General features: G+C 49.1%; 1 long non-coding RNA gene across 1 annotated transcript; it reads right to left on the reverse strand.

Annotated features, from left to right (window-relative positions):
* Positions 1 to 22169: 22169 nt before the first annotated feature.
* LOC137160454 (uncharacterized) lies at positions 22170 to 27478 on the reverse strand. Its single transcript, XR_010921885.1, has 2 exons — positions 27369 to 27478; positions 22170 to 22558 (listed from the first exon to the last, which is right to left on the reverse strand). It is a non-coding gene; the product is annotated as an uncharacterized lncRNA (long non-coding RNA).
* Between the last annotated feature and the right edge of the window lie 44611 nt (positions 27479 to 72089).

Here is a 72089-nt window from a genome sequence, read left to right on the forward strand (position 1 = left end):
TACAATTCTCCCGGGCTGCGCTCAGATCCCTCTATCACCAACTTACCAGCTGTTTGGTATGTCCCAACTGGGTAAAGACCTCTTGATCAGCTAAGAGCACATTAGCCATTGAGAGAAGAGAAGAGAACTCACCCCCACCCTTCTGGGGTTTTTTTTTTTTTTTTTCAGGACTTGTCTGAAGTAACTGGAGTAATTGTTGAGACCGGTCAGGGGTATTATTTCTTCTTATGTTATCGAAGGGATGCCTTCAGATTTAGAGTCAGAGATTTTAAAGTTTAGAATATAGTGGTCATTACTATAGTGTTGGAAATTAGACTAGCCAATGGAGTTTTATAAAGTTTAAGGTTTATGTCTAAGTTTAAGTTTTAGAGTTTAAGTTCTTTATTTTGGATTTTGAGTAAGTTTATTTAGTGTTAAGATGAGTGAAGCAAGAGCTGTAGAGTCTGTGGGCATTGCCCGCAGTATGGCTTTGGAAAACTTTGCCAGGAAATACATTAAGGAACACAGAGGAGTCTTAGGACAACTAAGAGACAGTGAAATTATCTCTGAACATAGTAATCCATGAGGTTTTGTGAATCAGGTTTTTGATCAGGAGGTAGAACAAAAGAAAAGAAAGGCTAAAGAGGTTAAAGGAATTGCTGCAGAGTGTTTGCTGACAGCTTGTAGCGCACTTGGGCAGAAATTGAATAAGAAAATAGAGTTACTTAGAAGAGCCCAGCAAACTTTGGAGGAGAAAGAGAAGACTAATCGGAAGCTAACAAATCGGCTAAGTGACGTTTCAGAAGACCGCTTAGTCATTGTTAAAAAAGGAGAGGAGTTGGAGAAAATGTTAGAGCGAAGTCGGTATCAGGTGCAGGAGGCAGACAAGATAATTCATTGGTGGCAGGAACGGGCAGTTGCCAGCATAAAATCGCTGGATGACTAGAGATCAGAGCATGGTAGGTTGTTGGACCGAATCAGTGAGTTGGAAGGTCTACTAGATGGCTATGAATCAGAGCATGGTCTGTTGTTAGATCGAATCAGTGAGTTGGAAAGGCTTTGTGAGGTGTTAGAGAGAGAGAAGATGGATCAGCGCACAGAATCGCCAGAGTACAGCAGGGCTGCAGAGACTCCATCTGCGTGCTCCTTGAGAGAGAGTAAGCAGAGAGGTGCAGACGGTGACACAAATTGTGAGAGAGATAGGGGACAAGCTAGAGGATGACAGAGCATCGGTTCCTATCCCCGTTGGCATGGTAGAACCGACGGAGGTAGACCAATTTGCAGGACCAATTACTAGAAGTAGGGCGAGAGAGTTAGTTCGATCTGACATGGGACCTTTAGAAGCAAAGTTGGAGATTGACTCAGAACTCACAAGAAGAGCCAGAAGAGGAAGTTAGTGGTAAAGCAGTTCAAGCAGACTGTCAGCAGAAAAGGGAAGTCCTAGAGTGGCACGGCAGGAGGAGGAGTCAGACATCATCATAGAGGAGGTGACTGGGGATGTACAGGATGAGACAAGTGGAGCAAAAGAGGAGGAGATAACTTCTCTTCCATTAGCATCTGCCCTCATTAGAAAAGAGGGAGTGCCTTTGGAGTCTGTGATTGTGCAGGGATTGGAAGATGCAGTTTCAAAAGTGACACAAGTAGCCAGTGCCTGTGATATAGTAATCTCCAGATTACAACAGGGAGTAATACAATTGCCCAGGGATGCTCTCCCTGTGCCCCCACCTAATGTTACATTGGCACCATATAGCTCAAGAAATCTAGCCCTTCGGGTGGTCACTTGGTGTCATTTGAATAATCATTACAAGCACTCTTGAATTTCATGGACCAAGACCACCCCCTTGGTATATGCTGGTATCACCCAGTGTACCTGTAGAGCACCCAACTACACCTCTTCAGGAACTAGAGAATGTCCTGTGCCAGTGTGAAGAAGCCTTAAGCAGGGAACGTAGGAATTTAATGGAAAGCTACCCTGACTGTCCAACCTTCGAACTGTGTTCAGAGGAAAGTTCTGATAGTTCTGATAACGGAAATACTAATCAGGATAGGAGAAGAACCGCATCTCCTGATTTGGGAAGTCAAACCCCAGAAATCATAAATTCAGATTCAGATTCAGATTGTCCTGTGGTAGTAGTTACAGATATTAAGACCCTTGATTTGGTGGCTAAGCAAGTAGGAACGATGGAGGATTCTTCTGTTGCAGTACATGCACAACATGAACAGGAAAAGGCAAAAGTGTTTGGCTTACCAGGGAAAAACTGTGTTAAAATCCTACAGCTCACAGTAGATTGAGTGTTATGAAGTAACTTACTCCCTAAATATAAGGTGGGTGAGAAATATTTTAAGGAAACAGTAGTTCTATTGGAACAAAATCAGCACCCAGGGCAAGCTGGAGTGGCTATCTGTCAAATTTAAAGCAAAGATTTAATAGGTCTCCATATCAATTTCATCTGCAGTTAAGTACAGCTTGGCACAGTCACATGAGACAGGACATAGATGAGCCACAGTATGTTGGTTTGTTGATCAATAATTCTCTTCCCCATTTGCAGGAAAAGGTAAATATGCATGTCAATGATAACACTTCTTTGAAGGATGCATTGGCCTTATTGGCTAAGGCGCATTCCCAGGGAGGCCTTAAATTAGGTCGGCATGGGGCTCCTGTTGCAATGCTTCAGGAGCCACAAACTAATCCCAGCATAAGAATTGAGGGACCTTTGAGGACATCACCTCAAGGATTACGCTGAGGCGTTTCTAAATTCCCTGGAAACCAACGCTGGCAAAATTATTCTAACCCACGTAATAATCCTGGACCTTCGAGTGGGTGTGCCCCTTGACAGAGTTATATGTTCGGACCCATCAGGGACCCCAGGATCGTATTCCTTTCTTTTCAGATATGGCCCAGAACCAATCAGGCCCACAGGGATCCAGATCACCACCTCCCTGCTGAAATGAGGACTCGTTGTGACGATGCTTAAAGCAGTGCAGCAGACTCTGGAAGTTCAACACCAGGATATCCGGGAACTTTGGACATGCCCAACTGAGCTGATGTTGGAAGGCCCAGTTCCCTTGGACCGTCCTGTGACTCATTTTCTTCTCTCCCGTGGACAGCTTCCCCTCCTACAGGGTTGGCTGCCCCTGAGGAGATGGACGGAGAGCCCGTGGACTACTTGTCTGCAGCATACTCAGCATGACACCATCATGCCCCAAGTGAAGTCCTAGCCCCTTTAGGCAGGGATGCAAGTAGGAGACCCACAGTATCTGCAGTAGTAGGGGGCTGCTACTTGAATTTTATTATAGATACTGGGGCAGCGATTAGCATTATCCATGTCAAAGACCTTAAATCCTCTCCTGTCTTCAGGGCATACAAAAATGCTATCAACTTTTGCAAGCAACCAGGTCATAACCACACTGTCTAAACCCACTGAAGTTCAGATAGGTCGCCTGCGAAAAACTCATACTTTCGCTCTAATGAAATTGTCAGACCCAAGGGACAGCTTACTAGGATCTGATTTCCTATAGAAAAAAGGAAGTGTTATTGACTTGGTTAATCAGTTGTTGTATCTTACAGAGCAGGCAATTGACTACTCACTGGTGATCGTGCCTGAATGTGGCCTGGTATCTCCAGTGGAGGAATCAGAACCAGAAGGCTATAACCTGAACAAAATAGTGGCTAAACACACAGACCAACCTGAGTTACAAGCTTTGCTTCACAAGCATGCAGATGCATTTGCTACACACAAACATGATTGTGGATGTATGGCAGTCACTATAGTTGTAGAAGGAGGAGATGTACCAGCCCAGAAACAATATCCTTACCCAAACCAAGCCAAACCATATATAGACAAAACTGATAAGTCTTTACTAACACAGGGAGAACTACGTAGATGTACTTCCACTGACAATTCCCCTATTTGGTCTGTTAGGAAACCAGATGGTTCCTGGCTTCTCACGATTGATTACAGACGGCTTAATCAAGTAACACCTACTTGTGCCCCTACAGTGGCCAAGATGCCAGACCTTCTCAAGTCCTTTGATCCAGAAGCTGCATGGTTTACTGTCCTCGATATCAGTAACAGCTTCTGGACGTTACCATTAGCCCGCATTTCCCAGTACCAATTTGCATTTAGTTTCCAAGGGGTCCAATATATCTGGAATCATTTACCCCATGGATACAAAACTTCCCCAGCATTGTTTCATGAGCAAATGAGGCAGGTACTGTCGTGATTTTCTAAACCAACTGTTTTGTTCCAGTAAGTAGATGACCTTTGTTTAGCAACTCATACAAAGAAGGAGCACCTGGTAAGGCTTGACGAGCTCCTTCAGATTCTAAAGGAAGCAGGCTTGAAGTATAATCCTGCCGAGGCACAGTTAATGACTACTTGTGTCTCTTTCTTAGGTGTCATTTTGACAAAATGGGGTCGAACTACAGCACAACAGAAAGTGGACGCGATACAAAAGTTGCCCCAACCGCAAGACACAACAACTTTAAGATCCTTTTTGGGCTTAATTGGGTACCACAGATACTTCATTCCCAATTTTGCTTCCATTGCAGGTCCTTTGTACCAATTGTTGAAGAAGAATGTTCAATGGGAATGGACTCAGTAACATAAGGAAGCAGTATCTCAGCTGAAACAGTCCACTGTCAAGGCTTCTGTGTTGATCACCCTATCATCTGGAGGTGGTGGTGAGTGTTAATGCATTAGCGGCTGTGACTTCACAAGAGAGGCATGGGAAAATTCAACCCGTGGCTTATGCCTCACATTTAATGTCACCAATTGAGCTTAAATATGATGATTGTGAGAAGTACTTGTTGGCCACTAGCTGGGCCATTCAACATTTTTCTTTTCTAATTGGCCTCAGCCCCATCATATTACACTCATTGCACACACCCCTTCAGTTTTTGTTGTCTAGTAGGGTAAAGGATGGGCATGAAATAGACACTGGTATTCCTGATTTACTACACCCTTATCATGACTTTAAGGGTAAGACTGAGCCAAAATCAAGAATTTGGGACTAAACGGTTGCAAAAGATACAACAAATTACCCAAGACCATGAAACACGGTCAATTACATGGTCAATTAATTGAACATTTGAAGCAAAATGCATCTAAGAAAAGAGTGGAGCAAATTCTTATGATCAATCCAGGCCACGAAATCACCTTAGAAATGCATACCAAACCAGTGGAAAATGCTTCTATGGACTCATTCCTTTACCTTATAAATGCTTTAAGTGCTAAGGAAGTGGTAAACTTTGCTTGGAGTTGGAAGGGAGAGACAGGAGTAAAACCCTCACCTTACCTGATTTAAGAAGTATATGAGGTAATTTTGGGTTGGAAATATACTCTGAAACAGGAAAAACTGATAGTGACTACATGGAAAGGAACTAAATTGTCTGCATGGACTAATGAAAAGGCATTAACTATACATGATATTTCCCCACGCATGTCTGATAGATATAGAGTAGAGTGTGCACAGCAGCTCATGCCCTCAAACTATTTGGCGGAAGTACATCAAATTAATAGTCCAATCATCAAATGTAAATGACCTCTTGGAAATTGTGGGTTTAGGCTCTAATCCGGAATTTGTCCACAGCCCGATTTGACAAGTTAAGGGAGTTGGAGGGGAAGATGTCACCTTTGAATATAAATTAGCTGGAGTGGTCTCATTACCATCCAATGGCTGGAAAAAAATCTTGCCCCTGGATGGTGACTCAAAGGTGGGAGGATGTAAAACTTATACCTCTTCACCAACAAATTGAACTTCCCTCAAACATGGAGTACCTTAAGGAACCTGGAAGAACAGAGCCAAATGTGGTAAGGTTGTTTAACCTTATAAAAATTGAATATGAGGATGAAGGACAGTATGAAGTATGTATCATAGTAACCTTCCAAACTAAATCAGGGAACAAGAAATACATACTGAATGTAACTTTTGAGTTAAAAGTTTGGGATCCAATTATCGACTATGATTATGATGATCCAATACAGGATGATGTCACTTGTCCAGTGGTAGACCCAGGACCCGCTAGTGGTTTTACCATAATGCCCATATCAATGGTATTGGTTAATCAAGTTTGGTTCATGCATATACCCATGGTATTGAATCTATCTAGTTGGTCACTAGGTGAATTTAGTTATTGCAAGCATACCAAAGTGGCTTCTTTTTTCTCAGTGCTCCTTGTAGATAAATTTGCAATTTACCAACAGCAAATGCAAGACATTACTCTGTTAGGAATGGGCAACAAATTCCATACCCTTAGAAGGAAACGCAGTTTAAATCCTCTTGGAATGTTGGGGTCTTTAACAGGACTATTCAGTTCAAGAATGTCAATCTGGAATCGAATAGATGTTTGGAAAATTCGCAAACACATAAATTATGTATTACAGGAGGAAGTTAACCAGGTAATCAACCCAATGCTACAGGGAGTAAAGGGACTAGCTTAGGAGGAGCGATTTACTATTTATAACATGCATGACATAGCCCAACTGTTTAATGAAAACCAACTTAAAATTAACCAACTGGTCACTATGAACAATGATCAGCAAAAGGACCAAGATCTAGGAAAGGAAATCATCTGCTCCGCCTATGGAGAATACGTTATAAATACTATCACAGATACATTGGAAGCTCTAAAACTGGGGAAGGTTCCGGACCTAATCAAAGATGAACAATTATTAAGTTGGTATTGCCCTAGGTGTTTTCAATGGCTGGAAAGGGAGCAATCTATGTGTTTGTCATTGAGAACAATAAGACATATGGGACCTGTGACACCTCACCCCAACCGAGACAGTTGTTCTTTTTCCAAAAATTGTACAATAGCATGGTTTTTGTATATCTCATTCACTATTTCTTTGGCAGTGTTTGACCCAGACAAGGATGTGTACAAGCAATTGGCAGCTGTCCAGTCCATAGGTTACCTGGAAGATGACATCTACAGAGAACATGTCAATGTGCCTCCCTTGGTGGTCTATCATACTCCAACTCAGACTTGGAAAGTCCCACAGATGGCCTGTTGCTCTGAAAAAGGGCCTCAGTATATCTGTAGGTGTGATGTGTTCGAGACAGATACTGTCGTGTGGATTACAGGGAGAATTACAAAATGAATTGTCCTTATTATGTCTAGTGAGCCTGACAAAGTGGAGAACTTCAATGGAGAGGGTGTCCTATGCTGGAAACGGCCAATTTTGCATGGTAACCAATCAAAGAAGGTACCACTATGGTCCATTGGAGTGTGAGGTTACAGACCCAAATTTTTGTTTTATTCCAAAGCAACCTACGTTAATTGGAAATCAAGCAATTTCTCCTATTCCCACCTTTGAGAATGTTACTACCATTCTGTCTGACCCAGCTTATCAAGATATAACTATTCAAAGTACACCAACCTTCCTTGTCTATATTCCCCACTAGGGTTATCATTGAAATCATTATTGTCTCATAAAGAGACCCACCTCATACAAATTACCAATGATATGGACAAGGCCAAACAGGCTATTACCCAATTAATGGATGAAACCAAGGAACCTTCAGCAAGCCCCTGGGTAAAAGTCAGATAACAGGAATGGATTGTTGTATAGGTAGTTGCAAAAGGAACTTTCTTCATACTATTAGAATGCATGCAGTGTAAAATTAACAAGTATAAGCTGAAACCTAGACCCAACCAGGTACCAGATAATAATGTTGGAGAATATGTATCCATGGTACCCCTGATTGTAAGGCCCCAAGACATGAAAGACCATCATTATGATACTCTTACTCCACCATGAGCTGTAGAAGAAGGTGGTGAAACTATCCCCTCAAGTGATTAACCATCCATATCCAGACTTGTGTGACGGGATTCATTTTTGCAATCATCCCGTCGAAGGGGGGATTTGTAGCCTATAGGACTAGCCTGCTTGCTTGCATATATATACTTTCCTTATAGATTTAAGTATTGTTGTTTTATATAATAGAGTCATAGATTCATATTAAAGTATTATAGCTGTAATGCAAGGTACCTTACAGGTCACATCCTCTATGAAAGCTAAGGCAGTTAACTTACATATGATCAGGACCTTTGGCCCAGATAAGTAATGATGAATTAAAGGATAAGACATATATGGTTATAACCTTTACCCTAGATAAGTCAGGAGGCATCAAGATGGGAGGGGGGGACTGTCTCAGTTTATGTTCCGAGTAAACTTTACAGATACACCACAAAACCCATAAAAGGGCCAGAAATAACAAAGGTGAGATAAGCAAACTGTCTGGAACCATCTGGAAAGGATATGGATATGTAATTAATATGCACGAATCTGCCAGCCTTTAGAACAAGTGTACCCTAATAATTTGGGGGTGAAGAAGCCAAGTTTGGATTTCAAAGGAGGACCCATATTGTTCAGGGTATAAGAAGAGGCAAACCATGTTACTTGGGGCAACCATCAGCTACTCCTTCTCGAAACTTCTTTTAGTTAGTGTGTCAAGATCTTTTGTTCTTCATTTATACTTTGTATTATTTGTAGTGTTAGTCTTAGCCTTATAGAGCCTCTTAGCTCTCAAGCACTGCCTAGCTCTCCACCCCTCTACTCAAGAGTTGAGGAACTGGACATCTCTCTCAACCAGGTCATCAGGGAAGGGTGTGAGTATATTAATCCAAAGCATACTGTATAAATATATATATCACATGTCTTTAGAATAAGACTGTAATCCTATCCATTATCCATCTGATCATTCATTTTCTTTTAATCAGTCATTCGTCTATCAGTTTATGTTTTCTTAATAAAAGCTTATAAAATTATATAGATTCTGCTATCAGTGTGAGCATTCCTGTCGTGCACACTGGGCAGGGTGCATGTAAAACTCTTCTGGAGCCTGATTCCGGGATAGGAACCTCATTATTTTCTGATCAGATCAACTGGCGAGCCTATAACCCCTTTCAAATTACTAAACAGCCAGAAATCAGGCAACACCTGGCTGTGGTGGGGAGGTGCCATGTTGAAGAAAGCCCCACCTGCAATCTGGCATCACCTGAAAACTGTTCCTCCCACAGACAGCACAGCTGTCTATTTGGGATACAAATATATGAAGCTTGCCCAGGTTCCTAGCTGTTTGCCCCTCAGTATCTTACGCCATGCTCTCAGGCCCAGCAAATCCCTGCACTGGACATTCCTACTCCTCTCTCATGTTCCTTCTTTGTTGTCCCCTGTGACAAGCCAACATCTGGCCAGTAGACCTATTCCCATTGCAATTCCTTCCAGGGCAGCGTGCAGACTGCAGAGCCCACCCATCTTGAACTCAGGCACAGCCCCCGGGGGGAAAAGCGTTGCTCCCAAATTTGGTAGAGCTCTGCACATGCCTTGCTCATCATGGCTGCTAAATGCATGAATTTTGCTCTGCCCCCAAAATCAGAGTGAATTTACGATCTCTGGCTCCAAAGCACAGACATCTGGAGCTAAGAGCTGATCACCCGGGAGCACCTATGCTCTGTGGCTCTGCCACAGAAGCGATCACATGCTCATTTGGCCAGTGGGTTACACTTACTCATGGCTGCACCTTTCCTTTGAACTTGCCCTCCTCTTTGCGTCCTCAACACCTTGGTAGCAGCAGCAGCTAAGCACTGCTTGGGAGGACTCTCCCCCACCCACAAGAGAGCTAACACCTGACATGCATTTTGACACAGCCCTGCCTCTCTCTCTCCCCACCTCCACTTGCTTTAGAGCCTGGGATTTTTCTTCCATTGCCAAAACACAATGACTGTTATAATTAACAGATTATCTCAGCGCGACAGCTGCAGTCCTTTGAAAATTAGGTTGAATAACAGGATCCTGGTGTATGGTAATTTCTTTTCGTCTCTAGAATATTTCTCTCTTGTCCTCTCTCGTCATTTTTTCCTTCCCTCTCTCGCTCTCCCTGCTCATCTGAGTTATTTCTTTGGGGCTAGGTGGGCTTGATGGGCACTCTCTCCCTCTGTCAGCTTCTTTCAATCTCCTTTTTTCTTTTACTATCTTCCTTCCAGAGACTGGGGTTGCAAATAAGAATGTAAACATGGTAGAAACATAAGCACAAGTGGTGCCCAGATACTAGGGTGATCGGCACCTACAAAAGCCCTGGAAAGGAAGCCAATGGAATTGTATTTGCACCATATATATGGACAGGTAGCTTGGGCAACTCAATTCTACTGTCCTCTAGGTACATCATGCTGCTTCACTGATCAGTCTGTATCTACCCCAACCCAACTGTGCCACCCACCCACTGAATCAGCAGCTGCACTGAATTACCCTATCCTTTCTGAGTGTGTATTTCCACCAACAAATCCTAGGCCCTCCTATCACTAAGAGAGTAGTTTTCCCACTTAAAACCCTCTTCAATCATTATCCACCTACATCTGTTTCTCTATGAACTACATCAACTCACTCTATAATTGCCTTGAACCCATTCACAACCCTCCACTCAGTTACACCATTCACTAACACCACATGCAGGACTGACTCAACACATCACTGAAGTGAACTGAAAGATGGATCTTTCCTCTTCAAAAATGAGCTACTGCCCGGAGTTATACTTCCCTGCCTTGCTCAATACAGCACAGCCCCAGCATACTCATTTACACAACCCCTGCTCCATACAGCCCAAACTCACTCACCCACTCCACCTGAACTCAATACACCACAACCTACTCATCCACTCCATCCTATGCCTATTCCATACAGCCCCAGATCACTCATTCACTCTGCTCCACCACTACTCAATACAGCCCCAACTCATTCTTCCAGTCCTTCTTACCCCTACTCAATGCCTACAACCGAACTCACGCACCCTTTACTCTCTACACCTACTCAATACACCCTCAACTCACTCATTCACTCCACCCCATTCAGTAAAGTCCAAGTTATTCATTCTCCTCACCCCTAATCAGTACAGCCGAAATTCATTCATTCATTCACTCCACCCATACTCAATTGAATAGCAACTCTCACATTCGCACCATTACTCTACGAAAATCCAAGTAATTCAATATTCTATCAGTCATTCATGCTTTCTAATTCTCCAATAATGCTCCTCCTCTTCACTCTAGATTCTTCATCTCATTTGAATCATTGTCATCCTTGTCCTTCATTCCCTCTTTCTTTCTCTTCAGCCCCGTGCATGTTCCATCCATTTACGGAACGCTTCCTCATTTATTCAGTGTGACTTATCCAAAAACTCCCTTTATTTATTAATCTTTCTCCCCATGTTCTCCCAATAGACCAGGAACGCTCAGACTGAGGCTCACAAGGTGCAAGTGGCTCTTTAATGTATCTTCTGTGGTTCTTTGCAGCACATGATACTAAAACACTGTATGATTTAATTATTAATAACCCATCTTAGTTATTAACCAATCAGAGTGTTTTTACTACATTATTAACCAATTGTACAATACTTGGTCAGTCATTTTGCTGTGAAAATTTATATAGTAAATGAAGCAATGAATTCACACTATTGTGACTCTTTTGGGTAATGTTGATCGCTAATTGGCTCATGACCCACTGAGGTCTGAGTATCATTGCTCTATACGGTCCTGTTTACTTATCCAATAATAATGTTTTCCTAACCAGTGATTCATCTCCTTCTGCACACTAGCATTTAGAGTTCTCTTTATGCTTTGAAACACATGCATATTCATTTTCCTACCTACAATAACGTATGTCTACTCCTTACACTACACTCCCTTCAAAAGCCATTCGAGGAACAGATGATCAGTGTAAAATGGATCAATAACAAAATAAAATAATAAGATTGGTGTATATGATGTTACATCCCTTTTTAGGTACGGGGGTCAAATCCAAAACAATTCATGCAAATCACCAAAAATTTGGGGGACTCAGGTAGAAGGGCTCCCAAACTCAAACCTTCCTTAGTTTTAGTTTATACCACTGTTATGACCTCTCTCAACTCCTTACTCTCTATTCTGTACCTTTTCCCATTCTTCACCGAATGGAGTAACAGTAATGATAATGTCCAGCTGAGATCAGGGCCCCATTGTGCTAGATGCTGTACAAATATTTTAAGAGGCAGTTCTTCCCCAAAGAACCTACTGTCTGAATACATAAGACAGACAAACAAAGGATCACTGTCCCCGTGTTACAAATGGGAAGCTGACACACAAAGAGATTAAGTGACTCACTCAAAGCCACACAGGAATTCTGCAATGGAGCAGGGAATTTAACCTAAATACCTTCAGTCACGGTCCATCTTCCCTCTCCACAAAACCCTCATAAAAGGCCTGCATCCATTCCTCACTATGCCCGTTGCTCATCATCCAGCCCCTATTCACCATTGTATGGACTATTCCCTATTCATTCATTATGACATCCTTATTCATCATCGGCCACATCTTAAAGTCTTTATTCTTTATGTGATTTAATTTAGCGGGGCTGCCTGGGGTGTCAATCGGGCATTGAGGAAGCACTTCGAGATGAGTATTCGTTATTCTCTACCTCGCCTCATACTTGATTCAGCAAAGCGCTCAAGCATGTGCCCAACTGTAAGCCTGTGCATAGTCCCATTCTAGCCCCAAATTATTCTATTTAAGCATCTGTGTTGATTCTTCCCATATCTTCCAGACACAACAGATGCTTCCTCCCTCGGTGCTCTCTTTTGCCTTTCTGTGATCTACCCACCAACATCTTCTTTCTCTTTCCTCTCCTCTTCCCCTTGCTTCTAAAAATATAGTCTCCCTTTTACAGCTGACTGAACCCGCCAGCCTGTCATTTCCCCCTTTTTCCCCCTTCCCCTCCTCCGTGTCAGAAATACTGGATGTTCCCTTAAAGAGGGAAGTTAGGTCAGGGCACTGCTGTCCATGGTGCTGAAACAGAGCAATGATGACAAGGGCCACTGCCAAGGTCTCCAGGGGTCTGAAAGAGCAGGAGTGTGGCCAAAACTATGAACTGCCATTAAATACACCTCCTTGCTCAATATTCTTTCCCCACCATTTCCACAATCAACTTGGCTCAGTTTTCCAGGTCAAAATGAGATTCTACTTCTCTCCACCCAGCTGCCAGCACAGCCTGAGATCTGAAATTTATCATTCACATTGAGAATACAGGCTGGGGTGGTCCTGCTGGCTTGGCTAGAGGCAGGACAGCAAGAGTGGCTCCGCAGGCTCACTAAAGTGCTTTCTAAACCTTGATTTTAAGTGTGAGCAAAGCAGGATGCATTCAGGAGGCAGAGACACCTAAGAAATGGGGCAAGTACTCATGATATCTTGGTCTCAGCAAGGAGCTAAAATCCCCTCATTATCTCCAGTTCTATGGAGGCAGAGAATTGGAAAGAGGGGTTACAGCATGAGGGATGAAGACAGCTGTTTGGAAGTGAATCCATGGGATAATCCAGCTATCTCTATGCCCTGTTGCATCAAACAGCAATTTGAGTGGCTGGTAAACAAATCAAGCTGTTCAGCTGGTGACCACTTAATTTGCTCCTTGCCTCTCTAGTCTACCTGGAGTAGGGAAAAATGCTTGGAAATTGGCAGTGTTGTATATACTGTTACCAAGCTGGAGGCCCACTGACTGCTAGAAAGAAAGCGAGAAAGATTATATCATCCATGCCTAGATAATATGATGATAAGCATGTTAGATAGATAGATAGATAGATAGTCTGAATTGATTTAGGAGTGATATACTGCAAACAATCTTTTCAATGATAAAAAAAGGGGAAAGAATTAAATAAACAGTGACAGGAAACTGGGGAAAGAATAACGTTTTTTATGAGCTTGTTAACATTTGTGAAGTTAAGTAACCCTAAATTTATGCCATTAATTTGCATGTATTATGTTTCTCCCCCCTGTTGCCAGTTTATAGTCTCTGTGAAACCTTTGAAAAGTTGTGTGTTTTCCCCCTTTGCTTGTGTTAATTAACACTTATGAAATAGATTTTTTTTTTTTGCACAGCTGCTTTGCTCCACTGCTGAACTAATCGTCAAATCATCCCTATGCCTTTTTCCACAGGCCACTCCTGCTGCCTCCCCATTCACTTGGGTGTGAGGTGACCCAGGGTCTTCCAAACTGCATTGTAACCTAAATGTGCCCAGAAGCAGGAGACTCGTGCCATCATCTTTCCAGTTTGCTCCTATTGCCACACAGAGATGGAAGGGCTTTCACTGGGGTTGATCTCTGACAGATGAAGAGTTAACAGCTCCAAACCACTCATGCTATCACATTGCCATGCTGAGGCACACTGTATTTACACATTAGTAGTCACTGGGGAGCCTTAAAATTGGATTCCCAGGGGAAATCCAGGCAAAGACTCATTGAGACTCCTAATGAAACTACTGACAACCACAGCTGGGAAAAGACACTAGTCTTTGGACTTCAGCATATTCTCATGCTGGTGGTAAAGGAAGGATCATCCCCTTGGTGTTAAGGACCACTGCAAAGCCCCAGATCTGGAGCAAGCATTCAATAAATCCAGTTTCTTCCCCTCCTCCCAGGCCCTATCCCCAGAGTCCATTTTAGGGAGCTCAGCCATCCAGTTCAGGTGCTTCCCCTCCTAGGTGAGTCCTAGTATTCCCATTGCAGGCAGGCACACATTATTCCCAGAGAGCTAGCAGACTTGGAGAGACCCTTTGCTGCCTGACTCCAGCACAGAGTGTATCCGACCCATCCTCTTTGAGCTCAGCAGGTACCACAGCATGGGATTTTCTGTGCTCAGCTGGAGGGAAGTCTTAGTCCCAGCCTAATTATGCCCTGACTTTCCCTGCATGTCTCTCAGGCCCCGGTGCGACGAAGACTTTTATTAAGCAAGAAAACAGGTGTTTAGCCTGGTTATGACCCAGGCTGGGTCCCAGCGGTGCTGCCCAGCCAAACCTCCTTAGAAGCCACTTTCGCTAGGATCATGATTCTACTGATGTTCAACACTCATCCTGGTGGGCAGGGCCTGACTCGCTCCCAAGAGCCACAGCCCCTCCTTGTGCGGCTAAGGCAGAGAACAGTGGTGACACCTTTAATCATTTCACCAGCAAAGACGCTCCTCTCCCCCCGCCCCCTCCAGTCTCCAACCTAATTCTCTGCTCTCAAGGCTGTGGCAGGCATTTTATTGGTATCCAGGGGGGTCTCTGCTGAATTGGAGTGGGGGGGGGAGGAGGAATGTGAACCAGATTTCTGCACTGATATTATTACATTGCAGCATGGGGGTGTTAAGCACTGGGGAGGATACTTTCATTTACTCCCTGGCTTTCTGTTGCCGTGGCAACATGAACAATGAGTCCACACCAGGAACCCATCTGCGATGTGGTGGTAATGGGGGGGTTGGGTTCTCACTTGCTTATTTGCTTGGAGGGGAGTAGGGCAGAGTGGTGAAGAGCAGGGAGGACAAAAGTAGCGGGGATGGTGCCCTATGCAGACACCCCTCCCCCCGCGCACACACACACACACACAAATACACACCAACAACACAAATACAGACTCTGACGCAAACAGACACACGGCCTCCATGCAGACAAATGAAACCTCACTCCAGCTGGCCTGCACACCAACACACACAACACACGCACACTCACAGGCCCCGGGAATCAATACACCTGCCTGCAGATGCACATGGACACACCCTGGGGTTTTTTATTCTTGCCCTTAACTTGCACCCCCAGCCATTCTAGATTGTGACTCGTTTCACACGCTTAGACACAGAGTGTCCCAGGCTTCAAACTCAGGGCTCTGGAGCACAACCAGTGCCAGAAGGCCACCCCCGCTAGCTTAGCCAGCAGAGGGATTTCCCATCCTTAACCTGTGCCAAAAGGCAGCTGTGGCTCACCACAGCCTAGTCACTCTCCCAGGAGATGCCAAGCAGCTCACTATATGTGCCTGCTCAGCCCCCTCCCCCTCTGCTAGGCAGTTGGTGTTGCCGCGCTCCCAGTTACACCTTTCAACACCTGAAAACAGGGATCTGGCTTGAACTAACAGCAGCCTGTCCCCTAAGATGTTCCACATCTGGGAGTCAAAACCAACTGTCCCAGCCAGGAGCTGCCTCCCACATTACAGCCCTCAGTGGCTTCCCCTGCTTCCATCCCAGCATTGCTCGAACACCGAGGACCAGAATTCCCCCCACTTCCCAGGCGGGCACATCACAGACACAGCCTTCCGACCCAGGGGAAAGGATCGGGCGACCCTCTGGAGCCCAGCAGCACACCGCCAAAGGGGGGCGCTGTAGACCAACGTCAAAGGCTGCTTCGTCTCCTGGCCCCCTGGCACCACAGTTCTCCCAGCCTAGGCCATGTTGGGGGGTGAAAGAGCTTGGTCTCCCTCATGATAGGCAAGAGCAGTAAGACTCAGAGCACCCATCTTGGTCTGCAGCCCTTCCCAGCCGGCCCTGGGAGAGCAAGCAGAGCCGTCAATTGAATCCCCCTGTCCTGCGTTCCCATGCTGCCTTTGGGCTGCTCCCACTTACACTCCCTAGCCCAGAGCCCGAATGCCAACTCTGCTCCAGCCAGAGGGGAGACTGGTTCCACCACTTCCAGACCCCCTTTATGCTGCCAGATATTAAGGAGCCTTTGTGTAACTGAGACTCAGACCCCTCAGCTCAGGGTGACTCTGCCAGGGGCAGGGTTCCCGTATGGGGCAGTGTGTGTGGTGGAGAAGGAGGCACAGCCTGAGCAAAGCTGGAGACCAAATTCCCTTCAGGCCAGCAGAGCAATGGCCTGGGGGTGGGGGGTCAGGCCTTGGGGGAGCACTGCATATGGAGGGAAGGGAACTACAGAGAGGATGCCCCACTCAAGCCGGCAGAGGGCAAGAGGCCTTTGCAAGGCAGAGCCAGGGTTTGTTGTGGCTGGCACAGCATTGTGTGTGTGTGTGTGTGTGTCGGGGGCGCTGCCTCCTGTCCACCTTGCACCCACGGGGCTTTAGACTCCCAATTAGGCTCCTGGCTGCCTCACATCCTGTGACTCCAACTCTCCATCTGCTCAATTAAAAAAAAAAACCCACAGGAAAGGAGAAAAACAAACACTTAATTTCTAATCTCATCAGTCCTCTTGCTAATTAGCACCCTCAGAGCTCAGGCACAGGCTTCCTGTGATACTGTGGGGCCAGTAATGACCCCCGACCTGCACTCACATATGTAGGGAGAGGAGGGAGGGGGTCTCTAATTCTTCCAAACAGCATCCATCCGGCAGAGGCCAAAGGAGCAGGGTAGCCTTGTTTACTGTTGTTTTGAATTTACTTTCATGGGCTCTCTCTTTTTTTTTTTTTTAAGAGAGAGAATGGGATTCTGGGGCGATGCCCCTCCTTGGGAGGATCCCCCGGGGTATGCGGGCAGGATGGGTTTGGAGTAGAAGAGAGGATTGGAGTGGATTTCGGGCATTGATCCCATCCTGAGCATATCCTAATTTGTGCCTCCCAGATTCTCGCCAGTGGTAACGAAGGGCTCCGTTCAGAACACTAAATAGGGAGAGTGCTTCAGAGGCAGCAGTCTGTGGCATGCTCTCTAACGGGGGGGTCATGGGGAAGGAGACAAGAGGGGGTGTTCTCTGCTCATCGAAGGAGTTTTGGCTGCTATCGCTGCAGCTGCGGAGAAGGCTTTTCCTCCATCCCTGTTCCCCATCTCCCATGGCAACTCTAACATGGCAGCAAGCAAATGGCAGGCACCTGGTGTGTGCAGCCCCCCACCAGCCCAGCCAGCCGGGCGGGGTTTGGGACCAGGCATGAGATGCCAGGGGATTAATTACAGAAGATAGCTCCCTACTCGTCTTGGAGCGATGGGGAGGCAGAGGAGAAAGAGGGAAGGAGACAGAAAACACTGGAGAGGACAGAGAGAGGAGGAGGAGGAGAAAGAGCGGTAAGGAGTGAGGACAGGCAGAGTGAGAGAGAGGAGGAGAGAGATGGAAGATGAGATGGACCACAAGTGCAGGAAAGAGAGGAAAACAGCGAGAAGAGGAGACACTCAGAGAGGCAGAGAGAAGAGGCTGAGACTCAGTTCTGCTCATGCCAACTGGAGCAGGTCACACGGAGTGATGAGTAACCTTGGTTCCCCAGGCAGCTCCTGTATTTTGTGGAGCAAGTAGCCGCCTGACCCTGCTTTCCTTATTCACCAGAGTTCGGACAAAGTGCTCTTAGCCCCTGGGTCATCCGCAAGCTGTGCACTCTGACTCTTCCCTGGCAGGACTGTGTGACTGGTTGGTTGCCGACATCACCTAATGTTGTTTCTGCTCACTGACTGGATGACTGAAACGTTTCCAACAGAACAATAGCAAGCAATGGATTCAGCGCTTTCTGCACAACCGTTTGTGCAACTTCAGGGACTCGCGGCATTTTCACAGACACCTGGCGCTCATCCAAATACTGATGACTAATGAGTTCTACAAATCAGAGCAAGCACAGCTGGTGGGCACATCAGCTTGTCTATTTAGGCACCCATCTGACCCTCACCAGAGCATCTAAGCACTACCCAACATCCCTGGAAGGAGGAGAAGCATGAGTATTCCAGTTTTACAGATAGGGAGCTACGGGATGGGGTGGATTAAGTGACTCGCCCAAGGCCACACAGGGAGTTTGTGGTTGAACTGAAAACTGAACCCAATTCACCTGATCACCAGTCTAGGGCTCTCGCCACTAGACTAGACCATCCTTCCTAACCTAGGAAAGCTTCATGAAACAGCTCTGGTGGTAAGTATCACAGGGCTAAGCACTATTAAACAGGCACAGAGTTAGACAGAGAAGGAGAAGAATCAACAGAGAACTAGGGACAGAAGGCCATTCCTGGAGAAAGAATGAGTAGGAGAGATGAGAGGAAAAAAGCACAACTTCCCATTGTCTTCAATGGGCTTTGGATCAGGTCCAGAGAAAAAGAGAGACCAAGAGACAGAAAAGGAGGAGGTGGAGAAGAGGTGATGTGAGCAAGGGAGAAACAGAAAGAGATGAGAACTGACTCAGACAGAAAGAGAAGCGAGCACAGAGACGGAGACTGACTGACTACATGCTGTTACCGAATAGCCCACAGTGACTCACGGGACAGAAATACCAACTGGCCTAGACTAGCCCAGGGCGGCTCACGAGCAGCTCTTGTTGACTTGTGGGGGAGGCACACTGTATTCTGATGGGCCACCCAGGACCTCGAATGTGGCCACGCCAGCCCAGTGCTATCCTGCCGCCACCTTCTAGGGAGGCTGGGTTGGATCCCCTCAGGGTGTCAGAGGGCCTCACTGCATTGGAGCCAATGTAATTTACCCCTGCTGAGGATCTGGCCCATGCCACCTTGGTAGCCCTGGGGCATCAGTTGCTCCCTTCCCAGGCGTAGCCACTCACTTGCTGCCACGGCCAGCCCTAACTTCCCTTGTAACCTCTGTGAATTCAAATCTCTGGCTTTATTAAAAAATCCTCATATTTCCTTAGAGCCAAATCTCCCAGTTAAGGGGTCTGAGCTGGTGACAAAGCCGCAGTGTGCTAGGAACCCGGCGGCCTGCCCCGCCACCCCTCGCTCCCCATTGCTCAGCACCACACCATTAGCAGCCCAATTCTCTCCTTCACGCACAATGGTTCATCCCTGCCCTGGCTCCAGCAGCTGCTACAACAAGTGCCCTCCCTTTGGGGAGGCTCCAGGATTAGCCAGTCTCTCCCTGTCCCTCCCTCCCTTGCTTTCTCTCCTCCCCTCCCCCATCCCTTTCTCTCTCTCTTTCCAGAGACAGCACCCCAACGCATCCACCCACTGATGGGGGAGGACTGTATCAGGGACAGGACAGCCCTGCCTCTCAAGAGACACTTGGCACCCCAACACTTCCCTCATAGGGCACTACCTACTGCCCCAGCAAACGGTATCCCCCAGACCCCTGCAGCAACACCCCTCCGGGGCACCAGGAGGCAGGGTGTTCTGGAGCAATGAGCATGGTCTAGGACAGCGGTTCTCAACCTTTTTTTCCTGAGTACCACTCGGGCCAGGTACAGTCGGGTCAAGTGACTGTACCCGACCCGAGTACCACTCGGGAAAAAAAAGGGAGGGGACTTGCGGCGGGGTTTCGCGGCGGCGGGAGGGATTTCCAGCGGGGTTTCGCGGCGGCGGGGAGAGACGGGCGGCGGGGTTTCATGGCGGAAACAATACCCGCCGCCGAAACCCTTCCGCCGTTTCCCCATTTTCGGCAGCAGAGTTTCGCAAGGGTGGGTGGGAGGCCCCATCCGGCGGCGGCGGATTCAGCGCCGCGCGTACCACCCAGCCCTCCAGTAAGTACCACCGGTGGTACGCGTACCACCGGTTGAGAACCGCTGGTCTAGGAGTCAGGACGCCTGGGTTCTACTCCCATTGATGCCACCATCTCACTGTGTGAGTTGGGCAAGTCACGTCGCCTCCCTATGCTACCTGTTCAAGGTGGGTATCACTCCCCGGCACCACTGAGGGGTTGTGTTGCGAAGGCTAGCGTGTGTCTGTTCAGTGCATTGCAACAGGCAAAGCGCTACCTATGTGGTGAGTATTGTTGCTACAGGAGATGGGCTCGCCCAGGAGTGACTCATAGGACCCCCCAGGTGCTCTGAAAGGAAATACTGTGCTGAGCTATACAGGGGACAGGGCACCTTCACCCATCCCTGCAGGGGGGCAAAGCATCTTAACCCATTCCTCGCAGTACACTCCGCATGACCCAGGGGATAGCACCAGTGGCACAGAGCTCCTGCCACCTCCCAGTGGGCAGCACCCAATTCTCTGCTCCCTGGACTCTGCCTGGTTAGAAATCTCTCTTTCCCTGCCTCTGCCTGGTGAGGGGAGCTCTCTGCATCAACAAATCCTCCCTGATCTCCCAGCCAGCTCTCCCAGCCTGGAGAGGAGATAAAGATCTTTGAAGTGGGATTGAAGCTACTCCTCCACTTGAGAACACCCCACTTAAGGAAAAGCCTAGGTGCCTTAACCTGCATCTCTGCACACAGCACAGCACGTCAATAGCCAGTGAGGAGTTAGGACAGAAATGACAATGGAAGGGAAGGGACGGAAACCATTCCCACCTTCTCCCTGCAGGGAATGGCCCCAGCTGCTGAAAATCTTTCAATGGAACCTTGTGCCTCTTTGTCACCCCCCTTCCCTGCCTCCTTCTGTAAGCTATTGAAACCCTTGCTCTCCTGACTCCGGCAATGTTGCCGTGGCTCTCCCACCTGCCAGCTCTGGCAAAGAATGCAAGTCATCCTCCTTGGGCCCAAATCTCCAAGGTACCCCCACAAATGCAGCTGGGAAAGGGGCAGCGGCTACCGTTTTACATCTGCCTGACCATTTGGCAAGTGCATTTTCCAGGGCAAGGTGAGAATGCAGGTTCCTGTGGAAGGAGATTGCTCTGTGTATACTTGGGTAGCGCATATATCTGTACAGCATGTACGTGGGTGGCCTCTGCGTGGGCCCCCATGAGTGCCTTCACGTGCATCAGAGATTGCAGGGGCACTTACCTGCAATCTTGTTCTCAGAGTTGGTGCACATGAGTGAATATTCATGTATGGGTGTAGGAGAGCGTATTAGCCTATGTGTGAGCATGTGTCTGCCCCAGATGGTGCAAGCTAACGTGAAGAGTGTGGAAGCACTTGTGGGCACATGTGCACATGAGTGTGATTGCTGATTCCGGTGTGCGCCTGTGTGTGCTCGAGTGAGCCCATGTTCGTATAAGCATGTTAAGCAAAGACACTTTAGAACGTGAGTACACATGCAGAGCTGTGTCTGTGAGTGTCAGTTCAGATCCATCAGAGTTTGTCTGCATGACAAGCATCACCTGTGAGCATGTGTGCACACACACGGGAGAAAGTGCATTATCGTGCGAGTGTACATAAGCGTGTGTGGATATGAACATACCTGTGTATGTATGTGTAGATCAGTGTGAATCCATGCCCAGCTGAGGGTCTGGCACACATGTGCCAGAGTGTGCACGTGTGTGTGCACATACATGTGTGTGTGTGAAACTGAGTGCAAATGCTGTGAATGACAGCACGCCAGGCCGCTGGGGAACTTTCCATCGAAATCAGCTGACAGCTGCTCCCCTGAGTTTCCTGGACACCAATAACATTTTCCCTTTCCTAATCTCCCAGATGTAAATCCATTCGCAGCAAGTGCCTAGGGACTTTTAATTCCATCGGCATTAAACTCACTAAAACCTCTATTACCAAAAGCTTTCAGGATTTTCCCCAGAATCTACAAGTCGGGTTTGTAACACGACAAACTCCTCTTCTCTGGGGCGTTTTAGAAATTAATTTGTACATTCTGAATGCCAGGATCACAATGGGACGATCTAGATACCCACTTCTGACTGTAAGCTCCAGACACTGTTATACTAGGTGTCCAGGCAGAAGCCGTTCCCAGGTGCTGTGCTGAATTACAGCAGCCGTGTCTCAGTGCTAGAGGCTCCCACATGCCCTAATATACAAGAGCAGACATGCTGCCACAGTAGCTTGGTGTTGGAGGTTCCCAGATGCTGTGAAATAGGGGAAGTGATGCTGATCTCTCTGCCAAGGGTTCCTTGCTGTTTTATATAGCAGAAGGGATGCAACTCCATCAGAGTGCTTGAGGTTCCAAACTGCTGTAACAAGGCAAAGGTGATGCAGTCTTGTCACAATGCCGCAGATTCCCAGGTACTGTAAAATAATATGCCTCAGTGATGTCTCCGGGCAGGAGGTTCCTGGATACTGTGATAAAGAGGGAAGCAGGAGCTGTGAGTTGCTCATGGAGGTTCCTAGGTGCTGTAACATAGCTAAGGTGGCATACTTCTCCCTCAGCCCCTGAGCTGCTGGGCACTATAGGATAGCAGAGGTATAGTTGTCTCTCGGACCCTGAAGTTCTTAGATGCTGTAATATAGCCGAGGTGAAGTTGCCATGTCTGAATCTCAGAGGTTCCTGGGTGCTGTAATACAGAGGTGATGCGGTTGTGCCTCAGCCACTGAGATTCAGAATCCTGTGATGTAGCTTTCTAAGCATTCCAAAGTTACCTCCAAAGATATCGGCGCCTTTAACCTCTTGAAAAGGTGAGATATTGACGCTTAGGTCTTGGCATCATGACCTGATCCCTCTTCATTTCCAGTGGAGGTAACTGAGTGACTCATCAAAGAATCAGGGAGCTCCTACAGAGCAAGGTAGTTTAGTGCATGGGATCCAAACCAGGGGTAAAGAAAGAGGGGTACAAGAAGATCCCCAGGTGCCTGTTTCCCTTTGGTTAGAGAGCTCTGAGCACAAGGGGTCCCAACACCCTGTGCCCTCGGTGGAGTGGGAACGACAAGGGGCTGTGAGTAGTCTAAGGATCCTAAGATATAAGTGTGTGTTAGAAAAAGACAGACAGAGACCAGAATCAGAGTGAGCACTTTGACCCCTTTGCTTAGCAAATTACCTTTGTCCCTGTTAGCAGCCTCGGCACCCTTAATCGGGTCTTAATGAAAACACTCTAGTCCTGGGACAATGAACATCTCGTGGACAGAGAGAGGGTGAGGTGGGGGTGTGCCGGCTTCCTAAACTAAGACGGGAAACGCAGTGACCCATCAATCATCCTCAGAACAAAACCGACCTCTCTAGAGTCCTGTTTTTCGCTTCTGGGATCCATCTGGGCTTGAGAAGCAGTAATGCTGTGATACCATTAGATGAGCTGTTCTCCCAGCATTTCTGGCCAGGACAGGAAGTGAAGGCCCTGGAAGTCTCCTAGGAAGTCTCTGTCTATGAGATTTCCATCCCAGGCTTGCAGTCTCAAGCAGCATGGAGAATTCCATTAAAAATCCAATTTTTTGAACAATCATTTGAACAGAACTCTCACTCCCAGGCCCAGATCCCCAGCTGGCATAAATCAAACTAGCAGCATTCATTTCAATGGAGTCAGGCCAATTTATGCCAGCAGAGGAGCCTGTCCCAAACTTCTTGTGGTTTGTGCCACACTGCCCTGAACACCTGTGACTTTTATACCTGACCAGGCAGCAGTGAGACAAAGCCAGAGGTTGAACAACTGTGTCCTGGTAATAAACCCAATAGCCATTATTATGGAAAAGTGGGGAACACTGGGACGACTGGATCAGACCTAAGAATAGATTTCCAGTATTCTGGTGACCAGCACCAGATGCATGAGAAGAAGGTGCAAGAAACCTGCACCTGTGGCATAATCTGTCCCCTCACTTTGGATCTCATCCTGATCACTCACAATTAGATGGGTTTCAAACTTGAAGCATGAGGTTTCAGGTCTCTTAAAGCTTTTGTTAGCATTAACTAGGATAACACTGGATATTCTTCGTATCCGTATAAAAGCCCACTCCCTTTTTTGAATCATGCTAAATTCTTGGTCTTAAAAGCTTCCTGTGGCCTTGGGTTCCTGTGACACATTGGTGCCAAATGGGAAAGAATTTACTGGGTTTTTTTCAAACAACTCCTGTCTCAGGCTTGACAAGCTCACTACACCCAATGCATCCTTTTCATGGTATTTATCCAGAAAGGGTAGCATGTGCGGTTGCTACTGAAAGGTTGTAACTTACCAATACTGTGAGATGCATATACAGGTAATGTTTAAGGAATAATCTAACTATATTGAAAATTACGCCTTTATGGTCTTGGAGTGAAAGTGAGTCACCAGGAAATAATGTGTCTTGATGATGGCCCATTCAAGCAGGGGAGAATTGTCACTCCTCCTTGGCTAGCTAAGTAAGTCACATATTGCTCAATTGTCCACGCAATTTGCACCAACTCAGAAAAGTCAGTGGAAAAACAGCAAACTATGAACACTGACACCACTTGGCAGCAAAAAGGATGACAGGACAGCGAGGGGATTGACTCGTCTGTGAATTAAGACAAAAGACTGATTCAGGATATCACAGGGTGGAGATAAACACTCGGTGCCCACTCACTGAGGAGGTACCTTGATGACTAGGGGTGCTTCATTGAAGATTGGGTCCTAGCTCCTTGTGGCTAGCAAACGCTGCAAAAGACTGAAGTTTGGGGATGAGAATTTACTTAACTAGATGGGAAAGGTAACTATGAGTAAGTGTCGGCCCTAGTTTGCATTTTATGATTTTGTTGTGTACGTAGCCATTTGGTTGCTTCTCTCTATTTGAATCTCTATTTGTTCTTACATAAATTTCCTCGTTTATCTATAATTATTGAACGCAAGTGCTGTGTGTGATATAGGAGCAGTGGACTAAGGACAAACTGCTAAACTGGGGCACACTCTCCCCTTGGGAACAGAGGTCCTGGGATTTCTCTGAGTGTCCAGTGAAAAGGGGCTGGACACCACAGGGGGACACTTTGAAGGGATTCAGAAGCTGGGGTGCATCTATAGTCAACCTGCAGGGCAAAGGCAGGGCTAGTACGGCCCAGAGAAGAGCACCTGAGTGGCTGGCAGGCTGGTTGTGTTAGGGAGCTAACACCAGTTGGCACAAGCAAGACATTCTCACGCTGCAGACTGCTGGCAACAAGGTGGCCCTGAGCCTTAGGTGCCCCAACAAGCCTCGAGAGTCTAATGATGCACTGTGTGAAAAAGTATTTCCTTTATCGGTTTTGAATTTGCCCCCTTCAGTTTCACTGCATGGCCCCTCGTTCTTGTGGGGTGGAACAGGAAGAACAGAAACTCCCAATCTACCATCTCTAGACCAGTCGCTGTTTTATAGAGTTTAACCATATCCCACTTGATTAATCTCCCTTTTAAAAGGTGAACAATCTCCGTCTCTCCTCCTATGAAAGTGCTTCTGGGATCTGAATCTCCTCGAATTCTGCACTGTTCTTTGTGAGATGGGGTGACCGGCACTGCACAGCATATTCCAGAGGAGGCTGCACCATTGATTTATGTAAAGCATAATGGTTTCTGTATTATTCTCTATCCTATTCCTTATGCATCCTAACATCCTCTTTGATTTTTTGAACGCATCGCATATTGAGCAGAAGTTTTTGTCTACAATGAAGCCAAGGTCCCTTTTGTGGGCTGATACTGTTAATTTGGAACTTTACAAGGTGCCCAAGTAGTTTAGGTCTTCTGCTCCAGATGCATTGATTTGCATTTATTAACATTGAATTTCATTTGCCATTGTGTTGCCCATTCAGCCAGCTTGGTTAGGTTTCCTGGAAGTTCCTCACAGCCCTCTCTGGTCCAGACTAACTGATATAACTTGGTGCTACCTGCAAAGGTTGCTACCTCACTACCTCTTTCCAGTTCATTAACACATTAAACAATGTAGGACATAGTATGGAACCTTGAGGTTCCCCACTCTTAATCTTCTGCCATGATGAAAACTGATCATTTAATCCTACTCCTTCATTTAGCCTCTCAGCCAGTTCATAGACTCATAGATTCTACGGTCAGAAGGGACCAATATGATCATCTAGTCTGACCTCCTGCATAATGCAGGCCACAGAACTTCACCCACCCACTCCTGTAATAAACCTCTAACCTATGAGTGAGTTACTGAAGCCCTCAAGACTTTAAGGTACAGAGAATCCACCAGCAAGTGAGCCGTGCCCCATGCCACAGAGGAAGTTAAAAAAAAAAACCCAGAGCCTTTGCCTATCTGCCCTGGGGGAAAATTTCTTCCCAACGCCAAATATGGTGATCAGTTAAACCCTGAGCATGTGGGCAAGATTCACCAGCCAGACACCCAAGAAAGAATTCTCTGTAATAACTCAGAACGCACCCCATCTAACATCCCTTCGCAGGCCATTGGCATATCTACCACCAGTAGTCAAAGATCAGGCAATTGCCAAACTAGGCTGTCCCATCATATCATCCCCTCCATAAATTTATCAAGCTCAGTTTTGAAGCCAGCTAGGTTTTTTAGCCCCTCACCCCATGCTTCTTCAATAATCTCATGTGTCAAAGGCCTTTTGAAAGTCTAAATAAATTGTCGACCTGTTCTCCTTTATCCACTGCTCTATTGACACATTTAAAGAATTCTAAGAGATTAGGGAGACTCAACTTTGCTTTGCAGGAACTATTCTGGTTAGACCCCATCAGATCATCATCTTCCAGATATGATCATCAACACACAGAGGCATGCACAAGGGGGGGCAAGTAGAGGCACAGACCCCCCTCAATAATCATCGGGGTACAGAACTCCTCCAGCCCTGGGGACAGGAAGCAAGATCCTGTCGGGATGGAAGGAGGAAAAAGTGATCTCCTGCCGGGGCGGGAGGGTGGGGGGAAGAGAAAAGTTAGCTGCTCCTAGGCCGGGGGAGGGGAAACAGAACGTACACCCCCCCGCAACAAGGGTCAAACTTACATTTCTGCTCACGCCCCGTCAGCATTTGTTTTTGTTGTTTCAACCAATTTGCCAGGTACAGCTGTAAAACTCACTGGTCTATAATTCCCTGGATCACCACTAAAGCCTTCTTTAAATATAGGTACAACATTTGCTCTACCCTCCAATCCTCTACTACCGTGGCTGTTATTAATGAGATTGCATGGTTTTGTTAGCAGCTCAGCAACTTCGTACTAAGCTCCTTCTGAACTCTTGGATGTACCATCTGGGCCTGGTGACTTACTGGATTTTAAATGATCCGTTTGTTTCAGCGCATCTTCTCCTGACACCTTCATATCTGAAAGTTCCTCATCTTTGTTACCAGGCCAAAACAGATCTGTGGTAGAAATCTCCCCAATATTCTCAACTGTGAAGACAGAAACGAGGAATCATTCAGCTTCTCAGCAACGTCCTTGGGACTGGGACACAGAGTCACTTTAGATGCCCAAAGCATTTGGAGGTGATCAGTATGGATTTCCCTGGATAACCTCCATTCCTAACCTGCTTCGTTCTCTTTACCTGCTTGGGTCTGTTGGCCTCTAATGAGCTCCTGCCTGACCCTGGCTCCCTCGCTGGAGGTTTCAGCCCAGGGCTCAGTGAAGAGAAACTGACCCGAATGCTGAGGGCTGCGTGAACTCGGGAGGAGCTGAAACCCAGAGAAGATGAAAGGGAGTAAATCAGAGAGGGAGATGAACAATGCAGAGCTGTTAGCTCCACTGATTGCCTTTCAGCTCTGTATCAGTCAAGAAACATAAAATAGGATGGGAAATGCTGGAAACTCAAATAAGTATCCCTCTCTCTCAATGACGCCACTGCTCACTGCCTTCTCATTGCTCATACTAACTTCAAAGGGCTCTGGGGTTCAGATCAGGCTAACACACACATGCCAATGCACGCATGTTTAAGAGAGACTCCCCAGGGTGCAAGCCACCAAAACACCTGGATCTCTTTGTCTGATTACCACCCTCTCCTCCAGGAAGTCAATCACGCACAAACACAAGCACATGGTCACATGCACCACATATCAGACACGGAACGAACTCCAGCATGCACATGAGGCGCACACATCTGACTGCACAAACATTCACACGCTGCAGTTCCACACAGTTGGCTCAGATCTCGCCGGACTCACCCAGCCATAATATACACAAAGACGGCCTCCATGTCTGTTCAGAGCGGGGCTCCCTGCCTCATGCTGCTCCATCAAGGATCCCCAAGTGAACACACAGGATATCTGATTGCTTTATGTTTCCTAAGGACAACACGAAGCTAGGATTTCTAAGGCTGTGCTTTGGATGTGCGATCAGTTGTTATTATGCTCCATCATCCACTGTAGACCATGATGATGTGTGTAAACATGGCTGTACCAGTGGGCCCTTGCCCCACAATGTCCCGGCCTAACTGAAGGTCCAACTTAAAGTGCACAATGTCTAAACTTAGAGTTCGGTCACTCTCAGGCTCAGCTGAATCCCTCTGCTTCCCGGCCCCTGCACGGATTCTCTTGAACCACTTCTTCCCCAGCAGGATTCCTTCCCTGCTTCCTGTGGCCAGGCACTCCAGCAGTTCACCTCTGAGGATCTCCCTGCTTTTTGTAGGCCATAGTTCAGGGCCCCCCCACAGGCACCTGTGGGTGTTTCCAGGCCTTTGTTCAGGGCTTCCCCCATCCCTGACAGAATCCTATCCTGATCCCTGTGGGTGCCTCAGCTTGACTTCCTCAGGCTCTTCCCAGAAGGAAACGGCCCTTGTTCCTCTCCCCAGGGTCTTCCTTCCTTCACTGTGTTCCCTTCCCAGCTCTCCCTGCTTCACCACCACAGCTAGGGTCAGTCTTTCTAATTAGGCCCCATTACCCCCCTGCTGGGGTCACTAATTAGCCAATAGCTTACCAGTGAGGCTGAGGGATAGCTGTGAAGTCATGAGCGCAGCTAGCAGCAGGTGACAGTGGTCCTACGTATTATATGGGAGCTGTCTGGAGGCAGAGAGGCATCTGTCCACCCACACTGTGGCAAATCTGTGGCCATCTAGCTGGTGCCACTCACTTCACAGTTGTCACTACGCTACACATCACGGCAACACCCTGCTCCAAAATCCCAGGCTCTGGCCACTTGAGCTAAAGGAGAATTTCCACTAGCTGTTATGGTCTTCGACGATTCCATCCAGTAAAGGGCAGCGTGAACACACATCCTAGCCACTTCATTGCAATATCAAATGTGGTGTGTGTGTTTGTTTCTTTCTCCTCTGAGTTTCACTAACCAGTTTATTTAGCTTGTTGTTTATTTGCAGCCATTTCCTTTGAGACAACCAGCAGGGACAGCAGAGCACATTAGGGAGGGGTCTGCCAGCAATGCCCCTGACCTCCATATTCAGAGCACAGGACAGAGAGCTGAACAGAAGAAGCAGGATTAAAACCAGCTGCCGGGAATCTCAGGAGATTCCCATAAACTCTCCAAGCTGGGAAGATGCCTGGGAGAGGAGCAGCCAATTGTGCAAGATTTGGATTCTCAGCCCACTCACTGCTAGTTGCATTCTTGGACGACATGACACTTTCCTGATCGCATGAGCCGGTGTGTCCAGTACACAGGCTGTTGGGTAAAATTACTGGGTGTCCGCTTCCCAACGGTGAGATTTGTGTAATGTGGGGAAAAATGGATAACTGACCCCCACGCTGGACGTCCCCACAAGGCAGTCCATGGCCTCACCTCCCTGTGGTGACATGGCTCTTTCTTTCTCTCTCTTCCTTCCTTTTCTCTTGTTCTTTACCTCTCTTGTTCTCAGTCCTTCCCTCCCTTTGCTTATATTGCTGTCTCGTCACTAAGTGTCTTTCACTCCCCTTTTCTCTCTGCCATGTAGCTCTCCACTTCCTTCTCTGTTTCACTCCCCCTCTCTCTCTACTGTGTATCTTTCTGTCTGGCTCCTTTTCCCATCACTATGCCTTTCTCCCTTTCCCCATGTTCCTCTCCCTTCCACTCCCGGTCCCTCTCTCTCCCACCATGCTGTTCTCCCTGGGGGGCGGTACTTTCTCTCCGTTTGCTAGCTCTGGGTGTGTGGCTCTGTCCCCAGGTGTATCGCGACCCCATGCTCTGTGTCCCCAGCAGCCTGTGTGGGACAGGCTTGGTGCAGCTCCAGTCCTGCCCTCTACCAGGCTCCCCTGGTGCATACACTGCGTGGCCGCTCAGTTAGACCCAGTTAAGATGCCTGCCCATCCGTCGCCAGTGGATTCCTACTCTGTTTCCAAAGTGCCGGGCCACAAACTCCCTTTCCCTCTGCAAACAGAGGCTTGAGAGACGCGCTGCTTCAGCCTTGGCACGCAGCAGTCTTCCATTGGGGATTCTCCTCCAGACCCCTGCTGCATCCCCCTGCCCAGGATGTTGTCATCTGATGCAACTGCCTGTGAGAGCAGCCGCCTCTCCTGATCCTCCCCTGCTCACCCACAGCATTCAGATTTTGCAGGCATTACGTGAGCCTCACATGTCAGCCAGTTATTGCCATCCCCATTTCACCGATGGGGAAACTGAGGCACAGAGCGGGTTTTTTTGTTTTGTTTTGTTTTGTTTTTTTTCCCCCAGGTAAGGGACTTCCCAGAGCAGGGAGCAGAACTCAGGAGTGTCTGGCCCCAGACCCACATTCATTCCATTAGTTCATGCTGTCTCCTGACTCCCTCAAGAGAACTGATTCCGGGCATCTACCTCCTACCTGACCCAAGTGGTGGGCACACACTGGAAACAGTATCCTCCCTCCTCCCCCCGACCTTCTGGTCTTGGGATAGAAAGAGAGATTGATGGTGTCCCCATACAGCCAACACCTCGATTGCTTTCCCTTCTGAGAAGTAACTGCCAAGGGGACTCCCCTCTGCTGAACTGGAGGAGATATCTCTTACCTGCCCCCCCCCCGTCAGTAGGATTTGGGGTCTTTCATGGGGCAGCACAATTTCTCTTGCTTACCAGCCCATCAGGGAATGCCCAGGGGGAGGTATATCCATGATCCAGCAAGAGATACTCTTCTCTCTAAGGTTATGTCTGTCCTGAAGGACTGACGTGGGCTCTAATACAGGTTTAAGCCAAGATCCCCCTATCATCCACACAGGAAGCCTTCAGACCTGTGCCTTCAGACACGAGTATGCCCTCAGAACATGGGGTGGCTGGCTCAGCTGGGGGCATAGTACGGGCCCACGTTCTGCTGTAGTGCACGCCTCGACCCACCCACTCTTAGGATGTAGCTAAAGTATGCGATGCAGGCTCGTGTTTGGACAGTCTGCCAATGCTATCCCAGAATTCCCAGGGCCTGCGTGTTCCAGCCCTTCTACCTCCCAACTTCCCACTTGCCTCCCATGCAACCTGTTTGCTTCAATACAGCTGCTCAGCGTTCAACACTGCACATGTTCTGCTCCACTTCCAATACAGCTAAGTCCAGCTCGTAGAAAGGCAGGGGAAAATGCCCCCCACTCAGCATTGACCCCAATACCCCAGCCTGGTGCTAGAGGACGCAGAGCTACCGAAGGTGGTGTCCACAGCCCAGCAGGAGGCAGTCATTTGACGGCCCCGGTAGCACTGGGATAGGCGATACAACATGCTTTGGTCTGCATGACTCAGGATGAGGCGCTCTTCTCGCTGAGTCATTGCCAAAGCAGTGCCCCAGGAAGCTGTGTCATTTGACCAGCACTGAATGGCTTTTGATTTTCCACCTCAGAGGGAGCTCGCTTTTTGTGACCAAAACAAATTATATCCATAGCACAGAGCAAGTCACTGCTCACTTCTACGCCCCACCCCAAAGGCCCACTCACACCCCAAACAGAGAAGAACAACAGTTTAGCAGCGCTACAGTCATCGCCCTCTGGAAGAGTGTGAACCAGAAGGGTCCGGGGGAAAAGATCGCGGGAAATATTGTCAGCAAGTGGGAAAATTCACAGACATCCCACGCATTAATGATAGCCCCTCCCATGCCACACACACAGAGGGTCTTGAAGCAGGGAAGGTAAATACTGATGGGGAAGGGATGTAATGAAGAGAAAAGCCAGAGGGGAAGGTGCCCATGATATATGGAATGAGAGCCTACCCAATGTCTTATCCATCAAATACACGTTGGAGGCAATATGTAGCTGTGTGTGTGTGGGGGGGGGGGGGGGGGGAGCTGGGTTTGCGGGGGATGTAGTGCTGTCTATGATAAGAGGAATATAAAAAGGGACTGGACTCACATAGCTTGTACACATACACACACACAGGAAATATAGCGAATTACAATTAATGGTTCATCCACCAGCAGCTGGGAGTTGAAATGAGTTCAAGATATGGACAGCCCCTCATGCAGCACGACGCTCCCAGGCACCACGCTGCGGATATCACCTCCCACGGCACAGCATCCCCTGGCGCCACCTGGGGACAGCCCCTCCTGCACCATGCTGCCCCCTAGAGCCATGCGGGGGATATCACCTCTAGCAGCACAGCGCCCCCATGCCACACTGTGGACAGCCCCCCAGCAGCACAGTTCTCCATGTGCCTTACTGGAGATGGTTCAGGCATCAGCACAGAGCCCCTTAACGTAGGGAGAGAACGTGCAGTGCCACTGTCAGGGCTGGATTAAGGCATAGGCACCACAGGCCCATGACTAGGACCCCAGCTCCTGGAGTCATGGGAATGCCTCAGCTTGCATTTAAAAAAACAATTTCTAATCCTCATGGTTAGCAGGCAGAACCATGAAAACATGACCCAAGTGTAACTGATACAGCCAGGTCTGCCAGAGTCTGCAGAGAGCCTGAAAATATAGCTTGAAAGGTGTGAACTGCTCCATGCATCTCAATGGGGAGTTAACTACAAGACCCACTGCTCTGGGGGAGCCCCCTCCCCCTCTACCAGCCCTACTGCAGCAGTGAACTCTGAGTGGCTGGAGGACATGCCTGTAGCAGGCCCAGCCCACCCACTCGAGCAGATACCTCAATTTCTGGGGAAGTCCTGGGAGGCCTCCTGCTGCCACCCCTGCTTTCGGGGAGAAGGGGACATACTACTGCCAGCCTTAAAGGGAAGGGTCCCCTACTGCCACTGCCTCGCCTCTCTGAGTGAGGGGGAAGCCCCCTGTCATCACCACTCCACATGCAGGTGGAGGTCAGGGGGAAGCCCCAATGTCACCATAAGCCACAGATTCCTCCAATCCAACCGTGACCATAGTACCCCAGCACAGCACCTACAGCAACAGGGCGCCCGCCAGTGCCACGGGGACATCGCTTTCCACACCACAATGGCGCCCCCTAGTGCCACGGGGACAGTCCCTCCAGTTGCAGGACATCCCCTAGTGCCACGGGGACATTGCTTTCCGCACCACAACGGCGCCCCCTAGTTCCACAATAGGAACAGCACTTTCAGCACCGCAACGCTCCCTGCTCCTAGTCTGAAGACCTTGGGTCTAGCCACACAGCTCCCCCTCATGCTGCAACAGCCTTTTGGGAGTAAATGGCATGAAAGACGGCAACTCAGCACCCTCTTCCTGCCCCAGTGCCATGCTAGGGACAACAGCTCCCTCAGCATGGTGCAGCCGATTGCCAAGCTGGAAACAGAGCCGCTGATATCCCTGGGTCCCACAGCTCCATGCAGGATGGGCCGTGGGACAGGCTATGAAGGATGGATCTCCACAGCAGCCCCTGGTGGCTGAGCTGGCAGATGGAGCACATCCAGCTAATGAGGGCATGACTCCCAGGAGGGTAGCACCCCCTAGCTCCCTGGGGGATAGATCAGGGTCTGGAGATGTAGGTCAGCTCCTCCAGCAGCACAGTGCCGCTCCTCATGCTGTACTGGGGCACTGGAGCCTGCCCAGATTATGAAGCACAGCACAACGCCCCTTCTCACTGTGCTGGGGTGGAGGGTGAAGGAGCGGGGTCTGGGTAGTAAGAGACAACACTCTCAGCACCACACCACCTGCAAAAGCTGTGCCGGGCTGCTCAGAGATGGGATGTGCCTAGGCTGTGTTAAAGGGAGGTGGGGGTCTGGGAGTCAGCACTCCTAGGTCCCATGCCCAGCACTGAGAGGGAAGTGAGGTCTAGCGAGTTGGAGCAGGCAGGACTCAGAGTCAGGACTCCTGGGTTCTATCCCCAGCTCCAGGAAGTCTCCCAAGACCAGTCTGGTGTTGTAAGAGATGGAGCTCACACAAGTGACGGAGGACACGAGCCCGAATGCTATGCTGGGGTGCGGAGAGCTAGAGAGCACCTGAGTTTAGATGGACAGTATCCTCCGAAGCCCAGTGTCTCCCACCGCCCAATGCCATGCTGGTACAGCACCTCCTGCAGTGCAACAGCCCTCAATACACTGCCGTGAGATGCATCTCCAGCAGCCAAGTGCACCCCTATCATCATGGTAGGGTGCAGAGGGACAGAGGGTGGCTGCACCACGCACTGCACCCGACCTCGTTGCCAAGCAATGTAAAAATCTCTGTCCCTTCCACAGAGAAATGGGGGGGAGCGAGGGGGAGACAGATGAAGAGAGAGAGGCGGGCATGGGGAGGAGGGGAGAGATAGAAAGCTCCGGATTACATGCAGCAAACCTGCACAGCTTCCTCCTACAGATTTCTGCGAGACCCTTCCCGTGCCATGCATGCATGGTTGCGATCCGGGTGGCTGCAGCCCCTTACCAGGTATCAGTTTAAGCATCGATTCAGTCAGCGGTGTTGCAGAAACCCAGCCTTCCCACCTGCCCCTCTGGGGACCGAGTGACACAGAGAGAGAGAGAGAGAGACAATTCCTTACCTCAGCGTGCTGTGCTTTCAATGCCCGGGTGTGTGGAAACAGGGGCAGGTAAATCCGCACCCTCTCCCTCCCTTCAGAGCTTCATAACAGACTGTTTCAATCACACAGTGGAGCAGGCGGTGGCTCGTCGCGCCGGCTCTTTGATGGACCGAAGCTGCCACAGTTTCACTGCGAAAGTCTTCGCCTTCTGCAAGGAACGGGGAGGGAAAAAAAACCAGCTAAGACTTGGAGGGGATAGTCACTTCTTTCTTAGGTTTCCAATGGCAACCGAATATACCACAGATGAATATCCAGAGAGAGAGAGTGTGTGTGTGTGCATGTGTGTGTGTGTGTGTGTGTGCGCGCATGAGAGAGAGAAAGAAGGAATGATATGCACAGCTGCTGAGTCCACAGGCAGTGCGGGGTGTAGCCTAGCAGGGGCATGTCAGCGATCATGGGCAGAGATAAGCGGACATAGATAGAGGGACAGACAGACTGTCTGAGGGGAAGAGCCTTGAAGCATGAAGGGAAGCATGGCCTCTATCCTAAGGACAGAGCAGTCCCACCAGAGCCAGGAGTGAGCCAGCACTGGGCGGGAACAGGGAGGGTCTTCTGCCTAATCCCCACTGGGCCAAAGTAGGGCTATACCCCCATATACACACGCACACTCACAATCCCACACACACACACTGCATTCACAAACCCCACACACCAACTTACTGTACACATGCACACCACCCTGCACACACTCCACACACACAGTCTCACACACCAACTTACTGATACACACATACCCCAAACCCAGCCCCATACACATACAAGTCCCACAACCTCACACACAAACTTACTCCTACACCCCCCACCCACACACACAAACTCATACACCAACCTACTCACACACACACTTACACTCACACCACCCCACACATCCCATACACCAACCTACTCAGACATATACTCCACCCCTAGACACACGCAGCACCCACACACAGCCTCACACGCCAACCTATTCATACACACACATACAAACTCAGACCTCCACCCACAGAAGGAGAGGCTCACCATTTCTCTCACGCATACACAACCTGCCCACCCCATCGCAAAACACACAGAGTCCTGTACACACAGACAAACATATGCTGTCTTTCAGATACTCATCGCACAAATGTTCATGCAAACTACACACAAACATACACCACCACACAAGCATGAATATACATCACACAAGCCCAAATACACATTAACACAACTCTGCATAAATATTTTTGATCAAATACACCATCACACAAACATACACCATGAGACAAACAAAGACTACACACACAACACCAACACACCCCACTCCATGCAAAAAAGTGACATTCTCCAAATAGTGGGTAAATAGGAACTTTGTCTGGAAATCAACATCAGGCTCTGTACACTCTCACTCTCAATTTCTCTCTCTCTCTCTCTCTCCCACACACACACACTCTTGCTCCTAGTCAGCTTTGATTCTGTCCCTCTCTTTGTATCCTTTTATTCTGGGTCTGTCCTCTTCTCCAGTGCCCCAGCACTGTCCATCTCTTTGTCCACTCATACATACTGCAGCTCAGTGGTTGAGCATCTGGAGGAGAAGAATCCTACATACATTTGCACTCCTCCCTCCCTCCTTCTTCCATCCTCTTTTCCATTGGCATTGGATGGGCATAATTTGCATGCATAGAAGAGTGTGAGGTCCCACCAGCCCAGAGTGCTGTGAAATTGGCTAATAGCGGCATCAGGGGACGTGACTGCAAAGTCTAAACGCAGTGAAATAATGCGTAAACTCTAATGGAAGATAGGGGCTTGGAGGGGAGGGTGACAGTTTCTTCTAGGTCAGAGTAGGGACAGAAAGACAAGGGAAGGGTGGGTGAGGGTGGCAGAGAAACTCAGGCAGGCCGGACATCAGGGACATCAAGAATAGCAATCTAGAAGGCCTGATAACATGCATGGTAATATCACTGCATGATGTTCAGAGTTCATGACGGTGAGTGAGCAGGGCTCTGCATGAGGTCAAGTGTGTGAGTGTGTCAGTGGGTCGTTAGAGCAGAGAATACCTGCCTGTGTGTGCATATGTGACTGCGCATGTATGATGTAGGGGGTGTCAGGTTGGGGGTGCATGTGAATGTGCACGGATTGGTTCACGGGGGGAACGGGGAAGGAGCACATACAGTGTCCGGGTTTGGGTTTGTGGCAGGCTGTTCATGTGCTATATGAGTTTACGTCTGTACAGTGTGTGTGTGTGTGTGTGTGTGTGTGTGTGACTGTATGGCTGGCATGGGTGTGAATGGGTTTGTGTCTGTCCGGAGGATGTGTGTGTCCTGGGACCTGTACAGGATATGTCTGCATGTGTCGGTGTGAGCCCAAGAGTCCAGCGCGGCCCAGGCATAAACAGGCAATGAAGTCAGTGTTCTCGTACCTGCCCGCCCCGGTCGGGGATCTCACCCTGTGTGCCTGTGGGAGGATGCACAGACAGCACAGACAACCCTGCAACCTTTGCTCAGGCAAAGCTCTCCCTGAAGTCAATGGCCCAGCAGTTCCTGGGGGGGTCATGCTGGCTCAGGCACGGCAGTGGCCCAGCAGCTCACACTACGGCACACGCTGCGCCGTCCTTTGGAAAGGTGAAGTGCTGTGCACTACACCAGGTCTGTGGAGGAGGAGAGGGGTAGGTCCTGCCCTCTCCCAACTCCAGCCTGGTAGACCAGAGGAGTCCCTGGACTGGGAGAGAACAGGCCTTTGCAGGGCTGGACACAACCCAGCCCTAGTTTCAACAACTCCCCACCAAGGCTGGCTTGCCAGTGACATCAGTGAGTGCTTTCCCTCAGCAAGGGCTCAGGAGAAATGGAGGAAGACCCTCAAGAGATGGTCCTCAGTGTGTGTGTGTGTGTCTGCTCTTACCAGCACAGACACCACTGATTCACACACAGTCATCAACACAGTTACTGAGACACACAGACACTCTCCTCCACTAAGCTACCTTGCCAACACAAAACACACCTGGCACCACGCTCCCACACCTTCTCACACTCCTAAACACACACCCCTCCATAGAGCTCCTCAGCTCCCACGCTCCTCCCTTCCTCCTCATACGCACTCCCCAAATACAGACACCGGTTCTGATCCCGCTTGTGCCACACCACAACAGGGGATAGAGAGAGGCCTGGGGGACCCCCACATTCACCCCCTCAGCAGTACCAAAACGGACTCCCCCTCTCCATGTGACGCCAGCTCTCAGGAGGAACCCTCTCCTCACCCCCTAACCAGCAGGGGAACCACAGTGCTGAGGATTTGGCTTGCGGTGGGTATCCTTGTCTCCCCCTCCTCACGTTCCCTGCTAACATCTCTCTTGCATTACAGGTGATAAATAACGCAGGGTGCAAGACAACACTTCATTGTAGAGGACGGCAAGCCCGTGGTTCCGGAACAAAACTGACACATGCAGCCCAAACTGGTGGCTGATGCTGGAGCCCATTATAGCCACAGCAGAGCTGACAGCTCTTCCAGTGAAAGCGCTGTCGGAAAGGCACTTTACGAGGGCTCTGTAGTCCGTGTTTCTTGCAGTAGCAGGGGGAAGGCCTCTCTCATACAGGCAGCAAGAATCTTCAGTTCTGTGCTAAGCATATAGGATCTTCATATAGGATCTCTAGCTCTGTGCTAAGCACTGACATGAGTTGCCAGTGGAGCTGGGAGCGGTCACCCTAAACCTGACCTCCTTGCCATCTGCCTTTGGCTTCATGGCACAGCAAAATCACCTTGGCTTGTTAAACAACGAATGAAAGAGAGAGAAAGCGCATGTGTGTCTGAACGGTGTGTTTGCAGGACGGCAACTAATGTGTGTTGTCTTGTGTGTGTGTGTGTGCATGTTTGTGTGGTGTCTGACACATGCACACGCACACACATGCACTCATGCACAAGTACCAGCAATGTTGTGCATGAGTATTTGTGTAGGAACAGGAGAGGGGACAGGTGTATAACTTGTGTATGGCAGGTGCATCTGTGAATGTTTTCTGTATGTGTGTAGCCTCTGCATGTGTGTGGCGTCTGTGGGGATCTCTGGGTAACATGTGAATATGTTCTGTATGCATAGCTCCTCCATGAGCATAGGGATGTGTGTGTAGCCTGTGTGTTCACATGGTGTTTGTGTTCTGTGTGCATGTGAATATGTTCTCTACGCATAGCACCTGTACGAGACAGCTGATTTGTGTGTAACTTGTGTATTTGTGTGGTGTGTGAGAATGCATTCTGTGTGTATAGCATGTGTGTGCCTGGCATCTCTATATAACTGGTTTGTGTTGTGTGTGTTTTTGTGCATGTGTTCTGTGTGTACAGCATCTGCATGGATGCCATTGTTAGGGTATCTGTGTACAATGCAGGTCGTGTGTGTCTTTATTGTGTGTGTGCATGCGGTTGTTCATAGGGGGTTCGTCTCTAAGGTGAAGCAGACACCTGGCTCTCCTCCCACTCCCTGCTTCTCCTTCCTCACCCTCCCTCCTCACTCGCTCATTCAGTGACCGTGGCGTGCTCAGCCCTGAAAATCATTCCCCTGCGCGACATAGACCAAGAAGTTCCCATCCTCGCAATCCCTGGTATGTGCCTGGAGCCCTACTCTCCCTCTGGCCTGGGAACACAACACAGACACTGTGACCAGAAGCTAGTCCGCCTCTCTTTATACTCAGACTGAGGAGGGTGGGATGGGGGGAGGCAGGTTGGGAGGACAGAGGCATGTGTTAAGAGAACAATGCTGGTCACCTGAAGGATGCAAGAAAGAGCTTTCCATGGGCTACCCAGCACCGTCCACCCCCAGAACACACGACTCCCATTAATGAGGCACAGACCAGTCCAGAGGAAAGATCTGACCAAAACCTCCATCCCAACATGAGCTGAACCATAAACCTTCAGCCACATATACCAGCATCAGCATCCAACCCCTCCCCAAATTCAGCCACGACCCTGAACTCAACCACAGCCCTGAGCCTTCACACCACCCCTGTGAACTAAAGCCTGAACCTGTGCCTAACCACTCTGATCTGAAGGAGGACAGGAGTGGCAGGGGTACTGAGCCTTCCCCCGAATATCAAACTCTGAACCTTTCCCCCCAATTTCTTGGCCAAACGCCAGAATCAAGCAGCCCAGGAACCTTCTTCAAAATGTTGTGATCTGAGCCCCTTACCTTTGTCCCAGGCCTGACTCAAACCACCTCAATGCCCTGAACCAAAATCCTGAGCCCCAAATGTTTGTCCAATGCCCCATCTTTGTCCTGAACCCTGAGTCTTCATCCAAACCTTCTGAACTGAGCCACTGAACCAAAATCCTAGCACTGAACCAAATCCCCCAATGTGAACCTTCACTCAAATCCCCTGAGCACAGCCCAAACATCCACCCAGCCACCTCGAGCCAAGCTCCAAATCCTCACCCAAGCCCAGGGTCCAAGCCCTGACCCCAAACCTTTGCCCCACGCCCTTCAAATTGCACCTCAAGCCTTGAATCTTCCGCCCATTCATCCTGAATCCAATCCCAAACCTTTGACCAAACCTCATGGAGAAAATCCTGAACCTTCACACAGCCCCATAAATTGAAGATCAAGTCCCAAATCTCCCTCCAGCCCTACACTGAATTTATGCCCTTGAACCTTGTCCCAGGTCCCCTGAAATGATCCCCGCTGATAAGGTGATATGGATCTCAGGTCCTTTCCTCATCGGCTGGAGGAAGCTTGGCTGCCCATCAATGGGTCAATTAACCCTTTGCAGATGGGAGAGTTCAGCCTTCGAGTCCTTTCCCTCACCAGTGTCGCCCACCTGTACAACAAAGCCTCATGGGAAAACCCTAATTGGGTCCTTCTGCCGCTCCTGGGGGCAGGGGCTGCACCCAGAATCCATTCTCCGGGGCTTGGGAAGTTATTCACAGGCTTGTCCCCCCCATGGCTGAAGAGGCTAAGAGGAGCCCCTCCCGCAGTCTGACACCAGTGCAGATTTTGTGACCGTTTCACTGGTGACACTCCAGCCAGGAAAAGCTGCCTGTTAACATTTAAACACACAGCTCAGCCAGTGCCCCCTGAGCCTGGCCCCCGGCCCCGCCCGCTAGTCCACTCTTGGGAGTTCCACACAGATCTGCCAACGCACCCCACTCCTGATTTGTGGCAACTCTTCCCCCATGCCAGTCCTGAGCACCACCTGCAGCTCTGCCAAGGCACCCCAATCCTTGCCTGCAGCCCCCTCCCCCCCGCAGCTATTCCAGCCCTGAAACCCTTCCCCCCCCTCTTTCCACAGCCCTGCCAATGTATTTCAATCTTCCCACCCTGCAGCATCACCTGCTGCTCCATTTCTAGGCTCCCCCCTAAAGCAGAAAGAGAGACCGGGTCCCTGATTGCCATTCTGGCTGAATTCTTATTACTAAGAAGTGCCCCTTCAGAAGATACATTAATTGCCCATAAGGTTAATTTAATCCAACCAATCTTGCGCGGCCTCTGCCTGAATTTTTGATTAAATTAACATTCTTGAGTCTTAATTAGCATGTGAGGCAGAGGCGGCATTATTAATGGAGATAATGCACAATGTTAAAAATAAACAGGCAGGCTTCTCCCCCCCTCCCCACCACGCATGCAAACCCCCTTTGGGATTGAGGCCGATTCCCCCGGTGGTCACCTGTGCTGAGGGGAAGGGGTGCTCTGGGCCAGAACGAGTGAAGGGACATATGGGCAAATCAATGCACCGGGGACCATCATTCCTCTAGCCCCAGCCCCCCCTCCCGAAGGCGAGTCCCAGATTAGCAGCCTCGGAAGCAGAACCGCAACAGGTCCTGACGGGATTCTGCCTCCACTATGACACGTGCTTTAGGGGCCCCTAGGGAGTGAGTGCCCAGCCCCCACCAATTCCTCAGCCCCTTCTAGCTCACCCTCAGTGTAAGAGGAGGGCTAGCAAGCACAGATCTCACAAGACCACAGCGGCACCAGTGGAGACGTGCTCAGAGGCAGGTGGGATTGACAGGGAAAGGCGCTCCAAGGAGGAAGAGAGGACATCTCTAAAGGGCTGTAATTCACGTGTCCATTTCTTGGCCAGGTAAGGAATGGATTGGGGTGTGAGGCTAGTGTACATGGCACAGAGGGATAGCATCTCGAGGGCAGGTTTGGTGGGGCAGTGGGCGGCTGCTTGGTCTGGGGCTCTAAAACTGTCTTAAGATCACCGGTGAAATGAGTTCAGTAGGTCTGAGCCTCGTCTGCTGTTTGTGCACACCTCAAACCCACAAGCTCGAACCAACCCCTTCTGTTACTGCCAGCCAGGACTGCCTGTGGGTGGGGAGCTGTGGGTGGGAAACCCCGGGCTGGACTAGCAGGGCGTGCTGAGAGCCAGGAATAAAGTGCACTGGCAGAGCTGGGGGTGGGAGCTGAAGACTGGCACAGCAGAGGGTGGAGCGGGTCAGGACTGGACCGGCACAGTGGGTGAGAAGCTCACCCAGCACCAGCCTGCATTACACCTGCCTCCAGACAGTGATCTCGGTGTTTTGTTTTCCTGGGCAGGAAAAATTCACTCACCAAATGTGCAAAGGAGAAAAAAAAAACTGAAAAGCCAGCAAAGGGGGGGATGTCTCGCTGGCACCCCCAGAGCGCGGCCTTGCCCCTCCTTTGGCACCAGCAGAGCATCGCTGCTCCCAGGGACACACGGGGAGGCTTTGTGGAGCTGCCAAGACACACGGGAGAGGCAGCTTGGCACACGCACAGGCGCATGCCGTTGGAGCCCTAGGACGTCGCACAACTACAGGGAGCGTCATGCACCGGAGGAGGACATGTCCCAGTGGCCTGAAGTCACCCCAGCCCTCTTGCTAGCATCCATAACTGTGGAGATGGAGACCTGGAGCCTGATCCAATGCTCACCGACGTCAATGGAAAGCTCCCATTGATTCACTGAGCATTAGATCAGGTCCTGAAGCACAGGTCTGCACTACCTGCCTTGCCGTGGTGGAAGCTGGTGGTGCCGCTCTAAGTTATAGCCCCTCTCACACACGGCAGTGGCATTTGACATCATGTCTGCCCCCTGCAGCGTTCCCAAGCCCCTGATGGTTCCGAGGATCACCAAGTCCCGGCATGGACCTTGATCTCCCACATGGCAGGGCAGAGCACTCACCCCTCGGGCCAGCCGGCCAGCCCCACCAAAGCCATTCTTACAATCTTTCCTCTCTAATCCTGTTGAGCCATTTTTAAGTTGCTTTGAGGCAGAGATGGAAAAGCCGCTGCTGCCTTAAGATGCTTTCCCGACCTGGTGCAACTCAAGATAAAGGCTTTGATTTCAAAAATTACAGTGGGGTCTGTCAATAGCCCACAATATGGATTAAGGAAAACAAACAGACACATGGCCCAGCTGGCATTAGGTGAGAGAGTGGGGGAGGAGAAGACAGAGAGAGCAGAGAGAGCACAGGAGAGAGAGGGAAAAGGAGAGTGGAGAGAGAGGAGTAGGAGGAAAAGAGACAGAAGGGGGGAAGAAGGGACAGAGATAGACAGAGAGTGTATATTGCAGGGTTACCTCCTGCCCAGCCTCTCCCACCCAAAGTATCTCTAGCAGACCGAATGGCACCAATGGCAGGGCTCTGGGACGTGGCCTTCCTTGGAATCCTCCCTCCCAGCTTTGCAGAGGCTGAGGGAGCGAACCCCTGCAGTAATGTGGATGCATGCACTGGGTGGGGTGGGGAAAGTGTGGCTTCCTTGTTTTATTTTTAAATCCCCTTGTGAGCTGAGCTAGGAAAACTCCAGGGACCGGGTTTTTCACCCCAAACTCCCTCTCCTGGCTTTGTACCCCTTACTTACCCCACAAGCACATGCTGCAAGTGACTGTCCCCACCACCATCCCCCTCTTGCTTGAGTCTACCAGGAAAACTGCCTTTTATCTTGGCAGCTACAAAGAGGATCTGGGAAAGGGGAAACACTCACAATATTAACCCAATCTGCTCAGCCAGAGGTCTCTGAGGCTGGAGCTGATGATGCACAGAGCAGACAAGTTTGCCCTCAGCAAGTCGCTGACTCAGGGGGAGGCTGCTGGGAGAGGAGATGGGACACAACCCAGGAGACCCTCCCACTTGGTTGTGGTTAGACTACAGCGGCAAGCCGTCCTGGGCACCACACTCCAGACAGGGCCTCCAAAAACTGGAAGGAGGGCCAGGAGAGCAGCCAGAGAAACAAGGGCTGAGGGGCAAGGGAGGAGATTATGGGAATGAAGAACCAGTGGCCCCGCAAGATTGGGATTCTGGAGTCTTGTGACATTTATAAATGAGTGCCAGACAGAGCAGCTTGTTCTGTTCCCAAGGCCTCCCCATGCTGCTTATCACTGCTACTTCCTCCTTGCCCTCCTCCCTCAGCCTGGGCCACTCTGCCACCACCAGTCCCTCCTTCCCTGACACCCTTCCTTCTCTCTTCATTAAGTCCCCTTTCTCCTCTCTTGCTCCCTACATTACCACCACTTTCAACAACTGCCTTGCAGCTGGTGCCTTCCCCAGCTCTCTACACAGCCCTACCTTGACTGTGACACTCTCCGTAACCCATCCCTGATCCTCCCTTCCTCAGCAAGGTATCAGGGAGAACAGCTCCCTCAACAGTCGCCTCACCCTGGACAGTTTGGAACCTACTTTCCTTCCTTAGAGTTGACCTCCTTCTGTAGGCTGCGGCTGACTCCTTCTTTCCACCCCTTAACCTCCATCTCCATGGACCACTCCATCCCCCCAGACCTCTTCTAGAGCCCTGCTTTCCTCCCATCCAGATTCTGCCCCTCCTTATCAGTCTGCTCAGTCCCAAAGGACACTCCTCTCTGTCAGCCGGCCCTTCCCTCACCGGGTCTCACAAGAAGCCGTCCTCAGCCCCTCTCATCTTTTCCGCCTTCTCCCTCGTAGGCGCCGTGGTTGAGGTTTTCATAGCCAACGCGGGAATTCAGTCACATGGCTCTTGTTTACTTCAAAGGGGCTTTTGTGGCTAACTCCCCTCGTCCACTTTGAAAATCATGGCGCTTATCTTTGCCCTTAACCTCCTCTGCCACTTCCACATGAGTTGAGTCACGGTTGCGTTTCTCTTTAGACCCCTGTAAGGAGCCGCACCTGCCCACCCTCTCCTCCTGCCTTGGTCAAGTGAACATGTGGCTTTGGGTCAGCCTCCTTCAGCTCACAGACTTTAGGGCTAAAAGGGGCTATCACGATCATCTAGTCTGACCTCCTGCACATCGCAGGCCATGGAACCTCACCCACCCGCTCCTGCAATAGACCCCTGACCTCTGGCTGAGTTTCTGAAATCCTCACATCATGATTTAAAGACTTCAAGTTACAGAGAATCCACCATTTACTCTAATTCAAACCAGCAAGTGACCCATGCCCCATGCTGCAGGGGAAACTGAAAAATACCCCAGCGTCTCTGCCAATTTGATCTGGGGGCCAAATTCTTTCCCAACCCCAAATATGCCGATGGATTAGATCCTGAGCATGTGGGCGAGTTCCACCAGCCAGACACCTGGGAAAGAATTCTCTGTAGCAACTCAGAGCCCTCCCCATGAAGTGTCCCATCACCAGTCATTGGAGAGATTTGCTAATAGCAGGTGCAGATGGGCCATATGTGCAATGCCTCAAAGACAGGCATGTTTCTCTCGGGCAAGAGGAGCCTCCTCAAACACAGCTCCATCTGCTCTAGCTCCCTCGATTCCTGTCTCCAACCATTAGTGTCATCCTGAACTTCTCTTTTCCTGCGTCTGCAGATTTGCCTAGCCACACCTCCGCAGCATTGTCCGTGTGTCCATCGCTGCATTAAATTCCCCTTCCAGGTCCTCATCTCCTCTAGCCTTAGGCTTTGACCTCTCTTCTCTCCGGCCTCCCAGGTCCCACTCTCCAGGCTCCTGCATGTGCAGAATCCCACTGCTGGACTTCTCACTCGTGTAAAGAAGCACAGCCACGTCACTCTCCAACTCTATCGGGTCCCTGTGCATCCCGGGATGCGGTTCACAATCACCTTCCTTGTTTGTAAAGCCCTCCGTGGTCTTGCTCCATCCCATCTCCTGGACCTTGTCTCTCTCTGCTGACTACAGAATCTCCTCCCTGCTTCTTCCACTCATCTAATACCAGCCTCCTCTGTCCTTTCGCACAATCCCAGTACTGCCGGCGTGCCAGCCTTCTCCTCTGCAGCTCCTGTCCACATCTCTCGCTGCCGCATCATTTCAAATCTCATCTGGAAACACCTCTTCTCTCTCAGGCCTCCGTCCCTCTGCCTTTATTTATTATTTATTTCTGCTTTGGCATATTGGGGGCCGGCGTGAATGAAAGACACTGTACTTTGTTATTGAGCAACGAGAAGAGACGAAATAGCAGATTGAAGCCAGAACAAGAAAGGTGCAGTTGAAACTGCAGAAACGAGCTAGTTTTACAGACAGATTAACACAGAAATGGAATCTAATTCCAGAAGGAAAATTGCCTGAAATCTTCCACATGAGCCCACATCAAGGAAGGGATAGATACAGGTGTGACAATCAGGCTCCAGATACCCCAAGGGGAGAGCAGGGGGAGTTGAACCCCAGAGAATAAGCAGTCAAATCAAGTGATTTTGTACAATAAATATCCCAAAAGGGTCCAGCTAGAACAGTACGGTTGGGCAAGAGAAGCAATTCATTTGGGGGAGGGGGGTGTAATAGGGGCATCCCTTCCAGCTTTCTTGGGGCTGAACTGTGACTCAGGATTAACTGCTATTAAAAACAACCTTCTGTCCGGGGGTTCGGGGTACAGTCCAGACCAGTGAGGTGTTGTGTCACCTCCTACCCTGTAACTCCCTGCCTGGGACGTTCACAGTCAGCAGCAAACATGCAGGTCACACCCTGAGTGTCTGCGTATATCTGCAGCCCTGGTGCAGCAGCTCTGACCCCAGTAGCCTGCCAGCAACATACCAGTCACACTCCCTAGTCTCTACCCACCTTGGTTACTCCTTGCGGAGTGACTTCAACACATTCCCAGTCCTGAATTTTCCCAAAACCATGTGCTCTACAATGTCCAGCCCTCTCCTGGACAGGTCAGAGAAATAATAAGGTTCTTTTGTTCCTCTGAAGACACGAAAGCACCTCACAGCTTATTAACTTAACTGGGGTAAATACACCCTTCCCTTTAAACACAGCACTGAGATGGTTTATAAGAAAAATAAAACAACTTTATTAACAAAACAGGCATAGGATTAAGTGAGTTCAAAGTTAGAAGTAAAGCAAAACAAAATATGCTTCTAAAAGTCTAAAACTTAATCTAGCAAGATACAGGCTTTGTTCAAGATGGTTTCTCTCCCCAGTCATTCTTCTTCCCAGCCAGGGCTGACTTTCCCTCAGTCAGGACCTTCCACTGAAGAACAAAAGGCTGGTTTCTCTTGTCTTCCTAGGTGAAAGAGCTTTGCCTAGACAGGTTTCTCACCTATATTCAGTTTCCAGAGACTTCAACCCCCATTAGTTGAAGGGCCCATCATTTTCAGCTTGCAAAGAGAGCTCTTCCCTTGTGTCTGCCTTCTGATGGATAACCTAGGGGTTCTCTGCCCCTCCCTTTATTGTCCAGTAAACTTTTGAAAACATATCTCTCAAAGTTCATCCACCTTGCTTCAAGAGGCAGGATGACCTCATGCTGTTCTTCCCATCCCCCTGCTGATTTCTCTATAAATGGGGTTTCCATTGTTTTTGGCCTTAATTCCTTTGGAGACAGGTAGAGACATTCTCTCCTATCTGGGAGAAACCTGTTTCTCCCTCTATTTGGGTCACAGACTTCAAAGCACAATATCATTAAGTCTCCATATTTCCTCATATAGCGTTAATACATTTCACAATGATATTAATCACCAGCATATCATTAGCTTTCAGAAAAGACCTCACTCTATGCACTTTTATAATACAGTAATATTTTATACAATCAGCTGAGTCAATTGCTTATCATTTGAGATTCAGCCCCCCTCATCTTTATAGACCTGTAAAATTTTCCAATGTATTCTTTGAAAAGTAAAACCGAGACCAAGCTTCTCACTCCTGCTGGGGCACAGATGCCATCCTGTCTCCTCCCCGACTTGTTGGCTTGACAGCTTTGTTTACCTAATATGTAAAAATGGACCTTCCTTGTCTTTGCCTGAAGAGCCAGCCGGCCAGAGAATCAACTACACATTACTTTGTCTAATGTGTTTAAGCACTGCTTGCCAAACACATTTTAAGAATATAATTCTAGTGCACATTCATAACTTTTTGTACACACCCCATGTATAAGAATATTAATGATCAGTGAGTTATTAGTTTTCGGATGACATCTTGCCTGACACCTTTTAGATACAGATTATAACCATAGTGAGCAGTGGTACACTGGATTGGTCAGGCTGTCTGAAATCCATTACCTGATACCAGTGTGCTCCTTGCCCTCTGGCACTGGGATGCTCTTAGGGTCACTTCCCCCCTTACAAAGTTGCAGGAGGGTCAGCCACTAGCTGAGCCAGAGGCAGCAGGTCAGAGCCCTCTTTCCTGGAGAGAGCATCTGCCACCATATTTTCTTTCCCCTTTACAGAGAAGAAACCTGTTTTGTCATCTTTGTCTGTTTACAGTCTCCAGGACATAATACCAGAGAGTATCCATAATTTCACCTACCGAGTTGTTACAAACATTTCACAGTGACATTAATGACCAGTGTGTTATTAAATTTCCAAAAATATATTACTAGCCACCTTTGAAATAAATATCACGACTCCAGTGTGTGAGGTATAATGAGTTGCTGACACATAGTATAGAACCACAAATGGGCATCTGAGACGCACCTTGCCTGTCCCGGAACTCTCTTAGGGAGAGCGTCTGTGGTACAGAGTTAATTCCCCGACACCTTACCTCCCATCCTCAAATGCACTGTTCTGGTGCCTGCCTGTCTGTGACTAACACCTAATCCCTCTCAAATCCCCATTCCCACTCTCTGAACACGTTGTCCCCTTGCTAGATTGTCTGTGACAGAGCTAATCCCTCGGAAGCCCCTTCCCCCTCCCTGAACTTCTATCCCACTGCTACACTATTAGCTTTGTTATCTGACCCCATTGTCCTGGTCTGTAACTGGGGGGACTGATCCCCTTGACCTGGTGCTGGACTGTTTGTGACTGGGAGGGGCTGATCCATCTGACCCTGCTGTCTTGATGCTGGACTGTCTGTGAGTCCTGTGGGGTGGAGGGGGAGGGACTTAATCTCCCTGAAATTGTCCTTCAAACCTGGATTATTCTAGCAAGTGGTTTTTGACAGAGTTCCCATCTGACCACAGCCCATCCCTCCCCTCCCCATGAAGCCACTTCCTGTAGCATTTTTCTACGACACCTGGGGGTGGGGGACCTTACCCCCCAACAGGCTCAGTCTGCAGTGGGGCAGGTCCCCTCTCCCTTGGTTTTTTCAACCATGTCTGCAGTTTTCCCCAGCAGCGAGACAGGAAAGCAATAAAATGCAAAATGCAGTCAGCCGAAGCACAAGATTATGCAGAAATTAGAGAAGGAAAAGGCCTCTTAAGTCATATCCTCCTGACTTCAGCCAAGGCAGGATTGTTCCCCACAGTATTATTCACCTGTCTTTCTTTAATTGCCCCAAGCGATCACGTCTCCAACACTCCCCTTGGGAGACCCTTCCGGAGCCTAATGGAGCCTTACGGCAGGAAGTGTTTCCTGACAACCAGCTGAATTTTTCCCTTTGCTCAGTTTCATCCCATTACTCCAATCTACACCGTCTTGTGCCACCTTAAATAATTCATCCTTGGTGTTTACACCTCTCCACTATGTGCAGACTGTTATCGGGCCATCATTTAGCCAAGCTCTACGTATTTAGCTCTTTTAATCTTTACTCATAAATCAGTCCCTTCAGCTCCTTAATCATTTTTGTTGCTCTTCTCTGAATTCCCTCCAATTTGTCAACATCCTTCTGCTAGCGAGGGCACCCAGGACTGAGTGCTGCTTTCTAGGCGGGTCTCACGAGAGCAGCGCAGAGAGGAACTATTAGCCGCACGCTCCAGGGCATGATGTCTCTGGATGTTGTCATACACAGACACCATGAGAGCTAGCTCATTACATACAGCTGGCACCAGGGAATAGAATTCAAGAGCTTTATCTCTTGAAGCACAAACCCTCTACCCAGGGAGTTAAAGAAACAGAACAGGAGCTCCGACAGCAAAGGGAGTTAATATACATATGGGCAAGGCTGACCAAGTCCAGCAGGGGGTAGTGATACACACACACACACACACACACATCCCAATACAAAGAGTAGCTCACTTAGTCCCTTCACACACACGCACGTGCGCGCACTTCCCAATACAAAAAGTAGCTCACTTCCATCCAGTAGAGACGACCCCGGATACTCCAACAACTCTAACACAGTCCCAGCATGCACGCCATAGAAAGAACTGATCTACACGTGTGAGCTCTGACATATCCCAACCAGCCTAGCATACACAATTAGAGTAACAGTTTGTCCGTCGAGAGCAACTTCCAGCCAATGATCTCAAAGCACTTGACAAACATTAGCTTCTACCAATAGTCATTAAGGAAGTAGGAGAGTGTCAGGCCCTGTCTAACTGCTAAGGCAACTGAGGCACACATATGATATGACTTGCCAAAGTTCACGTAGGATGGCTGGGGCAAAGCCAGGAACAGGACCCAGGTCTTCTGACTCTCAGCCACCTATCAGAATCCTGTCCTCAAAATTGTTCTTTCCAACTGGACAAGACTCGTTGTCCAGCTCAATAGTAGGAGATAAATCCTCGCGCCTCCCCTCCCCCCACATCACTAGCTGGAGGCTTGGGTGGAGGGGTCTTTGGATTCAGTTTATCAGCATATTCGATTATGTAAGGTGTGGATAAATAGATAGTTCTGGGTTTTCATACCACGTCCTGCGTCATGCTACCGGGTACTGGTCCATATTTAGACTGCTATTTAGCAACAATACCTTCTCAACCCAGGGCCACTGGTGAGTATTAATTACCTGTGTGAGTACTGATGATGCCAGTGTAAACCCTAAGGTCATTAACCTGAACCTGGTGGCTGATCAACTTGTCCCCCCTAAAATGCCCTGGGCCCAAGGTACCCCAAAGTAGCCATCCCTCCTCCATATATCAGACAGTCAGAGATCTCATTGTTTTTGAGTTTCCTGTTGACTGGTAAGTGTTGAGCAAATAAGGACAATCTCCTCTGTATTAGAAAATTATTTTATGGATTCGATCTACTATGCATTTTTATAGTTCTCATCACTGTAGTATGTGGGCACCTCCCAAACCTCCATGAGGTCGGCAAAGTATGCTAATCCCCATTTTATAAATGAGGAATCATGGCATGGATAAACTAAGTGACTTGCCTAACGTCACCCAAGAAGCACGTGGTAGAGGTGAGAATTAAACCAGGTCTTCTGAAGCCTAGTGCAATGCCATAACCACAAAACTGTCCTTCGCCTGAAGCTCCCAACTGGCTATCCTACCGTTGATGTCTTTCCTGTGACACCAGTGCCAAAATAGCGTACCACCTGGCTCTTTTTTGTCATTAGGCCCAACATTAATCCCGTTTAATGACAGCAGGAAAGCTCTCCCACCAGATCACCCCTGGAGGGAGGGTGTCACGAACCTTCAACCTGGTCCCCAGCCTCTGAACAACTGCTTTTCAGCCCAACACAAGGCATTCTTTAAACACTTCGTCTCTAGAAACTTGCTGCTCAGAACGTTCTGTTCCTTGACATCCTGATGTTCAATGTGGTGCTAGGATTCCTGTCTTTATGGCTTGACTCGACATCATCACATATTGAGGCTACCTCACTTAGTCACAAAGCCTCACTTGAGACTGAGATTCCCTGATTGCCTATAAGATGCAGGCCAAACCCAAGAAGACCAGGACCTTCCAGTGAATTTCAAAGCAGTGGTGCACTGGCTGGGGCTGGCCTAGGCGATTTTACCCCAGCAGCAGAAACTGAAGGATATGGTCTTCTGCCAGCACCGAGGACATCCTACCATCCTGGCCAGCACCTTTGTTCTTTTGAAAAAGGAAACAAAACCATCCACACTGAATGCAAAGGTCACTGCTCCCTGGACGAATGACACCAACACCTTTCCATATGTGATTGCTGGACCACCTAGATGCCACACCTACACATGGTCTACAATGGACCAAGCGCTGCCCTGGTATGTCTTTTGTCAGACCATGGTGCCATAAGCTCTCCTGAGTTAAACTGGCTCTGAGGCATCTGCTAGGATCTACTGGAGCTTTCGAGGCTCTAAACAGGCCTCCCTGAGGCCGCTAAGATTTTTCATGGCTGAAAATGGCTCTGATAAGATCTTCGGAGCCTGAACTAATTTTGAGGAGGCTGCTAAGATCTTGCCTGCCTGAACTGGCTCTGGCATGGCCTCTAAGATCTCCCATGAGGAGCTCAGGGCTGCCTCCATTCATGGGACAAACCCAAGAGGGAGAGAGGAACCGAAGCCCCTTTTCTCCCCTCTCATGTGATCAGTTTAGCTATGTGAAATTAACAATTCATTCCAAACTGCATCCAAGCTGCATGTCACAGTAACCCACTCAAAACCCTCCTTGCTTCTCGCCTAGGGATTGCCACCCGCGGATTGATCCCACCCCCCAGCACCTGGGGAGACGTCTTAGCAACAACCCACTCATCACAGTGGGGTGAGGGCCCCAGACACAGACACATCCCTTCCCGTGGTGCCTTAGCTGTTGGGCAAGGCAGCCAGTCCCCGTAGCACTGCCAGCTGTGCACGCTGGCGCTGCCGCCGCCCTCCATGCGGAGGGGGCACCTAGCTGGCAATCTGTCTGATTGGGGGGCTCTGCCCTCGCTCTCCCTCCTTGCCCCCTCCCCCGCCGTTTCCTGGCCTGTGCCTTCCTGCGATGCAAGCAGGGAGGGAGCGGGGGAGGGCGGGGGCGGTATTTAAATGGATTAATAATGCATGGTCCATGCAAATGAAGCTTTCCTTGGCTAGTGCATTAGCGCTGCCGGCAGGCTGCACCTCCCCCGGACCCACGGGGGGGCTGCTCCGCACAGAGCGGGCTAGGGCGAGCGAGGAGCGCCGCGGCGGGGTAGCGGAACGCCCAGGCGATCGGGGCCCCGCTCCCGGCCGTACCCGCCCCCGCCCCGGGCGTGACAAAGCGCGGCGCAAGCGAGCTTCCCGAGCCCAGTGAAGCACACCACAGCACCCCGCCCCCACTCCCCCGGGGATGGGCCACCCACACACCTGCCAGGCGGCCCGCGGCAGAGCCCCCAGCGCAGCACCCCGGCCTCGGGCCGAGCAAAGCCACCCCTGCAGGTGTGATCTCAGGCAGGCCCCCTGCGCGGGGGAAGGGCCGTATATTGACACAGGGACCCATGTGCACTCGCGCACACGTGCGCACACACACAAGTACGCATGCATTCGCATGCACAGCCCTGCGCGCGCATGCCTACACGCGTGCTGACAAGCCATGCACCTTGCACACGCACACGGCGGGGCAGACGCACGGCACCTCCCGAGCATGTCGGCTGCTGCAGCACCAGCAGGTCTATGCCGCTCTCCGGCCAGCTCCACTGTCTGTCCTGAGATGCATGGCAATGAGATGCATCTGTCCCCCGCTCGTTCAGATCCTCCTCCCCTCATCCCATGCCCCAAAGCAGGGTGATGCTGATGCATGAAAATGTGGGCACGCTTTCCCGGCTGGAATAAACCGGCGCGCAGACACCCGTGCTCCTAGCACAGCCGAGAATGAGCCTCCGGGCTGGCCCGCCGTGGGCAATGGCCAGCTGCAGACACACACACACACACCACGCATTCATTCACAGGGAGCCTTCTGCAGCCAGTCACGCCTGCCAGCAGAGCCCTGGGCAGGCAGAGCGAGCAAGCAGCAGGCTGGCTTCCCCCACCCCCCCCCCCGCCCCCTCAACCCCCACCGCACACGCACCTCCAGCCTCTGCAAAGAGCCCCCGCCAAAGTTTGCAAAGCCCACGGGGGGGAGGGGGATGGACGACAATCAATCTCCCTTTGCCACCGCAGTTGCCATCAAAAATGAAAACCTACCCCTCCCGCTCGGGTTGCAACGGAGAAATCCAGCCGGCCCCCGGCTGCACACCGCCGGCTCAGGAACTACCCCCAGCCCGAGGCAGTGGCACACCGGGAGACCGCGGGCATTCAAGGCACCGCTCCCTCCCCCCTTCACATGTGCTTCACCTGGCCAGCCCCTCGGAGCCTCCGCTCTCCCTTCACCACTTGGCTCCGGGTCCTCTCTCCCCCTCCCTCGCGCTGCCCCCCTCCCCAGGAAGCAGCTGCAGCCCTGCCAGCGGCAGGAGAGATGGAGGGGGAAGAAGAGATGCAGAGGCGGCTTTGATCCTTCTCTCCCTAACCCGGCTGGGAGACAAGGGGCGACACAAAGAGCTGGAGGCGGGGGGCCGTGGCGCCAGCCCCACGGTGCATGCACAGACACTCCCCCCATCCCCCCTCCGCCCCGAGACACGTACCTGCCGAGCTGCCCGGGATCCAGCGGGGAGACAGACCCCTCTTGGCTCCGGTCGCTAATGCAAGGGCTGGCGCTCCCGCCGCGCGCGCCTGTGTGTGTGTGTGTGTGTGTGTGCGCGCGGGTCCCCCCCCCCTCCCGCTCACCCCTTTGCACGGTGGGTTCCCTTCTCCCCCCGCTGTCTCATTGCCCCGAGGCCCAGCTGCCGGGCTCACGACCCCCCAGCCGGACGGAGACGGAGGCTGAAGCCGGGGCAGGCAGAGACAGGCGGGGGATTCGCTGCATCTGCATCCCCGGCAGCACCCGGCAGAAAGGGCTGTATTGGCATTTAAACCGCCAGTGATTAATTCGGCCCAGGCTGAGCTGCTCCGGCTCTGGGGCGAGAGGCGAGGCGGCTGCTCCCAGCTGGGGAGCCTGTGACAGGCAAAGGTCTGTCTCCCATGGAGCTAGCGCCCAGGTCCACGCCTTCCAGCCACAGCTCCGTGCACAGAGGTAAGGGGGGGACCTCAGTTAGAGATGTTAAACCACACACATGCAACAGGTGCTGGGGAACTACCCACATACACACCACATCACACACATGCAACAGGTTCTGGGGAACTACCCACATACACACAGCATCACACACATGCAACAGCTGCTGGAGAAATACACTCCTCCCCTCACACAATTGCACACATGCAACAGCTGCTGAGACACTATCATCCCCCATACACACAAGCACAGCAGCTACAGGGAAATTACCCACATCCCTCACAAAAACAGACACACTAGCAGTGTAGAGAAATAATGTGTGCCTCCAACCCCCCTCTGCTCCACAGAGACATATGCAACAGCTGAAAAGAAGATAGCTCTGTTCCTCACACTCACAAACACCACAGCTATAGAAAAACTGTCCAGCTCTCTAAGACACACACACAGACACACAACAGCTGCAAAGAAACTTTTCATATCCTTCACCCAAACACACACATAGATGCAACAATCGAAGGGAAATGGTCCAAGTCCTTCAAACACAGCTGCACAGAAATGGCTCACATCTCCTTCTCCCAACACACACATGCACACAAACAACAGCTGGAGTGAAACCAGCAGCTACGCACAAGTATAAACACACATACAACAGCTTCTGGGAAACTTTTCATCTCTCTCTCACAAACACACACACACACCAGCTGATGGGAAACTAAATGCAACAGTTGTAGAGAAACTACCCTGATCAAACATACCTGCACAAGCTTATGGAAGAGCTTTATTATTATTATTATTTATTATTATTTGTATTGCAGTATTACCTAGGAGCCCCAGTCATAGACCAGGAGCCCACTGTGCTAGGCCTGTGCAAACAGAACAATAAGATGGTATAACTACTCCATCTATCAAACACACACACACACACGCACAAGTGTAGGGAACAAATACAGAGAAACTCTCTCATCTGCTATAATATTTCATGGGTCCCACACATCCATAGATTCCAAAGTGCTTTGCAAAGGAGGTTGGTATTATTATTCCCATTTTACAGTTGGGGAACTGAGGCATGGAGAAGTAAAGTGACTTCCCCAAAGCTAAACCAGTGACAGAACTGGGAATTTAAGCCATATCTCCTGACTCCCAGTCCAGTGCTCTATCCACTAGGACTCTGTCTCTCTCATTCAAGAAGTGGAGATGGACTTACAAGTCCCTCATACAAACAGAAAAAATGCATTAAATGTAACTACCCGCATCCCTCCCAGTGGCACTAATTATGGAGAGCTGGGAGATAGGGGGGACAAAGGTCCAAGCTTTTTACATTTGCCCATTTTCCACAGGGCGTCGAGCCAGGGGGCCATGGCCCGACCACTTTTAAGCAATGGTCCAATACTAAATCAGAACCATTACTGCCAGAGTGGTCCAGTGCGTCACCCCGGCTGTGTGGTCGCAACACCACTGAAATTTGGCCCGGCTGTCCCATCTCTCGTACATACACAAACACAGGCAACAAGTGTAGAGAAACTGGCCCCATTCCTTACTCTCAAATTCAAAGCTGCAGGAAAACTAGCCCCATCCCTTCCACACATATGCAACAGCAGCTGCAGCAAAGCTATTCTGTCTCCCCTACACAAAACACCCAAGTGCACCAGCTCTAGGGAAACCAACTACCTGTGTTCCACACACATATTGCATGGGCAATAGCCTCTTGGAACGATTACATCACATACACACACGCACACGCAAGCTTCAGGAAAACTACTTTATCTTCCCCATCCACAACAATTCTAGGAAAACCACCCACAGTGCACATATGCACACACACACAGATTTGAGAATCCAAGGGACTAAGAATGGACAAGACACATTAAGCCCCATCCCCTGCTCCAGTGCAGAATTCTTCCCTGTAGTATATTCTGCGTGGCTTTGTCCATTCCATCTGTAAATGTCCCTGGGGGATTATCCCATGGCTGAACAGACTACAGAAGTTAAGAACGTTTTCCACACATTCTGCCTGTCAGCTGTATAGCTAGTCCCTCTCCCAGCCCGTCACCCCAATAAGCAAGGCCTTCCTTTCTCCCCTATGCACTTCTGCCACTAGGAGCCTGGCCTTCCAGACAGGCCTCAGCGTTCAGTTTCATAAACGTCACCCTCAAAGAAGATCAGTGAGCAGACAAGGGGGAAGGGCCTGGGCCCCATTAAGGTATCTGTATGGCATTCTGGAGAAGATGATTGAAGTAGCCCCAGATGGGTGTTTGGAGTGGGGGGTGGGGCAGCCATTCCCAAAGGAACATGAGGGGAGCAAGTCATTCACCCCATCTCATCCCCCCACTTCTTGATCCAGGTGACCCCATGAGTGGGAAGAGGGAGGGGAGGAAAGTGGCTGTATACACAAGGGAAACTGCCTTTTGGAGCATGGTGAGGGGTGGCAGGGGAAGGGGTCACAATGGGAGGGATTCCAGATCATAGTGCCAGCTAAGCTCGCTCACTCTCTCCCTCCGTCTGGCCGTCTGTCTCTGTCCCTCATCAGGGTTGCATTGGCAGTCCCGGATCTGCTTGGGAAAGAAGGAGGGACCCACAAGGAGGCCAGGTTCAGCCTCTCGCTGCAGTCAGAATCTCTCCGCTGATCTATAATGCGGCGAGCAGTGACAGATTGATTTTACAGCTCTGCTTGGAGCCGGCCGCTGGCCCTGGGCAGAGGATGAATCAGCTTTCTCTGGGCCTTGACTTTTATTTCATTATTTTCTCTGAACCTCCCTCACAGGCAGCTGAAGAGAAAGAGAGAGGGAGAAACACAAAGTCAGTGGCAGGTTTTTTTGTCAGGCATCCCCGCCCTCACAGCCTGGGTCTGCGACTCCAGAAGATGGGAAAGAAGAGGGAGGGGGAATGAAAAGTCCTGTTGCCCCTTACGCTGGCACCTTGTTCTGCACTAACTGCCCTGTTCCGAGCAGCCAGGTCCATTTTAAACAGGTAACCGGTTGCTCTGTGTACAAGGTTTGAGAGATGGAAAGCCCTATGTAGGGCTAAGCAGTATTCAGGACGATGATGATATCGTTGTCTTACTCTGCACTGAATGGAGCCTGGGTCCATTTTAACAAAACCAGGGCTGGGTCCTGCAAGAACAGCCCCGTCCACAGAGATTGGGTTCATTTGACACAGCGTCAGTACCACGTGCTGCACTAACAACCCTGTACAGAGAGGCCAGTTCCAATTACATGTTGCCAGCACTAGCCACCTGAAAGTCGCCGCCTTGGCATTTCTACTGGATTGCTGACTAGCAGGAGCTCACACGTGAGTTGAGTTAGGGAGTTCTCTGCTCTAGACATCAGCTCCCAGGGGCGGGCATGGCACTGAGGGCATTGCCCAAACTACCCTTAGCAATCAGAGCCAGCCCGGTTCATGACTCAGTCCATTGCAAACCCCTGTCCAGTCAAGAGGAGCATCAGAAATTGCACTGCCCAGTCTGAAGGGGCAAGAGGAGGGCGGGTTTTCAGAAGTTCACCAAAAAGGCATCCATGACACCTCCAGCACCGGGACGGAGCAATCAGGACCCTGCATGGAGCCATGGATTTGTGCAGGACAAGGGACACCGGGTGAAATATTCCTAACGGGAGGCAGATACAGTTTGGTATCTAATGAAAGATAGGGTTGTACCACTTTCTGTCCCCAGCATCTGTGTAACGAATTGGAGCTGGTCTCTGCTACGTCTGAATCTCTCTAGACCCCCTGCTTTAAAAGCCTGTCAGAGCTGTGTGTGGGCTCTAGGGAAATGAGAGAGAGAGGAGAATCCTACATCCAGTCCATTCCATTCCAGCCTTCTTCCCACTCATGGCTCCCCCAGGAGGACTCCACCCATACCTCCCTCTGCTGGGGTGAAAGAGGAACTTGGTCTCAATGTTCAGTCAATGTCAGGCTTCTCCTTCATACTCTGCTCCCCCATGGAGGTGGAGTCCGCAGGGAGACACAGGCTGCCTCTGATCCTCCCTGGCATGTCCCAGAGCCTCCTTGGAGGGGATAGATTCCTGAATTTACAGGGAGGAATGAGGGTGCCCCCTCAAGAAGAGAGGAAGAAAGGTGGCACTGGAGTCACAGGGGGCAGCTATGCAAAGAGAGCTATGATAACATGATGGTGGCTCCACCAGTCCAAGGCAGGCGGCTTTCCACAACAATTCCATTCCCTTCCCACCTCCATCCCTGCCCCTCTGCCCCCCTACCCCCTCCGCAATCTCCTGTTGACCTGCTCACCATGTTTCAATGACCCCCTCAGGGGACTGCTGGACAGGGATGAGAAAGTGGCCTTGAAGACAGACAGACAGACTTGCACACTTCAGAATCAAAAATCCTTTTATCTTCAAAGATCAATGGGAGATGAGACAGAGAAGGGTGGGCAGGGTTGCCAACTGTTTGTAAATTTACTGACAGTCAGTAAAAAAATGTACAATTTTAACACTGTCCGTAAACCCATAAATAAATGAAAATGTCCATAAAATTGGGTAGAAATAAAATATATTGTATTTTGACATTGATTGTCATCATTCAGAATCACTTCTTGTATCATAAAACTACACTGATCATGACTTTATCAATTTCCTGTTTTCTGTTATTGCACATGCTCAAAGAACCCGCCTGATCAATTAACTGCAGTGAAAACAATTGCGTAATTCCGAATTCCTGTGCACGGAATATCGCGAGCGAGTACACACTTTTGTGACATTATTGTATTGTTTAGGGTATTTTTAGTGATGTCAGTAAAAAGTTTACCGTGTTAGTAAAAAAAAAAATCAACTTCAGCTTTTCATGTCAGTAAAAACTAAAATGGAAGGTTGGCAACCTGGGAAATAGGTGGGGTGGGAGGGTGACAGAAAGAGAGAGTGAGGTTTTCTAGACTTCTACCCCAATGAGAGGAAGCGAGACAGCGCATTCCATCTCATCTACTTTGTGTAATCTTTTAATCTCTTTGGTTTTAATCTTTCATGTCAGGAATGAGGCAAGATAAATATTAAAAAAGAAAAGCCCACAGTTGGAATGAGGGAAGGAGAGGGAAGACAGACAGTCAGACAGAGTGTCCTTTCCAGGCCTTCTCGCTCTGTCCTTCCCTCTTTCCCTCCACTGTCAAGCAGTGACCCGACTCAAGGCAGTGTGGATTGGTAGATCGAGCGCCAGACTGGCAGCCAGGACACCCGAGATCATGGCAGTGCCATTGACTCCTGTGATGTTGGGTAAGTTCCTGCACACTCTGTGCCTCAGTTTCCCCAACTTTACACAGGGCTGTGGGGAGCAGGATGAGATGAGAAGCACTGTGTGAGCAGTATATGTTGTTAGTAGATTTCAACCCTTTCATGAGCTGAGGGGCTAGGAGACTCAAGGGTGCTGGACCACCCACACAGATCACTGTCGGAGAAGATTGTGGCCTAGTGGTAAGAGCTGAGATGCTAGGAGCTCCTAAACTGTAATCCTGCCTCTAAAACCAGTTCGTTTGCAGCCTTGGGCTGGGTACTTCACATCTTAGCTTCCCCATCTGTCACATCATGTGGATAATAACCTCAGAGGGCGGTTGTGAGAGTTAATTAGTTAATGTTTGTAAAGCTTTATCTGAGTGCTAAATATTATTATTATTACTATTATTATTCATGGAAATATTTCCTACAGAGCTTTCCCCACCTTCCGCTGTTTCCATTTATAGGGGCACCTCTGACACTTATCCTTCCTCCCCAGAGAGAATAATAAATGAGTCCACAGTGAATCACAGGGAAATAATCCAGGAGGGAAGAGAAGTGGGGACGTTATAAATTCCCAGGGCAGAGCTGGGAGATGGAGACTACGATGTGGAAAAGTCATGGCCCCTCCCCGTCTTCTTCCATAGCTAACGACAAAAGATCCAGGCCTGCTGCCATTTAAATCAGTGGCAAAACTCCCATCCATTTCAAATGCAGCAGGATTGGACCCTCGTTTATTTCTTCTGTGCCCTTTCTAAGCTATTGATTGACCTGTGTTCAGTGAGAGAAAGCTAAGATATTAAATGAGTCACATTTATTTAAAGAAAATATGGATCCCAGAAGGAAAGTTGTACAGACTTTTATACCACAGTGATAGATACAGTCAAAAAACCAGTGTGTGCGTGTGTGTGAGAGAGAGAGAGAGAGTCTTCCTATACGCGTAGAAAGTGCTGTTGCCTGATTTCTGGCTGTTTAGTAATTTGAATGGGGTTATAGGCTCGCCAGTTGATCTGATTAGAAGATAATGAGGTTCTTGGCCCAGAATCACGACAGGATTGCTCACACTGATAGCCAAATCTGTATAATTTTATAAGCTTTTATTAAGAAAACATAAACTGATAGACGAATGACTGATTAAAAGAAAATGAATAATCAGATGGATAACGGATAGGATTACAGTCTTATTCTAAAGACATGTGATATATATATTTATACGGTATGCTTTGGATTAATAAATTCACAACCTTCCCTGATGACCTGGTTGAGAGAGATGTCCGGTTCCTCAACTCTTGAGTAGAGGGGTGGAGAGCTAGGCAATGCTCGAGAGCTAAGAGGCACTATAAGGCTAAGACTAACACTACAAATAATACTAAGTTATAAAGGAAGAACAAAAGATCTTAACACACTAACTAAAAGAAGCTTAAAGAAGAAGTAGCTGACAATGGTGCCCAAGTAACATGGTTTGCCCCTTTTTATACTCTGAACAATATGGGTCCTCCTTCGAACTCCAAATGTGGCTTCTTCACCCCCAAATTATTCGGGTACACTTGTTCCATAGGCTGGCAGATTCGTGCGTATTAATGACATATCCATATCCTTTCCAGATGGTTTGCTCATCTCACCTTTGTTATTTCTGGCCCTTTCTATGGGTTTTGTGGGGTACCTGTGAAGATTACTTGGGGCACAAACTGAGGCAGCCCCCCCGTCTTGATATCTCCTGACTTATTTAGGGTAAAGGTTATAACCGTATATGTCTTATCCTTCAATTACTTATCTGGGCCAAAGGTCCCGAACATATGTATGCTGACGGTCTTAGCTTTTCATACAGGCTGTGGCCTGTGAGTATCTTGCATTACAGTTATAATACTGTAACATGAATCTATGACTCTATTATAATACAACAACAATACCTAAGTCTAGAAGGAAAGGTGTATATGTGCAAGCAAGCAGGCTAGTCCTATAGGCTACAGTGCTGAGCACACAGTAATGATAATAATGCTTTTATTAGGATTGGATTTATACACAAATATCTAAGGCTACAGATGGCACTGTCATAAATTATCAAAACAAATAATATTATGAATATTTTACATATCTATCTCCCTTATATATAGTTCTAGCCTATAGAATGTCATTTGCTAACCCATAGCTCATAAATAGTTTAAAGAACCTGAAACTGATACAGTATAAGATAGTCAGAAACTTGACCCCAGGCTCTACTCAGAGCAGGGCCAGAGGGATACTGAACTGGCCGTCGTGAGCTCATGTACTGCGGGGTAGTTCCTCCCTCTCTCTCTCTGTCGGTGTTAGCCCCTCAACTACTGTACTGAGGTGACAGCTGCTTCCCTCTTGGTGCTTGATCCTGAAAGGGGTTGAGTGCATGGGGCGAGATCCTGGCCCCATCGAAGCATACGGGAGTTCTGGTGTTGGCTTCAGTAGGGGGCTCAGGCTGTGATCCAGCTCGGGAGCAGCTCCAGCGGGGCCATTTGTGAGCATTGCTGGGTTGGGAGCAGAGCGCTCAGCGCTCTGGGGATGGAGCACTCAGTGTCTGGTTCAAACCCCAACGTCAAGTGAATGCAGTGTAAAGGGGCTTTCTGATGGTGCTGGGTGACTCATGCAAATACCTTTCTGCAGCTACTCAAGCAGCATTTTCTGGGGATCCACTTGGCCATATCCCATGACTTTTTTGCACTCACTTTCCATGAGAGTTTGAGCAATAACATTTTGCATTTTGCTCACAAAGATGTTGGCAGAATATGAATTTCAGAGTTGCAGGTGTGAATACCACAGAAATGGAAATGTCTAGTCACACACAAGTACCTTCATCAGAAAGACTTCTTGCACCTTCATCCAATCAGAGAGCACGAACAAAAGCATGTGACTTACCTGACCAATCACAACTCAGCAACATGGATTGACTGTGGGATATTTGCAATCAACCTGAGTGAAAAAAGTTTTGAAATAACATATAAATTGTCATCTGCAAGTAGAAAAAGAGGTTCAATGGGTTAAATTAATTATTCTTAACAATTATTTGCTCACCTCTGCTGTCAGGATTCCAGAATTTAACAGAACCAGTCAAGCTGGAAATACGGCCAGGAACCTTTCAAAGGTTGCTAATTTTCCTCTTACTTCTTAGCCCAAATCTCATCTCCTGTTGTTTGTTACAATGCTCCCTTACATCCCATCCATCCCACGTCTATTACTATTTATCTATGAATCTGATATCTGTGACTATCTATCCGTCCGTCCGTCCGTCCATCAGGTGCCTGTCACTGGTATAAGCATTGCTCTCACCCAGCGTCTCATCCAAATCCCACTGAAGTCAAAAGGAGTATTGCCATTGCCTTTAATGAGAATTGGATTGGGCCTCCTGGCCCTTTTCCCATAATTCTCCTCGCCAGATCCCTTCCCTCCACCTGCTCTGCAATCTCCACCCAACAGAGTCCCTCACCCTTTGCTTCCTGAGGGCCACACTTTTGCACAGGTCTACTCCCAGAATGCCAACAGATAAAAAGAATCTAAGCTCCCGACCAACTCCATCTCCGCCCCATCGATAAGGCAGGAAGACAGCTTTAATGAGGAACAATTTGCTATTCAGTAGGTCCTTAATTAATATTAAAATCTAAGGCAGGTGTTGAGTTTTAATTTTAAATCTTCTCTTTTTTTTTTTTACATTTATTTATTTCACCTTGTTAACGTATTTGTGATTTAGATGCTGTTTCCTCTCTCCACTGTGTTTAATGAGTCGCAGGCTTTATTCACTCTCACTCTTGTCCTCACGGGAGCATGCTTTGATTTTCTAGTGGGTGCATGAAAACACAGATTAAAGCAATTAGACAGAAATAATCTTAGGGAGAGGGGAGCGAGATCCAGAGCGCCTAATTATATCATTTTAATCAAGACACAATTATGCAGAGACTTTTATAGATTATAAATTAGCCAAACTCCAAAGGAAAAAAAATATCATTTTAAATACTCTGCATTGCGCCTGTTGTTTCCGTCTTTCTATCTTTCCTGAACCGGATTTTTAGGGCTCACCTTTACTGGGTTCTGGAGGCAGCCTGTGGGAGCGGGAAGAGAAGCAAAACTACATTTCTCTGCTCAGTGAATTTGTTAGCATTTTACTGATTAGCTGAGGAAGCAGTGTCTGCTAACAGGCCACAGTTTACTGCAGAATTCCAGCAGTTTATAAATCTCAGACAGAGTTTGGGTTTGGTAAGAAAAGACAAGGATCTGGATGCTTTCAACTACACCCTTCCCTATTTTATTTACCCCCTATACACCCCAAAAGGCAGCTTCCTGTTAAGGATTCTGGGTACTGTAGTCCAAGAGGCAATTTCCTGTACTAAGTGTTACAATTAGAACCACTCACTAGAGGGCATCCAAAACACTGTGGGCAAGATTCTGCTCTGTGTTGCACTGTTATAAATCTAGAGTTACATGGGTCTTTATGACCCATTCAGTACTTGGCTTCTGTTGAGGCTGCCAAGAGAAGGGTCAATCAAATTCAATCACAATAGAGAATACCTGTCTACTAATAAGAGACCCCACCTACTCCCAGATCAAGTTATTATTTGTATTATAGTAGCACCTTTAGTAGAAGTAGAGAGGTTATTTTACCTCTGCATGTGGCACTGGTGTGGCTGCTGTTGGAATATTGTGTCCTGTTTGGAGACCACAATTTAAGGATATTGATAAATTGGAGAGAGTTCAGAGAAGAGCCCCAAGAATGATTAAAGGATTAGAAAACCTGCCGTACAGTGACAGATTCCGAGAGCACAATCTATTTAGCTTAACAAAGAGAAGGCTAAGAGGTGACTTGATGACAGTCTATCAGTATCTACAGGGGGGCTAAATATTTAATAATGGGCTCTTCAGTCTAGCAGAGAAAGGTATAACATGATCCAATGGCTGGAAGCAAAAGCTAGACAAATTCAGACTGGAAACAACGCAAACATTTTTAACAGAGAGAGTTAATTAACCATCGGGACAATTTACCAAGGATGCTGGTAGACTCTCCATCACTGGCCACTTTTAAATCAGGATTAGATGTTTTTCTAAAAGCTCAGCTCTAGGAATTATTCTGGGGAAGGTCTATGGCCCTGTGTTATTCAGGAGGTCAGACTAGAGGATCAAAATGACCCCCTGCTGGCCTTGGAATTTATGAATTTCTGACACCCCCCTGAGATTGGGACCTCATTGTGCTAGGCGCTGTGCAAACACATAGGAAAAGACAATCTCTGCCCTGAGGATTTGATAATCCAAATAGACAAGACAGACAAAGATATATTATCATCCTCATTTTACAGTTGGGGAGCTGAGGCACTGAGACATTAAGTGACTGGCCCAAGGAAGTGTATGACACAGCTGGAAATTCAATCCAACTTGCCTAAGCCCCAGCCCAGTGTTTTAGCTACAAGACCGTCCTTTCTCTCATTTTGCATGTGCTATAGCATATCCATCCTGTGTTGCAATGTGATGCTATCACAAGCTAAGAAGGGCTGGGCTTGGCCAGACCTCTAAGGAACTCTTGGATAGTGGCAGCAGTGGTACTGGTGGGTCCCTCTCCGTCAGAAGTGTTCTTGGAAGGTCACCTTAAGGGAGGCAGAGAAAACTGAATTCCTGATCACCTGCAGTCATTTGGGTTTTAAGAGAAAGAAGGAACCATGGAAACGTGGGGCTGGAAGGGACCTTAAGACATCCTCAAGTTCATGGTCCAGTGGTTAGGATTTAGGAGATTACCTGCTCTGACATAGACTGCCTGTGTCACCTATACAAGTCATTTATCCTCTCTGTGCCTCGGTTCCCCATCTATAAAGCAGAGTGAATAGCACTGCCCTACTTCACAGGGATGTTGGGAGGAAACATATGTCAAAGTCCGTGAAGCACTGAGATCTACTGCTGACAAGCATTACATTGGAGCAGGTATTATATTATTTGCCTAGATTAGGATTTACAGGTGAGTTGCTGCATCCCATGAGCTAAATCGATCTAACTAGTATCTTTGCAGCGCTAGTCAAGACTAAGCACGTTCTGCTTTAGCACATGTCAAACTGGTCAGGCTAGGCTCTAGCTCAGTTTCCCATTGTGTAAAACGAGTGTAGCAATAAATTCGCTTCTGCCAGGGGTGCTGTGAGGCAATACTTCTTTCATATTTGTCCAGTGTTTTCAGACGCTAGGAATGAAGGTGCTAGAGAATTATTAAATCCCCTCGTCACTCGCAGGCAGCTATAGTATTCTTCACTTCCTGTCCTAACTGGTTATGCAGTGTCGCAATGTGCCATTAAGCTGGGGCTGCTTCCCCCCAGTGACAGATACCGTGAGCTCTCTATATCTGTTAGCTAGATCATGGGGATGTTGTGAGGCTTGAGTCATTACTGCCAGATTCTGCCCCCCCCCCTTTCTCACTTACTCCACGAATAACTGCCACTGAAACCAACCCACTTGTGAAGTAAGGGCCTATTGAGTGTGAGTAAAAGTACCAGTATCCAGCCCACGATGTTTGTGTGCACCCCCCTCTGTGGTGCCTGAGTATTAACACCAGAGATGAGGTGTTTTGCATTTCAAGCTAGCAGTGAAAGGCTCAGCAATCTATTCCACAATCCCCCTAAGGTATTCTGTTCCCCAGACCGGAGTGGGTAACCCTAAGGTGAAAGGCTATCCCTCAGATTCCATATTTACCGTATCCATCCTCAGAGCACATGTGTCTGTGAATGTGTGTGTGTTTATGAATGCGATGCTTTGATTTGTCATGTCAGGGAAGTGTGACTGAATATTTATATGAACCAAGACTGTGTGCGGGTGTCCCTGAGCATCAGTCTGTCTCCTAGACATTTCTCTCATACCACTGGTGTTGTCTATTACTTCATCTTGCAGAAAGGCAAGTGGGTTTGCAGTCTCCCGGCTGTGACTGAGAAGATCCCTGTTCACCACCCCCTCACCCAACAGACACACACACCATAGATCCAAGCCACACAAACAGGCAAAGGCTCAGGGAAGGGATAGCCAGCTTCAGGAGTCTGCCTGCTCTCCCAACCAAGACTTTAGCTCTGTGGGGCCAATGAGTAGTGGTGTTGGAGTGCCCCCTGCTGGCACTCTGTCTGGACTGCCAACTCCTTCACAATCCTCCAAATCCTGCACACTCCCTCATCCACACACACACACACACAGAGTTAGTAACTCTCCTGCAGATAGTCTGGTCTCAGTTCCCCCTCATCCCCATATACACACACAAATAGCCACCATTACAGTTGCTGCTAGATCAGTTGTACAAATGAGTCCGTCTCAGTGGTTGCAGCAGAGCCAGTGAGTGAGTGTGATGGGAAATCCTTGGAGAAGCAAGGATGTAAATAGTGATAAATCTCTGTGTGCGTGCATGTGTGTGTGTGTGTATCTCCCCAATTGTTGCTGCAGAGACACAGCAGGGACTCCCATGGACTATTTGGATCTGTTCCCAGTGCTCTGGGATGAAGGGTCCATCCCCTCCTCTTCCCTGCCCCATCTAATCCAAGAATAAATAAAGCCAGAGATAAGATGAGTTCTCTCCCAGGAGCATGGGCATAATTCAGATTTCAGGCTGAGTGGTGGCAGAGGGGAGGTGAAGGCCTTGCCACAGAATGTTATCCTGTCTTTATTGATGTCTCCAGGACAATGGAAAGTGACATCCCTCAATTCTGACCCCTGAGCAGGCCCTAGACAATGCTGGAATGAGCATGCCTTGACTCGTCAGCACAACGTTTTCCTTGAAGCCCCTGAATGTTTCCCCTGCCTGTATTCCCTGACTCTTCAGCACCACGGAGCGGAAGGGGCTGGTGCACCAGTCAGGGATATGAGACAGTAAAATGTCTAATGGTTAGAGCATAGGATTGGAAGCCAGGACTCCTGGATTCTAACCTTAGTTCTACCATTAAATACTAGGTCATGCTGGGAAGAGCCTCAGAAGGTATCAACTGATGTAGCGGCTCTGAAGTCAGTGTGGAGCTGCACTGATTTGTTTCTCGTTCAATAGCCTCCCATCATTTTCATCAAACCAATCTTGATGAACATGTGATGGAACCAAGGTATTGGATGCAGCCAAGTACACAGATTCTCTAAAGGATGCTCAATTTTTAGAACATAAGAACGGCCACACTCGGGCAGCCCAATGGTCCGTCTAGCCCAGTGTCCTGTCTTCCGACAGCAGCCAATGCCACGTGCTTCAGAAGGAATGGATAGAACAGGCAATCATCACATGAGCCATCCCCATGCTTCCATGTTATTAGAGTTTGCATCAGTTGTTACAAGTTGGCAGTGGCATACTGAGGGTCTCTGGTGCCTGGGGGCCAAGCCTACATTTGTAACCCCCCGGCCTCATGCCCCCCCCCACTCCTGGGCAGATCAGGAAAGGTCCCAGCACCGCCTCCCAACTGCCCCGGGGCAGGGCGGGGGTCTGTACCTGGGGGGGTGAGACGCGGGAGGGCCACAAATGCAGGCTTGGCTCTGCCACCTCCTCCCTGCGCTTACCTGCCGCGCAGCGCCCTCCTCTTCCGCTGCAGCCCCGCAGCCCGGCACCGGCTTGGATGGGGCGGCCTCAGCCCCCAGCCTAGGGAAAGGGGCTGGGCTGGCCCTTCAGGATGCGCAGGGGTGGGGAGGTGTTAAGGGGTGCGCCTCAGAGCCTCCTGCACCTCCCACCCTCCCACCCATCACAAAGGGCTGGCACGGCGCACCCCTCGCACTTACCCGCTGCTCCAGCCCTGCAGCCCGGCACCGGCTCAGATGGGGTGGCCTCACCTCCCGGCCTGGGAGTGGGGGGCTCCAGGTCGCCCCTTTCACAATGGGCAGAGGGCGGGGGCGCAGGAGGCTGAGGGGCAGCTGCTCCCACTTCTGTTCCTGCAACCCCCCTGCACGTGGTAAAGGGCTGGCCTGGCACCCCCTCGCAAGCCGGCGCCCAGGGGCCTGGCCCCCCCAGCCCGCTCCTCGGTTCGCCACTGCAAGTTGGTCATGCAGTTCTTCAACAGAAGCCTGTTTCACAGTATCCTGTTTCAATCTGGAGACGTTAAGTTTTTTGGGTGCTTTTTTACCTTGTGGTCATCTACTAGGATGTATCCGGATATTCAGCCTGGAGACCATGAGCCTGTGATCAGTCCAGCTTTCTGCACTTCTCATGACCTTTGTCACTCGAACATCCTGACTGTCTCTTCTCCTGAAGATGACACAGTCAATGAGATGCCAGTCCTTGGAGTGCAGATGCTTGCAAGACATCTTGTTGCAGTCTGAGAAGCGAAAGAGTGTGTTGGTGATGAAGACATCATGTTCGGCACATTTCCTCAGCAGGCGGAGCCCATTGCTGTTGCATTTCCCAAGGCCATTTTTTCCGATGACACCTGCCCATCTCTGATCATCTGCATTAACTCTAGCATTCAAGTCACCAAGGATGATGAGCTTGTTTGCCTTTGGCACTTCTGCCATAAGAGACCCCGGGTCTTCATAAAATTTGTCCTTAATCACATCTGGGTTGGTCATGGTGGGTGCATAGGGGCTGATGATAGTTGCACGTCTTTTCCCAAACAGTGGGAGTCTCATTAGCATGAGTCTATCATTCATACCCTTTGGGAAATTTGTAAGCTTGCTAACTAGCTGTGTTTTGATGGCAAATCCAACACCAGCTTCACGTCACTCTTCTTTACTACAGCCACTTCAGAAGAAGGTATAGCTGCTCCTTTTTCAATGATTTGTCCTTCTGCAGCTAGGTGAGTTTCACTCAGTGCTGCTATCTGGATGTTGCATCTGGCCAGCTCTCTACCAACTAGAGCTGTTCTTCTCTCTGGTCTATCTATAAGGCCTGTTTAGAAGACAGCACTTCAACATCTAAGAAGGCAGCCTTCCATAACATCAACAACTGTCTAACGCAAACTTAGAGAGATGAAAAAATCATGGCTGAGCATCAAGATAGATGAGAGTCAGTCCTACACAGATAGGGCTGACATGAAGAAATTCTATGATACTCTAAAGACAATCTACGGGCCACGATCACCAGGAATGCCAGCAGAAATCTACAAGGCCGGAAGCTCACACCTGGCTCTGAAACTGACTGAATTTTTCCAATCAATGTGGACTCAAGGAACTATACCCCAGGAGTACAAGCATGCATCCATTGTCCACTTGTACAAACAGAAAGGCAACAGACAATCCTGTAACAACTATCGGGGCATCTCTTTGTTGTCAATGGCTGGCAAAATTCTCACCAGAATTCTGCTGCAACACATTGAACAAGGGTTCGTGCCTGAGAGGCAGTGTGGCCTCAGGAAAGGTCACGGGACCATAGACATGGTGTTTGCAGCTCGTCAGCTACAGAAGAAATGCCAGGAACAAAACTCCAATCTGTATATGACTTTCATCAACCTGACAAAAGCATTTGATAGTCAGTCAGGAGGGCTTTTGGAAGATCATGGCAAAATTCAGTTGCCCAGAGAAATTTATTGCAATGACTCAGCAATTCCATGATGGCATGCTCGCTCGAGTTGTGGTGAGCTATCTGAACCATTCCCAGTTACCAATGGAGTCAAGCATGGCTGGGTATTGGCCCCAGACCTCTTCAGTATGATGTTCTCTGCCATCAGATGCCTTTCATGACTGTGACACCAGGATTAGCAGCAGATACCAGACTGATGACAGGCTCTTCAATTTGAGGAGAAATTACAGGCGAAAATGAAGATATGGGAAGTGACTGTTCTTGGTCTTCTGTTTGCTGATGACTGTTCCCTGAGTGCCAAATCTGAATCTGACACGCAGCGGAGTATGGACTATTTCTCTTCAGCTTGTGATAACTTTGGTCTCTCCGTCAACATCACAAAGAGCGAAGTGATGGCCCAGCCTGTACCAGGAAAGCCATATGTAGAGCCTGCTACCACTGTGAATGGCCAAACACTCCAGGCAGTGAACAAGTTCATCTACCTTGACAGTGCACTGTCACATGCAGATCACATCGACGATGACATCAATACCAGAACTGCCAAAGCTAGTGTGGCCTTTGGCAGACTACATGGAAATGTGTGAGAGCACAGAGGCATCAGTCAACAAACAAAACTGAAGGTCTACAAAGCCACTGTGCTGCCAGCTCTGATGCATGCATGTAAAATCTGGATGGTGGACAGAAACCAGGCTATGAAGTTGAATCACTTCCACCTGGGCTGTCTGAGGAAACTGATGAGGATAAGATGGCAAGACCAGGTTCCAGATACTGAGGTTCTCATACAGACAGGCATTCCAAGCAACCAGTCTCTGGTGATGAAATCACAGATGGGATGGGCAGACCGTGTCACCAGAAAGTCAGATGAGCGACTGCCAAAGAAGATCTTTTACGTTGAGCTAAAGGAGGGAAAGTGCTCTCAGAAGAAACATTTCAAGGACTCCCTCAAGTTATCCTCGGGACATTTCAACATTGACCCAGAGTTCTGGGAAGATCTCACTCATGATGGTTCTACATAATGGAGCTACAGTCCATGAGCAAAGGAGAACTGCTGAGACAAGAGCAGAAGCGCCATCAGTGTAAATCTCACAACAGCAGTACGGCTGCTGTTAATCAAGCAACCCACCGCAGCGTCCCTTGTCCAGTGTGCCACAGACAGTTCAAAGCTCAAATTGGCCTGATCGGCCACTCACGTGTTCACAGAAACCAAACCAAGCAGTGATGTCATGGTCATCTTTGAACCTGAAGGACAAACAACAACAACACTGATTCACACCAGCTGAGGAACTCGCCCTTAGTCTCTTTGTGCCTCAGTTTCCCAATCTGTAAAATGAGGATAACCCAGACCTTGCACGGGCTAATTAATATTGTTTGGTCCCTTTGAGATCCTTGGAATGAAGGCGCTAGAGAAATGCTCAATAACAGCATAAATTATTGTTATGAACAAAAGTGCTACTATGGGTGAGCAAGAAGCAGGGAAGGGGAATCTGTCTGCCTCCTGGCTCATCGCAGCAGGGATTTCTTGGCCCGAGAGGCAAGTGTGGGGCTTACAGAGACTCAGAGATGGCTCCTGCCAGGCACTGAGCATCTTTGTCTTCCCATGATTACAATGGCAGCTAAAGGAGTTACGTATCATCTCGGCTCAACCCCTGAAGCGA

This window comes from Emydura macquarii, unplaced genomic scaffold (assembly GCF_026122565.2).
Source record: "Emydura macquarii macquarii isolate MOO-44397 ecotype Brisbane River unplaced genomic scaffold, CSIRO-AGI_Emac_v2 contig_2205, whole genome shotgun sequence".
In the NCBI taxonomy this organism is placed as follows: domain Eukaryota; kingdom Metazoa; phylum Chordata; order Testudines; family Chelidae; genus Emydura; species Emydura macquarii.